The 72,089-nt window shown below is 42.7% G+C and overlaps 1 protein-coding gene across 2 annotated transcripts; it reads left to right on the forward strand.

Annotated features, from left to right (window-relative positions):
* The first annotated feature begins 2,535 nt into the window (after positions 1-2,535).
* Positions 2,536-38,089, forward strand: LOC129862677 (protein Wnt-7b-like). Of its 2 annotated transcripts, none has more exons than XM_055934561.1 (4): positions 2,536-3,117; positions 10,742-10,968; positions 28,546-28,817; positions 34,392-38,089. In XM_055934561.1, the coding sequence occupies exons 1-4, from the start codon at positions 3,041-3,043 to the stop codon at positions 34,869-34,871; spliced, it is 1,056 nt and encodes a 351-aa protein (XP_055790536.1). In that variant the 5' UTR covers positions 2,536-3,040; the 3' UTR covers positions 34,872-38,089. The 2 variants fall into 2 exon arrangements, with proteins under 2 accessions (XP_055790536.1, XP_055790535.1); XM_055934560.1 differs by lacking the exon at positions 2,536-3,117 and adding an exon at positions 5,039-5,563.
* Positions 38,090-72,089: the final 34,000 nt, after the last annotated feature.

Below are 72,089 nucleotides of genomic sequence, written 5' to 3' on the forward strand. Positions count from 1 at the left end.
CAGACAGAGTGTGGAGCTGATGGAGCCCGGGCCATCAGGGAGCAGCATAATAGCCAGTTGGTTCCCCCTCCTGCCTGTGTCTGCCTGGGGCCTTGTGTAGATGTGGCGGACCCAGCCCCAGACGCCGCTCCATGGTTTGGCATGCTGCTGCATTCATCCATTTCAGTGCATTGCTGCAGCCGCTTTCCAGCTGACAGGGCTCCCACACAAACATATGGATGCCTGGTGGGTTTTCTTATTTAGTTGTCGGTCAAGAGTACTTAATAATATTCAAGAAGACAGTACGACATATCATCTGACATCTGCCAAAATACAGACCAATATTTTTTTCACTTTCCTTCTACCCTCCTGCAGTTTAAAAGATCGTAAATTTAAAGAAGCAGATACAATTGTGCAATCTTCAAACTTGTTTTGCTTCACATTGGAAAGCAATGCTGGATAGAGGAGCAAACTGTAGAGATATCAGAACCTTTCACGGGACAGCCTTTGGAATTTAGAAACACAATATAAATGGGCCAAAACGGTCCATACAATTTAGTGTATTATATGTGCAACACAATGTTTGTGATTGGGTCAAATAGTGACTCTATCTACAGGTAAGAGGAAGTGGTCAAAAAGACTAAACAAAACCAAATAGGTCCAGGAGTTTTCCTGATTACCTAGTTGGGACCCAAGGTTTGGTGGTCAGGAAAAACTCCTGGCCCTACATATGACATGCACTGTAAATATCTAAATGTTCTTGACTGTCTGCAACTGTCTTGACTGTCTTAATTAATTATCACATGAACTACAATCACATGAATATCACCACAGTTTCCCTTTTAAACCACTCGGTGCATTGTGTTATGTGGCATATGACGTGGCTAGATTGATGAGTCCTCCTTGTCCCAAATGCTCTCTCTCTCTCTCTCTCTCTCTCTCTCTCTCTCTCTCTCTCTCTCTCTCTCTCTCTCTCTCTCTCTCTCTCCTCTCTCTCTCTCTCTCTCTCTCTCTCTCTCTCTCTCTCTCTCTCTCTCTCTCTCTCTCTCTCTCTCTCTCTCTCTCTCTCTCTCTGTGTCTCTCTCTCTCTCTGTGTCTCTCTCTCTCTCTCTCTCTCTCTCTCTCTCTCTCTCTCTCTCTCTCTCTCTCTCTCTCTCTCTCTCTCTCTCTCTCTCTCTCTCTCTCTCTGTGTGTGTTTGTGTGTGTGTGTGTTTGAACGCACAAATGCACAATCGCTCCTTTGAACATTTTAATTAAACTAAACAGGACCATCCCTACCCAGCCTTTACCAAGAGTTACATTTGAAGAGAGAGAAATAAGTCCATATTTTACAGGAATACATCCAATACGTGTCTTTTTATGTCACCCTGGGTCTTTATGTTGACATTCATTATTTCAGAAATCCATCTGGAATTTGGATGGGCATGTTTTGAAGAAAAAGGCCTGGAAACCACAAAGCGGGGATGTCTTGAAACAAAGGTTTCTGTGGTTTGTCTGTTTCTTGTGGTCAACAACAACTCTCAGAACCAATAGATGGGTCTGATGTCTGTCATTTTAGTTTATGCTGTAATTATTATTCCAGTTTAGACGTTTTCATGCATATAGTTTTGTTCTAATATGGTATATGACTTACGGTTTATGTGTTGTTTTTAACAAAGTGCGTTATAATCAAAAATCGTATAGAATCTTGAATAACAAATTACATTTCTTTGCAAGACCATTCAAATGCAGCAATAAAACCCATAAATTAACAGGACCATATTTAAATACATTTGCATATTGCATTTTTATGGTGATTTACACTTTCTAAAGATTTTACAAGTGCACATCATGTTAAAATATAAGTGCAGGAACTTAGCCAAACTGTCTGCATACAAAAGCACACTCACTCACATCATACAGGCCTCTATAGTAACACAGAAGACACCTCCCCCTACCAGTACGACATCAGTTGTCTCCTGTAGCCACCAGGGGGAGTATTATACACCAAAAGGGCACCACAGGGGACAGACACTCAAGAAGCATCAAGATTGTGCGCGTCCTGAAATGATGGTCCCCCTGTGCAAAGTCAACTGCCTATTTTTACATGTGGTTTTAAAACGCATTTGTCATAGTAAGAAATTCTGTCGCCTATTTGTTGAAAACGAGCCCTATGATTTGATGTAATAAATAATAAGAAATGTATTTCCTTAATGATCTTTAAATATTATGTATAGATTAATTCATAACTGGTGGCAAACAAGTATAATTTATGATCGGTTAAGCTATACATATGAAATGCCACAGAATACTCTAGAATTCTACTCAAGGTTCATATTGTAAGCTGGTGCATGGACTAATCGCTAGCATTATTTGTCTACTTGATGAGAGTAGTCTAGTATCTCCTGTTGTGCAACACCCGAGGTTGCAACCTCAAATAGCCTATATAAGGAAGTTTCGGTGAGTTTCGCTGTATGTTACTGTAGCTGTACAACAACTGCACGTGTTCAGCTCAACCCAGAAGCCCGTCCCAATCCTTGCATATCCATACCAGCTCAAAGGAGGAGGCGTGGATAGGGCTTTTGTTACCTGCATTAGAATACCTGCAGCTACATGGAAAGAATTTAAGATGTCGTCAAAGGAGAGGAACTGCAACCGATGTGTTACGGCCTCAATACAGACGAGGGGAGGAAAAGGAGGACATTGCACCGGGTGTAAATGTACCTGGCGCACGCAAGAACAAGTGAGAATACATAACTTGTCCTACTTTGATACAAAGGACGAAATATAAGAATGGTTCACTCGAAAACTCATCTTACTCCTCGACCCATCGCTCTCTCATAAGTGTTTTGTTGTCGAACTCTTTAACAACCACGTTTTGGATCACCATCCCTCTCTGACTCACCTGTTACCCGTTGACAATGGATTTTAAACGGATAAAGATTTCAAAGGAGTTTAGATTTGACATTTTGGAAAAGAGAAGTTATATCTGCATCTGGAAAGGTTAGATACTGTAGTGTTGCCAATGTGAACGCAAGAATGACCACTTCATTCTAGTGAATGGCCCGTCCCAGAAGCGGTTATGATCATGCACAGACCCCTCCGAAGGTGGAATTTGTACGTATTCTTGTGCTTTGGCATCATCTACTTAAGGCTTGGGTAAGTGTAAATGTAAGACTTATATCAACTGCTTATATGTGTATGTTACTTTTTTGTCTGTATTATTATTGTGGTTTTAAATATAACTTGCAACATGCTGAGCCTCGTGGGTATTCTGAATGCCCATATACATGCAGTGTTCTTCTGCGGGCGGCAGACGCAACTGCCCCTTTGACTTCACTAACTTTTACAAACAATTTCTGACTTTTACAAACAATCTCAAAAACTCAGTGTGATGCTAGCCTAATCCATCCATGTCATTGTTGAAATGAACCTCACACCCATAGCCACCAAGGACAACGGCTGGATGTGCGTAAAAGCTGTGCACATTTTTTGTTGTTGCGGTTGGCCAAATATTAGATTAATTCATATTCAGTCTCGGTTGTGGTTAATCTGATCAGAGTCTTTTTGGGTTGTCGCTCTATAGATCGTTTGACCCCTCAGCCGGGCTCTGGCTCACTGCTGTACACCTTCATTAACAGAGGCAGCCTGGCTGAGTTGTATTTCCACATTCCACAGCCCAGATGGAGTTTTTACTTGTTTTGCAATAGCTCATCTTGATGTATAAAAACAGAGGAATTATATATGCTGTGTGTGTGCAAAAAGAAAAACGGATAACATGAGTAATACACCTTTTTGGACTTTATTCTATTCCTACCCAGGGTATTGTTAATTTCTATTTGCATAAATACAAATAATATTACACAAACGGTTAGAGAATTTTGTTTACCTGTCTGTGTTGTAGGTCTGTATTGTCTGCAAGGTAGCCTGATGGTTTGGACTGAATTGATATGAGTAAAAAATATATACAACCAGTAAAAACATTTTTTGACACAACGTATATAACGTTAGGATATTTCAACAAGAGTCAAACCTTGGACACCTCAAGGTCCTGTTTTCTTTACTCTTACATTTTTCAGGCTAGTGTTCCTCATCATCCATAGCCAGTCGTGGTTATCTAAACAAAAACAGCAGGTGTCATCTCCCAGCGCGTTCCATTGGTGGGAGCTCACCTTTCCTTCTCCTACACAAGCCTTAAGTGAAATAGGCCTAACGGGTAACCTCCACAGGTATTCATATCTTAACAGTTCAAATAGGGAGAAAAAAAATCACACCAAGTGAAGCGTGACGAGATATCTCAGGGTTTTATCAAGCCAAACCAGTTAGCTCATTCCCGCGCGTACTCCCCCCTTCTTTAGCCTGGGAAAATCTTTCATGATACCCTCTTCACACACAATGACTGGAGTCTACAGGTGACGAGTGACATCACTTTGTGCTGAAGCGATGGTGCAGACAGAGCTTTTCACTCACCGGGTTCAACACCAAGATCGCCCTGTAGATCCTGTGTTAAAACCGCAGGTTGATGTTTATTGTCATGAATCTTGTCCCAGAAGCGAAACTGAGCGATTTCTCATTATATAGGCCAGCTGGAAAGTCAAAATTGTCGATATTGTAACTTAAATTAACTTTTTGGTCTTAATTTAAAGATAGGTTTAGACATTAGGTTTAGCAGTGTGGTTAAGGTTAAGGTTAGGTTGAACAACTGATTGTATGACTTTGTGGCTGTGCAGGCTAGTGACCACCCTGCAGTGCTGCCTCCAGAACAAGATGAAAAACGCTAACCTGCTTTAAAACCTGCAGTAGCCTGCTCTTTTATTGATAGGATAAAGTCATTAATAACACATCATACCAAGTGTTAATTTATATGTAGTTACGTATTAAGCTATTCACAACGTTTTTACCTTTTTAAAGCATTGGATAAAATGTGTGCAAGACCAAATGCTTTATGCACATTACGCACATACGTTTGTTTTGCCTGATGATGTGTTAGTGTGAAGCAGTAGGCCTGAAGATGAAACAGTCAGTGAGTGCGCCAGTGTTTGTTTACTTTTAGGCCTGATTTGATGAATGAAAGGCAGCCCTGTCCAGGGGAGCAGCGGATCACTGTCACCCTATTGTCCTGCTGTGGCGCAGAAGTGGGCGGATAGCAGTGTCTCTCTCTGCCCAATGGCAGCCACGACTCTCATGAGTGTGGAGAAAAGCACTTTTCTGCCATCCAAAATCCCTAAAACCATCATCATTCCGTCTCGGGAACCACACTCTGTAACAGCCTCTACCGCTGAGAGATGACAGAGCCAATCTCCGCGCCCGCTGCACACTCACGGCCCTGGGACTGGGAGCTAGGAGCTGCATAGCACCGCCACTCAAGCGAGCACCGCAGACGCATCGCACCAACCCGGGTGTCAGCTCTTTGATTTTTGAGCAAAGGGGAACTAAAACGCGCGACATCAAGGATTTAAAGAGGACTCTATCCCACTATTTTTCTCACTCCACCAGAAAGCGGCCATTTGTTCAATGTCATCATGATCATCTTCTCGTCGCGCAGTGTACTACTGTCAGTCTACTATCCACAGATCTTCCTCATACTTACGAGTGGGAGCTACCTGTAAGTTGACTCAATCACCCGAACCCTTAGTTGCTTACTGGTGTGATTTTGTGTTTGGAGACATACTAAGAATGCATTTCATTTTCGATTATATGTACTCTGCTTTAGAATTGTTATTGTTAAATCTTTCTCCGAAATATTACCGCAGGTTGTTGGTTACGGTAGCCCGTGTTTATGATGGATGATGTTTGCTTCACAGTGCACATCCTAGTCTTATCCTAACGGTTTTAATATAAAATATAGCCTACAACATGCTTGATTAGAAATAGTCATTTAAGACAACTAGGCTATGCAACATGGAGATAGAAAACGATTTCGATATCTTATTTTTGTGCACTTGGGTGTGTATTTTACGCACCGACTTTGATGTATTATTTTGTATTTACCCACATTCGATGATGTTCTAGACGTTACCGTTTAAAATGACTAAAGGATACTCGAAATACATTCATTATCATTGCGTATGCTTCAGGTAGGTAGGGCATCCCTCCGGTCCACGTGGGAAACAACGGATGAAGTCGATGTTAATTACCTGACGTCTTATTTTATGGGCATGTAGTTCGATGAGGTGACATAATACAGTATTTTTTTTAAAGTTAGGACCCAAATCCTCTTTTACAACATTGTAATGACGGTTGGACACGGTTTCATTTGGCCACAGAGTGGCAGAGATGTTCAAGACAATTGAATGAAGAGTGAACATTATTTCATTATTTCCCCTTTATGAATAGCTTTTACGCATGCGGTGGATGATTACCTGTCACAATTTGTGGATAGGGATTATGCTTTATGCATTACATCACCATAATATTATGCAGATTTACCAAGTTACAATTTAAAGCCACATCTGGAAAAGTAGCTGTAAAACATCGGTCTATGACACGCACATGATTGACACTGGTCATAATTGTATCATTGAATTAAAATAACGAGTTGCTCACGCAGGAGAACGTTTTATTTTTTCCTTAAAAATAATTACCGAACCATACGTTGTATCCATCCCCGTGCTGGAGACCCCAAACGTAATGTTAAAATAGATGTGGTTTATGGTTGCAGTTAAAAGTGGCTATGATCTATGTTTAGTAGCCTATTCGTTTGCACATTATAAACTACATATATCATTTTGTTTTCATAATTTAAACATGCTTTATTACAGTACAGTACCGCAAATGAAATAGGTTTTAGGGATGAGGATGATTTTAAAGTGGAATAAGAAACACGGAGGAATGTGATCCCCATCCTCCATAGTGTTCCTTCCTCTCTCATTACATGTGCAGCTAAATGCGTGTTAATCTAACAGTGAAATTCGGTGAACTACATGGGTGGCAAATGACTCATCCTCAGACAGAGGTATTAGTCAGAACACGCCGTCATTCCATGAAGAAATATGCAAATGTTAGGTGAATCACACCTTTAAAGTTGTGATTATTGCATCACCTCACCAAATATGATCAGTATAAGGTTTTTAAAATGGGGGACTTTAGAAATACGTTTTCGATTTCCATATTAAACCCTAGTAACGTCAAAGTGGAATAAGACATTTCGAATGAAAACAAGCTGCACTGTTCATTTGTATAAGTTGCCCACAAATTTGCTATAACCTACATATAACACAAATACATACAAGGGTGTTAGACTGGACAGTCAAGCTTTAAAAGCTTTTGACTACAGAAACATTTGTTTTGACTTAAAGTAAATATTATGAATTCGATATCATATCTTTAGTTTAGACAAATCTTGTAGATTTGTTTCATTTTCACAGTTGCTATTTCAGCAAATTTGCCCAAGAAGCAATTCTGACAAATCTCACCAAATAAATCCACTTGAATCACCTGCATTGTGAGACAATTGTGGCTGAGATATTGCTCAGTGAGACATACCTGTGAGCTTAATGCTGTGTCACATCAAAGGCATTCGACTGATGGAATAGGTGTGTGTGTTTGTGTGTGTCTGTGTGTAGAACCATGCGTCCCTCCCCCTTTACAACACCCTGTCATCGAACCCACCACCTTATAATGTAAAGTTTGGGGGAAGGTTATTTTGCTTTGGTGGCCAGCGTGCACTATAATATACTGTGGGAATCCCTGGGATTTGCTATTGTTAACATCGTTACATACTGTAGTCTATAGCATATGGAGAAGAATTGTTTGTAGCTATCGTAGATGATATAGCTGTATTATATATATATATATATATATATATATATATATATATATATATATATATATATATATATATATATATAAAAATGTGTGTATATAATGTGCATTATACTTGTATTAATATACAGCATGATTACCAATTTACATATTTTGCTTGTGATCTGTGTTTCCTCCCTTTGTATCTGTCTATTGGAGTGCTAGCTGTTCCCGGACTGACACTGTGCACACAGAGTCGCCACTAAGCAAACATAATCGCATTTGTGCACTTTGATGCTGCAGGGATTTAACAGCTTAACTGAGGAATGCTCTGTTTTTGCATTGTCTGATGCTTTTGCAAGCCCATGTTAGACAGTGATGCTGGGAATTGGCAGGTGAAAATGGCCAGGATATGATGATACAGGAGAGTAGTAGCAACATCATCATCAAGTCCTCATGACCATTTTAACAGACAGTGAGCTGCACAGTGACTTGTTGCTGCCCGAGAAGATACCGAGAGGTATTACGGTTATTGCTGTTGTTGTAGGATATTTAGGATCTATGCACATGATGTAATCCAGAGCATCTGTGTACATTCCTAGAGCATCAGTTACAGTGCACCTGACCTCATGAATAGTAGCATCATACAGTATATGAACCACACATTTAAACCACAAGCTCCATGGGGGTTGTTTTACAATAGAGAAGGTTGGTGGAGCATTTTGATTGTTTTGTTCAGTAGACATCAAGGAACCAGAGGGTTTGAGAGGTATACAGAGTTACTTTAGAGCTTTGTGCTTCACTAATTCTTTGCTTTATATCTCAATTTCAGTTTTGAACTGATATAAATGAAAAATATACTGTATTTTCAATTACACAGACTTTGATTGATTATACACCTATTTCTCAATGCCTGGTAATGGTGATTATGTTATCTTTGCAAAGGTCAAGGCATTGGTGAGCCTAATTTATCATATCATTTTGGATATGGAAAGGGGAGAGGTCTATGCTGCTCATGGTGCAGCAGTTTTGAAGCAAGAAGGGATGTCTGAATCGTCTCCCTTGAACCATTAAAATCCTTTGCAGTTTCTTTTGAATTCCCTGGAGTCAAATATTAGCATTTTTAAGCATTTTAACAACTTTTGCAAGGATGGAAAGAACTGACACTTACTCACATTACATCCATAGTACATTCTAGTGCAGATGAAATACCAAATAGTGTGAATAAGAAAAAGCTCTCTTTTGCCAAAGACACATGTCATGTTGCAGATATAGTTTAATTTGAACATGTCATGTGGTTTTGCATTCAAGGTTTATTTTTTGTCTGGAGACAGCTAATCTAGTAAAAGGCATGAGCTTTAACCAGCACGAAAAAGAAAAACACATAGAAAATGTATGCACTCACTACTGTAAGTCACTCTGAATAAGAGTGTCTGCTAAATGACTCAAATGTAAATGTAAGCTGACGCACAACCCAAATTGTTTTATAGAGGTGTTGACTAACGGAGAGTAAACTATTAAAAGAAAGAAAGATAGAAAGAAAGAAAGACAGCTAATCAACAGAAGAGGAACATGTTAGGTCAACATTCACTCTTTTTGTTCTTTGAGTCATAAGGGCAGTATGGTTTTGTTCCATAATCCTTTTGAAGGGTAATCCACAAATGCAGTCGACCTCTTTCTCTCCCTCTCTTCTCTCCCTCTTTTCTCTCTCTCCCCCTCTCTCTCCCTCTCCCTCCCTCTCCCCTCTCTCCTTCTCTTCCCTCTCTCTCTTCTCTCCCCCTCTCTCTGACCCCCCCCCCCCTTTCTCCGCCCTCTCTCTCCCTCTCTGTCATTTTTTTGCTGACACACAACTTGCCTGCATCAGCCTGCCCTGCTTGTGGTAAAGCCCTCGGAGGCCCTACGTCATACATCAAAGCTGGTGTTCGCCTTTATGCTCTTTTACTGCTCCTTGTCTACTGACATGTTTGAAAGGCATGTATCTGCAGGGTTTGGATGGCTATAAACACACTGATGGAGAAATAACCCCATTTGTTAAGCCGTCTGTTTTCTGGTACGTGACTGTTCCAAACCCATCCAACATGTGTCAGGAATCGGGATTATATTAACTCCCAAAGCGACGATCAGTAGTAGAAGCTCCTAGGTGTCTTGTCATGGGTTAAATGACTGCTTCATCTTTACGCTTGGAGGAACAACACTTCATAGGGCGTGCAGGAGGGCTGGTGTCGGAAACCTTGCATACTTGCCAGGCATACCGTGGCATTGCTCTACAAATGTGGATAAATGAAAGAAGTCTCGCACAGGAAATATATTTATAGGCGGTGTGTTATGCCGCATGTGAGCTTTAAACTCATACATATCAAATGAAATAAGGATAGCATAGTTGTGTGACTTCTTGGTTGAGAAGTGAACCCTGCCTAAATTTGAGAAGCCCAGTTACAAATGGAAGGCACGGTTGTGCCGGCGTGCGGCTTGCCCACGCCTGGAAACAATTCTAACCACGTTACCTAACAATTAACGCAAAACCCCAACTCATTTCTCTACGATCACGAGCCAAACCAACGCGGAGAGGCATGGTCAGCAAGCAAATAAACACAATGTCATTTTCTGCTCTGGATCTGTTTTCCCATGCTGTGTAGTGTTATTATTCAGCTTCCCATCGGATAATGGTTTCAGATGCTCTCTTTGATTCACCTCTGATCCATGAAATTGTAATATTTTTAGCAAGACAGCACTGAGTGCCTACGGAATGCTCATCAAGGCTTTGGTTGAATTTAATCCTGGTCTGGAGAGGCATAAAGTCTATGTAATGTGACTCAAGTCTATTTTACATTTACATTTACATTTAAGTCATTTAGCAGACGCTCTTGTCCATCTGTCCTCCAGTACTGCTAACTGACTATGTTTGTGTGTGTGTGTGTGTGTGTGTGTGTGTGTGTGTGTGTGTGTGTGTGTGTGTGTGTGTGTGTGTGTGTGTGTGTGTGTGTGTGTGTGTGTGTGTGTGTGTGTGTGTGTGTGTGTCTGTTTACCTCTCCATCCATAGGGCCCTGTCTTCCGTGGTGGCGTTGGGTGCCAACATCATCTGCAACAAGATCCCTGGGCTGGCCCCTCGCCAACGGGCCATCTGCCAGAGCCGCCCAGACGCCATCATCGTGGTGGGGGAGGGCGCTCAGCTGGGCATCAATGAGTGTCAGTACCAGTTTCGCTACGGCCGGTGGAATTGCTCCGCCCTGGGGGAGAGGACTGTCTTCGGACAGGAGCTGCGAGTAGGTTAGTCTGGGCACCTTGGGAGAGCTCGTTGTCTTCTGTACCGTGGACTGACGCTGTAATGTCCACAACTCTGAAAGGCATGTTTGCGGACATAGACCTACTGTAAATGTGTGGCGCAATACGTTTGCTACATTTGTGGGGAGGCATAAGGCTGACGTTTGAAGAGTTACTTCAAATCTTATTTGCAGGGAGGACTGGATGGCAATGGTAGTCATTGATCATTGCTTTCGGGCAAAGGATTGAAGCTGTGATGTAAAACAGGTTACATTTTGGATTGAGGATGTCACCATCTCCTCCAAATGGTAGCCTGAGAGTAGAACTCAATTCACTACCAAGCCCCGACCACCCAAGCCTCTTCACAAGCCAAACCCAAGCTGCGCACATCACAGAGTCAAACTTTAACCAACTGCACACAACGTCTTTGACTCTCTATTGTATAACAATACACGTTGGCAAACTCAAACTCAAGATGACTTCATATGTTACCGTTACAACAGATTCCAGTCCGATGTGTCCTCATTTCAATCACACCGTTACATTTCTGCAGCGTGGCTTTGATTTCCTTTGACTTATGATTTGCGTTGAACTTCTGGTTAAAAGCATGCCATACATTGCTAGCTGCAGCAAAGTTATGGAAAGGTTACCAGAAGCACCAAAGTCTAATGGGGAAAAAGTATGGTTGGAAAATGATATAGCAAATGAGGAGACAACTAATGGTATTATTGTAGAGAACGTTGTTGAACAGAAATAGATGGACACATCTGTTGTTAATCTTAGGAAATTGGTTGTGTCCATTGCTTGGTTCATGTGTGTGTGTGTGTGTGTGTGTGTGTGTGTGTGTGTGTGTGTGTGTGTGTGTGTGTGTGTGTGTGTGTGTGTGTGTGTGTGTGTGTGTGTGTGTGTGTGTGTGTGTGTGTGTGTGTGTGTGTGTGTGTGTGTGTGTGTGTGTGTGTGTGTGTGCATGTACAGACAGTCAGAACAAGCTACAAGCAGACAAACATTTACATTTACGGTGCTTTTGTTTGAAACGGAATTCCGCAGACCTCTTTTGTATGTTTTTTTTACAGGGACTTTTATACATTTGTTTCATTTAGAAATGTTTGTCGCTGTTAAAGTGCGGTTCGACTATGCATTTAATCCAATAGCTCTGTTAACAATCACTGCTATTTAGGAGCGGCTGACTTAGCGCCAACCCCTCTAAAAGCGTTTCTCTTTGTTGTAAATCTGGCGCTTTTGTAATGGATCTCGTCTCATTTTCTTCTGCGTTCAGCATCTCTTTTGCACTCCTTTTTTTCATATTTTCTTTTTTGCCAAGTTTCAGGGAGACTTGAACTGAACAGGACCACATGTCACGCCTTGCTTTATCACTGAGAAATCGATCAGGTTACTGATACTGAACTACGCTCCTTATGTTTTTAGAACATTTGTATGAATAATTCAAACTACTTGACTCATGAACCAGCCACATCTCTGGTCAAAGCCTTTAGTTAGTCGTGCGATTTAACTTTAGGTGGATGTCCTCCATCCTACACCCCCGGAGAGAGAGAGAGAACCTCTTCTCTAGAGGAGGCAGAGATGAGACAGATTTATTTTTTCTCTCGTACTGTGCTACCATATTGTCCTCCATGATACTCACTGACAGCGAAGCCAGGGATGTTTCACTACACTCTCTCAGAGCTAGAGCCAGACAGTGGGTACTGGTTCTGTAGAGATTGACTTATACTGGTTAGTGATTGGCTGCTGCGATGGCCAATTACCCGTGAGATCAACCGCTCCAGTACTGTAGGCAGAAAGGTCAGTGGATGGATGTGACCATTTATTGAGTATTTATCTCAGGGTTTTATTGTCAATACGCCATAGATTGTTTTTTATACTAATTTGATTTGTGCAATTAGTGAATGATGAGAGTAGCCGTGTTCTTTAATTATGTTGTATGTATGACAGTAGTGTTGTTCAGCGTGGCATATGAAGTCATGGAATACACCTCCTCAATAGACAAATGTTACAGTCCGTCTCCTCCCGAATCTGCAAATTCCCACATAATCATAATCAACTGCAAGGAGAAAAATGCATATTCCACTCCCACTGAAGTTTTTCATTCAAATCCCCCAAATTATGAACACTAAACCTTTCCTATTCTCAATGATCCAGTCTTCGTTTTGGATCGGGGGAGATGCCGTTGTTTTCTGAAGAGTTAAAGATCAGGGAACCACAAGCCTAATGCTTTCTCTCTGCGCTGCTTGCACTTGGATGGAGTCGGTCAGTTTGGCCGGGTTCCGTGGTATTGCATTCGCCTTCCAAGAAAGTACACATTAATAGCTGGGTTATTGAGTAGGACAGAACCCCAAATATCTTGATTCAAGGAAAGATTCTGTTTAAAAAAAGGCCATTCATTTGATACTTATTTCTGTGTTATTATACTGTAAATATAGATATATACTGTATATATATACATCCTTTATCTGCTGATGCTAACACAGCCTTCCTTGACACTGGCAGCTCTGTTAGTTCGATGGGACTTTAAAGGATGGATGGAAACATGGATGGAACAATACTCATTACGGTCACGTCCTTCAACAGTTCCTCTGTTGTGCAAAGAGTCGTTGGCTCTCCTGTTATGTTCTAACTGACACATTGGAGAACAAGGCCATAAACACTGAATGCTGGGTAGTAAAATATGTTTGTGTTTCCTCCTCTGGACACAGAAGCTATAGCAATCTCACTCACTCACGTTGTAATGTGCCTTAGCAGAATGATATTGGCACTGCTCTGTACCTTGAGCCCATAAAATATGGAGTGAATTATCCCGTGCTAACAGAAGTGGGTGTTATTGAATGGTATATTACCCTCTATTAACAGTAAATAATACAACTGAAGTCAGATCCATCATCAAGGCAGGGAGGGGCTATGGATAGTCAAAGCAGATTGTTGCAGTAGTTCTGGTCGGAGACGTGGAAAAGGCCAGGATAAATGGCAAGAGAGTGATACTCAGAAGTAAGGTTTTAATACAGTGCTGAATAAAAGTGATGTATGGTGGGTTGATTACAACCATAATTTTAACCCTAGTTTTTCATTGTGGGAAGTCAACACCTTATCAGTTTTAACACTGCTGTCTACTTTGGCCTGTTGCTCACTGGTCAGTCAGGATGAAAAATGCCGTCTTCAATTGGAAATAGTTGATGTTATCTCATGTGATATATGGGAGATTGTGGAGAGCATCTACACCAGAGATATCCTGAGCCCCCGAGCCTGAGCACCTTCAGCTTTAACAGCTTTCACAGCCTGAACAGAAGAGCAGAGCACTTGACATTAGCGATTATAGTATGAAAACAGACACCTTTCAACGGCTACACTCAGCATCAAAGGCAGACGTAGGGCCAGTCGTATAACTGCCCTGCTCTGGTTACTTTCTGTTTAACTTTCCAACCAGTTTGTCACCATAGTGATTCATGCTTTTCATCTCAAAGAGGTTCTTGTTGTGCTCAGCGGTGAAATATTGCAAAAGTTCAGTTACTCTGGCCCCTGGCTCATTGCACAAGAATGGAGAATGGATGCAGGACAGGGGCAGGTGAACCTCTCAGTGCACGACATAGGAATGCTGCTTTTATTTCATACCAACACTAAAAGCCCGGGCTGGGCTGGGGAATCCACTTGTTAGAATCTATTAGAGACTGGAGAACTCAATCTACATCCTACATTTAATGACAAAGCAATGCAGTAGTAGTCCCTTCGTTTTTTTGACCAAGTTGCTTTTCACACACAAACATCTATTCAATCATCAGAGAGGAGAAGCTGTCAGACTAGCAGGCCGTTCTGCTCTATGGGCTACATTGCATTTCCTCCTGCTCTCGCTGCACCTTTTCTTAGAAGCAGCAGCCTGAAGGCAGCCGACAGACAGACAGGCAGGCAGTGAGTTGAGTTATAGCGCTGAGCCTGACTCCATGAGTACAACTCTGGAGAGAGGCACTCCAAGGCACGACTAGCTAGGAGTCAAACGGACGGCATGAAAAATGCCTAGCAGCTCCAACCGGTTGGTTAGCAAGCGAACGAGAGGTCTGGGGGCTTTTAAAAGAGGAAAAAACTTAACTGGGGTGGAATGTGGGAGATGGTGGGGGGTATCAGGGAGGGGATGGGGGTGGTTCCGTCTCTATTTCCCCTCGCCTGGGCGCATACAATACAGTATCGTCTCCCCAATGAAGCGCTCTCTCACTCCCACACATCCCCCGGGGGGGTGGGGTGAAGGTTGTAGAGGGGGAGTGCTACTGCTGCCCAGCGGCCGGGCGGCTGGGGTAGGCCCGAGCCAAACAGACGTCTATACAGATAAAAGATGTGGAAGTCAGCAGGTTCATTGGAAGCCACTTGAGAGGAAAGGGTTAGGACAGGCACATACTTGATCAGGAGCTGAAGATGCAAACTACTACTCCCTTAAACAGACCAGCTCCCCCGGATCAGACATCAGACAGGGAGGGGGAAGGGTCACAGTCAACAGATCACCTCGCTCCATAAGTCAGACTGATTAGAGTGGGTTTTTATCTCTGTTTAGAAGTGGGCTGAACAGAGGAAAGGTGAATAATGTTCAAGTTTTGACTTAAACAGGTGACTCACAAGCAAAATGGTATATATTTTTGCCACTGGTCAGATGCAGAAGATTCTTCTCAATTTTCTACGTGTTTATTTAAAGGAATACTGTGCCTGTGCACAGAACATGCATTTTCTGCAAATGTTATGCTAATATCAGCCCGCAGCATAAATTGATCAAATCAGTGATGCGTTGGTTGGGTGTGTCTCTCGTTCCACAATGGAGGTTGTTTTCATGAACAGCAGGATTTTCTACAAGTTGCTCATGCATCTGTACATTGACAACTCTTGGAAGGAGTGCTATCAGCTATCATCAGTTTAAAGGACTCCACTGTTATACTGTGATGTACTATATGAGATTGAGCTGTCATAGGCTAGCTAAGCTCACAGAGGCTGAAATAAATAATGTCTTTATTGGCAATTCAGTCCAAATGAATTCCTTGCCATGTAATGTCTCCCAATTATGTCCAATTTTTTCCTGTGGTCCTTTTAATGAGATAAGAAGTTGAAGTAGCAATACATTTCAGGTGTAGATTTGTTATTCTTGGTCATTTGCGATTTTAGTGTCAACAAGGAAAGTATAGCTTTGTCTAATGAACTGTAATATAGCTGAAGGTCACAATTGCGGGGCAACTAAATACTCCATGCCAATTATAAATGAATTGGTAAGATTTCCTTCCTTTTCTCAGAATCACTTCGTAATTTGTGGTGAAACTGTATCGTAAAAGAATGCAAACACAGACAGTATCTCCATAGAATCTGATCCTAATTATGAGTGACTATCCTCCCAAACCTAACAATGTATTTAAATGCACTGCTATGATCAAAACATACACATATGGTTTAATTTATGCATGTGTTGCATGATTTCATCCAATTTGACTAAATTAAAGGAAAGGCCATTTGGAATATTCATTATGACCAGCTGAAGTTTTCTACAACCACAAATGTTTTCATTTAAATGGAAAAGTCAAATACAAATCTGAAAAGAAACATATTCCCTTCAAATATGAACTTTTGGGAACCCCCCTCGAGGCATTCTAAATGTAAAAGATCATAGAGAGCCGGTCAGAAAATGTCAGCCTTTGCAAAGTAAACACTATAAATGAGTCATTGAATCCCAGGAAGGAGTGACTGTACATTATCATATGATAGTGGTCATCTATTTTTTACGTTTATTGGCTTGTCTTCTCTCCCCATATTTTACATCCAACAGACTGGTGGGGAGTGAAATGTAGTAATTAAATTCTTGCTAGAATAATGATTTGATGCCCCATCTGATTGCAAAAGTCTCTGCTGACACACAGCTCGTAACCTAACACATTCCATTCCACAGCCAAGTGTTTAACCAACCCATCCTTGTTTAATGTAGAGAGGAAAAACACATTTTTTAAGACTGTAAGAGCAACGTAAGTGGATGCTTTGACACCGATGAACTCTCCCAAAATATCATTCATCACTTTAGTAGTATACAACTACAGAGGCCAATCCTTTTAACTTCACTATTTATAATAATATATGCCATTTTGCAGACACTTTTATCCAAAGCAACTTACAGTAATGTGTGCATGCATTTTACCTATTTGTGGCCCCGGGAATCGAACCCACAACCCTGGCAGCAAAAGCGCTATGCTGCACTAACTGAGCAATACTGGTCCACTCTCCTCATCCTGTTGGCTATATTACTCTCAAACAAATTATTGCAATCAAAGCTGATATGCTATCAGACTTTCTACAGCGTTATCATGGAAAGATGAGAACGCTGTAGAACTTGATTTAATGTGCAACATAAAGCCCGTACAGCGCTCAGTAAACGGAATCAACCATAGCCAAGTAACTCATATCATGTGGATAACCCTATGCAGATGATGCGTGCATTGTGCTATGCGAGACTGGTGGCGAATAAAATACCTATGTTTGGAGCCATCATCATGTGGGTCGGCCTAATCCGCTGGCCGCTCCTCCCCGCCAAGCCACTGAGGCCAGGGGAAACAGAATGGGACGAGGAACTTGACATGATGGAAACATGTAGAATGTGTATCACCATCTGTAGGCTTTATCAGGGTCATTGGAGTTGATCATTGGAGTTGATCATTAGAGTTTATCACATTGGAGTTGATCATTGGAGTTGGTCATTGGAGTTGATCATTAGAGTTTATCACATTGGAGTTGATCATTGGAGTTGGTCATTGGAGTTGATCACATTGGAGTTGATCATTAGAGTTTATCACATTGGAGTTGATCATTGAAGTTGATCATTAGAGTTGATCACATTGGAGTTGATCATTGTAGTTGATCATTGGAGTTGATCATTGGAGTTTACCACATTGGAGTTGATCATTGGAGTTTATCATTAGAGTTGATCATTAGAGTTGATCACATTAGAGTTGGTCATTGGAGTTGGTCATTGGAGTTGATCATTAGAGTTGATCACATTAGAGTTGATCATTGGAGCTGATCATTAGACTTGATCATTGGAGTTGATCATTGGAGCTGATCATTGGAGTTGATCAATGGAGTTGATCATTGGAGTTGATCATTAGAGTTTATCACATTGGAGTTGATCATTGGAGTTGATCATTAGAGTTGATCATTAGAGTTGATCATTAGAGTTGATCATTAGAGTTGATCATTAGAGTTGATCAATAGAGTTGATCATTGGAGTATATCATTGGAGTTGATCATTGGAGTTGATCACATTAGAGTTTATCACATTAGAGTTGATCATTGGAGTTGATCATTAGAGTTTTTCACATTAGGGTTTTTCACATTAGAGTTGATCATTGGAGTTGATCATTGTAGTTGATCATTAGAGTTGATCATTAGAGTTGATCATTGGAGTTGATCATTGGAGTTGATCATTGGATTTGATCATTGGATTTGATCATTAGAGTTGATCATTGGAGTTGATCATTAATAGTTGATCATTGGATTTGATCATTGGATTTGATCATTAGAGTTGATCATTAGAGTTAATCATTCGAGTTGATAAGGTACTGTGCTGTTATGTGGTGAGTCTGGCTGTTTTCCACTACAGTGTGGGCTGTATCTGTAGCCTTTATCAGGTACAGTAGTCTGGCTGTGGTTTGACCTACAGAGAGTGGGTTGTTAGTCCCCAAGGCATGGCAAAGGTTGGTATGTGTAGCATCATCTGTAGGCTTTATCAGGGTCATCAGGATCTCTTCCGCCTTAGACACTGGGCAGTGTTTTCCATAATGTGTTTGTTGCCTAGGCAGGCCTCACCTCCTACGTCGGGGAACCAGTTGTGTCTGGTCCCCACGGCTGCTCTCTCTCTCCACCTACCCCTCTCCCCCTCTCTCTCAGACAGCATGGGGGTCCCCTCTCACCTACAGAGTATACTGTCTGCTGACAGGAGCTGGGTGTCCTGGCCTGCCCTACCCCTCGGCCCCCCGGGGGCCTGATGCCATGGGCCGGGGTGGGTGGATAACCCGGGTGGTGTTATCGTCCGCTGGGATCTGTGTCCGTCTGTGTCCGCCTGGCCGCCAGACGCGGGGGAACAGGATGTGAGAGGATCAACTGTAATCTCAAAGCGCGCTTTGTTCCACACAATCCCAGCACTAACAGTATCCACTACACGCAAGTCAGCAGAGCACATTTACATGTGCCAACAATCACAGCACTATTGAACATTAAAGAGAGTTGATTGAGAGACAGATACAGAGAGGTTTTGGAGGTGGAAATGTTCAAGAGGCTTTAACCCCTTATCGAGGTGACGATATGAATGTGGGAGACTTTGCATGTTGTTAATGTCGGGACGATCAGATATCCTCTGAGACTCAAGTGAGTGGTTGAGTTACAGTTTAACCAGTACGTTGGATATCTAGGCAGCGTACTACTTGACAGTTGACACACAAACAAGATGCCAATCATTCAAATTGACTAGAACCTCTATCAATGACATCAAATGAACTACTTTCTGAGTTGCTCAATTAGATGAGGTCTTGACCTGTCCCGACTCATTACAGGATATTCCGTTCAAGTTAGTTTGATGGATTTTGGCAAGTTTTTCTTTGGCAGAGTCATCATTGTGTCAGAATCTTTATCTTCACCTCGGGGAAGATAGATGGGAGAAGTTCGGGCACATGAACAGTGATCCAACTGTGGGTCTTAGAGAGGCAGATTGGTTGGCTTCCCAGTATTTAAAACCATTACGCCCCGAATGCCCTCATATTGTTTTTCAGTTCTAACTAACACTTAACTCGTTCTCTCTTCGTCATCGTCCTATGGACCAGAACTTAAGACTTATTCCGCCTGCCTGAGTGTGTGACTCCCACAGCATTACAGTATATATACGCGCTTTGCAATGTGAGTGTATTCAGTATGTACTTCTGGTAAAACAATATTATTTTATTGTACAGGAACATGGCTGCACTAATTCCTCTAGCTGCAAACCTCAAGGACCACAACTTTGTCTATAATTTGCTCAGAGCATATGTTCATAGCAACGGTACATAAAGCGGAACGAAAAACAGTAGTGCAGAGTGCATTAGTCAGCTCGGGGAGAGAGAGATAGAGAAAGAGAGAGAGAGAGAGAAGGAAAGAAAGAAAGAGAGAAATTGGTTGGTATACAAAGTAAGGGTTTTCCTCTACTGGGGCCCTGGAGAGAGAGGGTAAGTAACAGCACTAGGGCACTGCAAACTCACTGGGTGCGGACTGTGTGTTGTTGTTTTGGGATGTGTGGAGTACATACATGTATGGCATAAACTTCTTGGGTTATCATTAGAAACACTGATTTAGTATTAGTATTTAGTCGCCTTTCCTTTTTTCGGGATAAGGCTCAACCCTTTTCCTAGTGGCACTCTGACTCTCTGAAACCGCAATGCCTTTTCATGCCTGTGTGGTTGCAGTTGAATTGCAAACACAAGCAAACACAAACCACACTGCCTAACTGCAACACCTTGTGGCTACCAGCAGGTGCCACCTTTTTTCTTTGTTCCAAGTCAATGATTACATGTGTGCTGTACATTATGGGCTCTCAGTCTGTGCTTTAACAGATTACTTCAAACTAGAACTATAGAACTATAGAAATGTCCTCCTCAACTGTAATGCTTCCATGCTGTAAGTAAGACACTCTTCCTCTCTCCTCCTCCACCTCCTCCTCCTCTCTGAGTGCATTTAGAGACAGGGGCCTTCCTCTCCAGCAGCCAAGGCCTCCCCCCTCTCTTTTACAGGCGCTTGGCTTTTGTGTAGAGGCCACTGGTCTGCACTGCTGAGCTTAGCTTAGTGTCTATGTGTGTGTGTGTGTGCGTGTGCGTGTGCGTGTGCGTGTGCGTGTGCGTGTGTGTGTGTGTGTGTGCGTGCGTGCGTGTGTGCAAGGGTATATCGATGTATCTGTATCTGTCTGTGTGTATGTGAGTGTGTGTGTGTTCTGCCTCTGCTTTGCTTGGGTTCCCACCCTGATTCTGTCCGGGGCCCACTCCCCTCTCCCCAGCTCCTCCTCCTCTCTCTTTATCCCTGTACTCCGCCCCAGAGTAGTGATTAAGTCATTTGTGTGCTCTGTGACTCACTGGGACAGCTCTCTGTCTGACCCACTGAGGTATAAAGAACTGGAGACCGCGTCCAAGGTGTCCGACCGTTGTTGTCAACGTAATCTACTCACGTTCACATATGCCGATTCATGGACCATCTATGTCCAGGTTGCATCCGGTTTACGCAGTCCAACTTTACATGTGCATACAGGGGCTGCGGTCAAAACGTGAATTAGACAGCCCTCGGACCTCAACCCTCAGCCCTTGAATGACGTTTGCCATCGTCACAACCGAGTGTACCTTAAATGTCCCTTGCCCAAGCGAGGGAGAGTGATGATCGGTGGAAATCTTGTTGAGCCTAAAAACAACCAATCTGAAGCTATTGATGTACCTAGCAAGCTAACATAGCTAGCTAGCACTCCTGTCAGGTAGCTGGCTAGCTAGTTTTATGGTCTTTTATTCCAGTAAATTTCAGAATTCCAAAAATATGTTTATGAAGTCACTTTGAGCATCATATTACCATTTGCCACTGCTAAAATCAATGTCATCTATATATTTTTGTCTCACGTGCCGAAAATGCAGCGTGTTGATTCAATTTGACACTTTGCGGCCAATGGAGTTTGACATGTGACTACAGTTTGCTTTGAATTGTTGGTCTTATCAACCCCAGAAGTGATTAAAGTTGTTCACTCTCGCCCTCGAGCTAATTTGAGGGTCGAGGGAGAAACTTTTGTGAATTGGACCGCCACATAAGATGTCAATCAGTCTGCATCCAGTTTTGACCGGGATTCTCCTGAGGGAAAGTGGCTAGCGCGAGGGCTGAGGTGGTAAAAATAACACGATTGGACCGCAACCAGGGAGGGGCGCGACGACGTCATCATGTCATCCAAAAACATGGCAGACATTGGATGAATATAAAATGTTAATGATGGGGGAAAAAATCAGCCTCAGCGACAATTATTTGAATAATTCAATGGATGTTTTGTGCACAAAGGTAATGACTAAAGTGTCTTATTAGGAATTTTCCAGTCTGACTTCTCTATGTGGCCACATATAGAAATTCTTTCTGAACCAGGGACTCAGTTAAACTACAGTACAAGACTGAAGGAGCAGTTGAAACCATGTTTCTATACCGGAACCCTGGCCCCTTGGTCTGATCCTCTGTTCCCCATCACGTACACAGCTCCAAACAAACACAGGCTCTAAAGAGGAAGCACATTGCCAGTCCATAGCACAGCGATGGTTAGTTGTAGTGTTTCCAGGCAGCACAGTGTCCAGGCCAGGAGCTCGCCAGAGGGCCAGGGGCTGGCAGTAACCTCAGTACTTGTGAACCAACTGTGGTTTCTACGGCGACTGTCCCCAATGTGTCCTTTCTGTGTCCCTTTGTGTCCTATTTTCCTCCCTTGTCAACAACATCAACAAAGGCCAAATGCTTACTTACGAGCCCTTAACCAACAATGCAGTTAAAAAAAATACTGATAAGAATTAGAAATACAAGTAAGAAGTAATTAAAGAGCAGCAGTAAAATAACAATAGCGAGACAATATACAGGGGGGTACTTGTACAGAGTCAATGTGCGGGGGCACCGGTTAGTTGAGGTAATATGTACATGTAGGTAGAGTTATTAAAGTGACTATGCATAGATGATAACAACAGAGAGTAGCAGCGTTGTAAAATGGTGAGGAGGGGTGGGGGGGGGGGGGGGGCAATGCGATTTAGGTGTTCAGGAGTCTTATGGCTTGGGGGTAGAAGCTGTTTAGAAGCCTCTTGGACCTAGATTTGGTGCTTCGGTACCGCTTGCCGTGCGCTAGCAGAGAGAACAGTCTATGAATGACCAGGGTGGCTGGAGTCTTTGACAATTTTCAGGACCTTCCTCTGACACCGCCTGGTATAGAGGTCCTGGATGGCAGGAAGTTTGGCCCCAGTGATGTACTGGGCCGTTCGCACTACCTCTGTAGTGCCTTGCGGTCGGAGGCCGAGCAGTTGCCATACCAGGCAGTGATGCAACCAGTCAGGATGCTCTCGATGGCGCAGCTGTAGAACCTTTTGAGGATCTGAGGACCCATGGCAAATCTTTTCAGTCTCCTCAGGAGGAATAGGTTTTGTCGTGCCCGCTTCACTACTGTCAAGGAACTTGAAGCTCTCAACCTGCTCCACTACAGCCCCATCGATGAGAATGGAGGCGTGCTCAGTCCTCTTTTTCCTGTAGTCCACAATCATCTCCTTTGTCACGAGGAGAGCTTTGCTAGTGTGGCCTAGCACTGTCTGTACTGTCTGTACTCTCTCATGCTTATAACTCCATTGCTGTGTCATGTGAAATTTGTTTTGTGGTGCACTCGCCTCCGTTTTAAACACAGATTGATGTAAAAGTGTCCGGCTACCACATCCAGAAATGTTTGGGTCCATTTGGTACGGCAAGACATGACAAACACGCAGAGGCCAGGCAGTGGTCAGCTTATGTGAAGGCCACACTCTCACACCCACTCCATACAAGGTTTATTCCTCCATACAGGGTGTAGCGAGCCATCCTGTATGGCCCCGGGATGTTGACTGGTACCTGCTCTCAGGGAAAAGCTTGTGCCTTCCTTCCCTTCCTTAGTTTCCATCTTGGACACTGTCACAGACACTTGCCACTAAACTCCATTAAACATCTGGTTTAATATTCCCCTATTCTTCTCCCCAGACTGTTCCAAGTTCATTGAGGTTTTTCTGGTCAGTCCAATTTTCCACTGGCAGCAGAGAAGGCTATCCCAGGGTGGTTCTTCCTGGAATCCTGTCAGGACTCTGGGGCCTGCTGCCTCTTTAGCCTTTTTCTCTTTCATACACCACATTCCTGTTCATCAAGCGGGGTCTCCGTGTACAGAACTCCCATTCATACTGTACATCTCTTTGAGCATCACGTCCAGCACACCAACACAGCCTTGAACATCTGGCTTATCAATACAAAATAAATCACCTCACGGATCAATGATGAAACTTCTTCACCAACACTACTCCATCAAACCTTACACTCACTGATACTCAGAGACTCAAACACAGAAATGGGGCATCTCAAGGTTGCAGCATCAAACATCAAACATCTCCTCCATGGAAGCAGTATCAACACATGTTATTCTGCTAGCTAGTCCAAGCATCAAGCAACTCCCTAGGGTCTTGGGTCTGCAAACATTCCTTGCACAGTTGTAAACAGTCGGATTCAAGAATACCATTTGTGTGAATTAAAATGTGAATAAAGACATGTAAGCATGATGTTGACATCATTGTGTGATGGATAATGCTGATTCCCACAAACGGAACTCCCGAATGTGCATAGGATCACTGCAGCAGAATAAAGTGGGTGCTGCTTTCCTACCATTTTCTCTCGTTACTAGACTAAGCACTCTTAGCGTTGGCTGGCAGTTCCGTGCAGGGCCATAACTACATATGAGGACACCGAGGTCCGGGACCTCAGTTAGTTTTTAAAATATACAGTAAATAGAAAAAATTATATTTTGTACACATCTAAATATTGCTCCCAGCGTCGATCAAAGCTTAGAACACTTATACTCATGATCAACTGACTTCTGATTGCGCCTGCCTCTTTGTGAATGAGTGAGACACGAAACAAACAAACAATGTGTTTGCGAGATGCTGGACAAAAGGCCATTTTAAAACCGACCCACAACTCCTGTGTACAGACATCCCCCAAACAAACAAAAACTGACTCTCGGAGAATGAGTGCACAACTGGTAAATAGTCGCTTATATGTCAGTCAGTCAGGTGGCTAGCTGCCTTAGAGACTTCTATTGTAGTAACATTTAAGGGCTCAGGCTAGTATTACTTAGCCAGCTAGAAGGAAGAACTAAGAAGCTAACATTAACCAGGAGCACAAAAAAATGGCTACTAAGTTCTCATAATAACTTTGCTTTACAGAGAGTAGATTACTGAGACAGACAGTGATGTGGCGCTCATTGGTGAGGCTGAGGCAGACTGCAATGCATGCAGGAGGAAGCAGAGGAAACAGAGAGAGAGAGGAAGCAAGCAGAGAGAGAGGTTTGTATAGTGGTTCCTAAACTGGGGGTCAGTCCCCATGTGGGGTCCCCTGAGAAAATCTGTCAAACAGGTTAGTAACTTTAAATTAAAAAAATATATGTTTCAATATGAACATCTCGACATGGCCTAGGCCTACATTAAAATGCAATCAAAATGCAAAAAATACAGTTCAAAAGTTGTCATTACCTTTTCGTTTATATCGGTGGTTGTTCATCTGTTATCTTGATCACCCACTGCAGTTTATAGTTCATCCGTTACCAACTTTTTCTTTTACCACTACATCACTGATATTAATACAGAACCGTAAGTAATATTGTAATAATTCATGTTAAAGTGATAAAACGATCATCTGTGTGCTCTGTTGATGTCTGTTTGTGCGGAGCTTGATTAGTGTGGCCTAGGAATACACACGTGAACACTATGCAATCTATGTAAAGATTTGATGATTTTATGCAATTCATCATAACAACCGACTGATTCACACTGACACGTACTGATGCTACGTGTCAGTGTGAATCATTTCTCATATTTCCCCTCTTTCAGGGTTATAACATTACAATTGTATAGGTAATAGGCTATGTGTTTGTAGATCGACTGAGGTGAATGAACCTAGAGCAGATAAGGTGATAATGGCTGGGGTAGATTTTGCTTGTTTTTCCTGTTTTCCAAATAGCATTTTAAAGTTGTTTTATTGTATAGAAATGCAGTAAATGAGCTTCAACATTCCAAAAAAATTATCTTGGGACCTCACTAAAACTCAAACCCTGGTTCCGGCCCTGGTTCCAGAGCCAACAGGGGGTGTCAACCAATACCAGCCCACCCAATCATCATCATTTTCCCCATGAGCAGTTTTAGTGCAGGCAGAATGGGCCCAGAAACAGGCCTGCATCTATGGCACAGGGAACCACCCTTCCTACCCTGGAAACTCCAGTATCCATTCTGTTTTTACCATTACACTGCCCCGCCGTGTGTGTGTTCGGTGTGTGTGTATATTTTGAGTATGTGTGTCTTTGTGTGTGTCTGTGTACATGTGACGTTGTGTGTGCAATTCTGTGTGTGTTTCCGTGTGTGTGACTGTGTGCGTGAGGTGGGGATAGCTTAACCATGTTTCTCCAAACGTCAAATTTTGAAGTTCCACCAAACGTCAAATTTCGAAGTGTTTTTTACACCCCAGATTCCTCCTCCTACTCCACATCATTCCAAATTCCAAAGGTTAAGGGTTAAAGTTTTTGGATAGGGTTAAAACATTTTTATTTATTTATTTATTTTACCATTATTTTACCAGGTAAGTTGACTGAGAACACGTTCTCATTTGCAGCAACGACCTGGGGAATAGTTACAGGGGAGAGGAGGGGGATGAATGAGCCAATTGTAAAGTGGGGATTATTAGGTGACATAAAGTTTAGGCATTCATTTCGAATGTTTAAGGGTTAAGGTTTGCGATATGGTTAATACCCCAAAATGCAAAACGAGTGTCTACCACTCTGATTGAACACACATATTCACAAATTGGGTGTGGGAACATTGTGGTGATTTTCAGGTGGACATGTACCAACACCCTGAGTGCATCGGACACAAACCAAAACATCTATACAAATGTAACAGCACATCGAAATAGACAAACACGTTTGTGGAATTTATTTCCCCACAAGTTCATCTGACTCTGGGGAAATAGATAAAAGGTCCTCATTGCCATAATTCCGAAGTATCCCTTTAAACCCAAACCCACTTGATGGTAATAGTGCTCACTGTTGCCCCTAGTTGCCAGTTTTGAAGGCGATCCCCGACGTCCACAGGACATGCACAGACATCCAATTTCGAAGTCAATCTGAGCTTTAAGTAACCACAAGCTGGCAGGTCACATCTCTGTTGGTAACCAGGAAGGCTGGTGGTTGTGAGGCATTCCTCATACAGTACATACGGCAGGCAGTGGGCAGGCAGTGGGCAGGCAGTGGGCAGGCAGTGGGCAGGCAGTGGGCAGGCAGTGGGCAGGCAGTGGGCAGGCAGGCCAGGGCATTAGCAATAGCAGCAGTCATGGCCGGGGCTAGCTCCAGCACGGACTAGCAGCCTCCACTGGCTGTGACCACAGTGTTTGGGGCTGTAAAATAAGGACAATTAAGCAGTGATTTTACGTCTAGTAAGTTTCTAAACTGTAAAATATTTATTTGCTTAGGAAAATAACGTATCACTTTTCACATTTGAGGTATGTCATGTTTTTTCTGTAATTTGGCTAAATACATTGCAATATGGAGTGGCCACACATTGCTGAACGTCAAGATATTTTCCCCTTCCCTCCTGCTGGTAGCCTGGTACAGTAGGCCATGTGGACCAGACAGCAGAAAGTATACCGGTCCGATCATAAAATCTCCTTGATATCTGAAATACTTGATTAATAGTATTCACATGAGACGGAACAAACATCAGAGTAAGAAGAAAACACAAGCATGAGTTCTACAGCGTGCTTGCTGTGACGTTACAGGCAAAGTATGTTACGTAAAAGAAACAGGAACAGCCAAGTAAAAAAAGAAAAGATCCCCCACTCCCCCTCATAAATGCTTCGAGGCCCACTAAAACCCACTGGTTAGTCACCAGTAGCGTTTGTTCTCCCTCCACCCTCTCTCTTTGAAGCGCAGAGCCTCTCTACTCTCTCTCACATTAAGGACGGCTCAGGGGACACCTGGGTCACTCACAGTGACAGCACAGCGCCCACGGACCCTTTTAGAACACAGCAGTCTTTTAAAGGCTGAGCACTGCCTACTGACCATGGGACAGCACTAGTCGATGCATACTTGAAAATGGATGGTAGAACAAAACATCTGTGTTGACGGCCCTGAACAATAAATCTCATTTGAGACTACATATGTCACACGGCATCACTTTTGCCTGTTGATTGTCCTCTGACCTTACGCGTACATGGCCTTAGCCTTTACCAGCAATACTGAAGTCCTAACCACTGCAGACTGTACTGTAGACAGAGAGAACACCAGAGAGGGAAACCTTTGTTGCCAGGCTACTACAGACAGAGAGAGAGAGAGAGATAGCCAAGAAAAGAAAAGGAAAGTAAGTGCACTAAGCAGCCAGGCAGACCTGCAGACCACAGCTGTAGTAATGTGGGCAGCAATACAAGGTGCTCGAGGAGAGGAATTCAGCACTTTGGACAGCACCTAGCTACAGTACTCTCCTCTCTCCACTCTGCCTGGAATCACAGCACCGCATACTTGGAGGCTGTGCTTAAGGACTTTGTGGTCTGCGCTGTGACCATGTTACTAAGGTGCAGGAGGGGAAGGAGGGAGGGACGCAGGGGAGGTCTTGCCTGGAGGGTTATGCCGGATTTCCGTGTCTAGATCAAGTGTGAATAGAATAAAAATGGGAGCAATGAGGTCACAGTACACACCAGCTTCTATAGTGTTCAGTTGTCATCGTTGTAGTTCTACAACTATTTAACGACTTTACTCTCTCTCCCGTCTCCTCTTCTCAGGTAGCCGGGAGGCTGCGTTCACGTACGCTATCACGGCCGCTGGCGTAGCCCACGCCATCACGGCGGCGTGTAGCCAGGGCAACCTGAGCCAGTGTGGCTGCGACCGGGAGAAGCAGGGTTACTATAATCAGGAGGAGGGCTGGAAGTGGGGAGGCTGCTCGGCAGACATCAAGTATGGCGTGGAGTTCTCCAGGAGGTTCGTAGATGCCCGCGAGATCAAGAAGACCACGCGCCGGCTGATGAACCTCCACAACAATGAGGCAGGGAGAAAGGTAAACACCCACATAGAAGAAATGCATCTTTGTCTTTTTAGTTTGGTGTCTGTGTGCATGCATCCATGTGTAAACACCCTAGGCCTGAGAAAGAGTGGAAACCTACAGACTGGTGGCGGGAACCCCTGATTGGGTGACGTGCTGATTGACAAGTCCCAGTTAGCCTCTCAGCAGCTTGTTTTGCTTTAGCTCAATTACTGTTTTTTTCCCCCTACTATAATGGGGTGTATTTTTCTCTAGGAGTGATCTGGCACACTTGGGCCATGTTTGTTTGCTATTAGTCATCCCAGAACACAGAACAACATGAACCATAACAGAGAGAGGGCGGGAGGGAGGGTAGAGAGAGAGACAGAGAGGCATAGTGAACAACAGAGAGAAATGAAGAGAGAGATGTAGAAAGAAGGAGTGAGAGAGCGCAAAAATGACAAAAAGATGACAGAGGGAGAGAGAGAGAGAGAGAGTGAAAGAAAGAGCGAGAGAGCCTGACTGTCTGCCTGTGCTTCTCTGGCATTCTGGTGACAAATGGATCTAATTAATAAGTTCAGGGTTTTATCGTGTGCTCGCTGCTCGCTGGGGAAGCGGAGCGCGGCCGGCCGCCAGCTGCCAGATGGAGTTCTGCCATGGCCCTCCATCCAGCCCTTTCATGGAATTATGAAGTGTAAAGTCAGGAACAGGATATTATTGCAGTTCTCTCAGCCGTACCAAAAACACAGCACTGCTATTTCACTGCACCCATTCTGTTTCTGAAAGCACAGCGACAATGGTGGAGTTAACGCAGGCAGACTGATATGAGGGGATCGCGGTCAGGTCACCTGTCTGCGTCTGAGTTAGGCCTGGCAGAGGTTTGGTATGGATGATGCGATTCAATCAAACACACGCTGTGGAAACTGGAGTTGTGGGGGGAAAATGCCTTTTTCTAGTGCAGTCTGTTGATTAACGAGACAAGCGGGAAACTCAACTAAACATATTTCCAGTTTGAATGGCTGCATTTTCACAGCACAGGAATAATGTCCTTTTCTTTACAGTGTTTGGGGTTTGATTGAAGCTGGCCCTAGACCATTTAAAGAAATACTCTGGTGTCTAACAAGTTTGAGAGTCTACTACTCTACCACTACAAAGATCGCTCTGCATCTAGAACATTCCGACACAAACACTGTAGGCTCCAGTTCTGTAAATCCCAAATAAATACAGACAAACCCATGGAATTATTTAGTCTCTCTGTAAGTTTGACCAGAGATTTCTTTCGCGGAAATCTGGTCATATCTGACTAATTGGTAGCAGAAAAGAGGTTTGATGGACACAGTGTAAAGTAAATGTTTCCAACCATTCAGTCAGTCTGTTTCACACAGACAATCATTGTGGGTTGTGCCGCCGTACTTTTTTGGAAATCCTCATTCTGAATCACCATGTGTGATGAGATTGTTGGTTGACCCTCAAATCTTTAACCTTCTCCCCACTCTTTCAATCGAATATCTGCTAATGAGGGATTTCAAATCACATACAGTGTCAATGTAAGAGTCTAACGGCGTGTATTAATCGATAACTCAGCGTACAAAGTGTCTGATAGAAGTGTCTGTAAGTGTCTGATAGAAACGATGACTACTGCTGGCAAGGCATCGTGCCAGGAAAAAAAACTGCTCTGGAAAAATGCCCTGCCAACAAAACGGAACATCTTATACAACAAATACATGCTTGGTTCTTACAAGTAGAAGCGCCCAATTAGGTTGAAAGAGTCATGTTAAGACTACTACAGAAGTGTTAATGTATTCCATGTCTCATACAAGAGCCACAGTCTCTTATTTCTCAATGACTTTATCCTCTCTATTCTCTACAAAATACAGTTTGTACTGTAGTGGTAGAACGCAGTACTACAGTAAGTTACTAGAAGCCTGTTGTAGAACAAGGATTGTCTCATTCCTGACACTAAACTGCTGTGGACACCACACAATATTTCCCAGATGCCCTAGGATTAGGCATTTAGTAGGAGTTCTCTCCTACACTGTGTGCCACATGTTGGAGCTGAAGATGAGCTTGGTGAGGGCGTGGGGTAGGGGAAATGAGCCAGTGCTAGTGCATTTCAAAAACGATTCAGTTTCTAAGAGATATGTCTGCTATCTGAACATGTAAGAGTGTTTTGATTCAAGATAAGAGACTTTGAAGTGTTGGTTTTGGAGGATCTGTTTAATTGCGACATCCAGTACTTCATGCATCGAGCTTGTTCATTTAAACACCGTGTTTCTTTACTTAATAAACCAAACCATGATCCCAGTGTACACCGTGATCCAGATGCAAACAGTTAATGGTCATCTGTCGAGGATGTCTGCCCAACGTATCTGCAACAAATAAAATAGCCGAATGATCCACATTTAACTCAAGTGTAATGGTGTATGGTTATATGAGATTTAGATGTATTTTCCTCTTCTTTTGATGTGGTCTTCAGGAAGGTAGGAATAATTACATGGTAGAATATTACCAGAAATGGCATTTTTCCTCGCTCTACGGCCCGTGAGGGGGTCTTATCCCCAGGGGGTGGTTTGAGTTAATGAAATATATTGAAAAAATATATATTGTTTTGAAAAGAAAAATTGGTGGTGGAAAACAAACTGAATATATTTTAAAATAACTAAAACCAACTCAAAATTGTGTAGTAATGATAATGGACCTACATTCATACAGTTTCTGGACTGTGTCCAGTTCAGCAATAATCACCTAAATGAAAGCTAGACAGTCAGGGACCATAGAACATTTAAAAAACGATAGATATAGAACAATTTCTTCAGATTTTGATGGCGAGGGAATATAACACATTTTCAGTGCGGCCCTCCAGACCTCGTTGAAGACTGAATACGGCCCCCGGGGCCAAATTGTTTTGACAATCCTGCTCTACGCTTAGCCAGGATGTGAATGTTTAACCCTAGCAACGTAAGTGGATGTGGCACAATGCACAGAACAAACAACAAGTGTGAATTCAGATAAAACAAAACTCCCCATTCTATAACACAATATTAAGTAAAATACTTCAAAACAAATGTGTTTGGAATTCCACAGATCTGTCATTGAAAACGGACATCCGTTTCCACTTCCAAACAAAGAGTGCATTTACCAACCATCTGCGGCCAACTCTTGGTTATTCATTAATAGACCCAATATTGAACTCAAATAAATATGTCCTCTTCACTCAGATTGTCTCTTGGTCTTTCTCTAAAGGATGTATGTGTAACACTGACGAGAAAACAAACTAGGAAAGCACTGGTGTGAAGCTGACGTTATATCAGAGAAATACCAGCATCCATAGAAACATGCCATCCAAACAGTGCTGCAAATACAACATAGACAACAGTTGTCTTTTTCGCCCATGCAACAGTGTGGTATGTTCCCAGACTTTTATTTGAAGAATATTAAGTAAACTCTTATAAGGAGAGATGTTTAAACTTGATGGTTTCAAGTATTCAAGTATGATTATTATCTGAGTATGTCCTTTTGAAAATGTCAAGGACGTTTTTAAAGCATTTTGATTCATAAGTATCATGACATTTCTCATACTTTTACCAAGCCCAATGGAGGATTGTTGGACAGAATCCTGTCACATTTTCACCTTGCATTAGACGACTGTGTTTGGGAGGTCAGTACAGTGGCTTGCGAAAGTATTCACCCTATTTTTTTCCTATTTTGTTGCCTTACAACCTGGAATTAAAATAGATTTTTGGGGGATTTGTATAATTTGATTTACAAAACATGCCTACCACTTTGAAGATGCAAAATATTTTTTTTTGTGAAACAAACAAGAAAAACTTCACCTATTCACCCCCCCAAAATCAATATTTTGTAGAGCCCCCTTTCTCAGTAATTACAGCTGCAAGTCTCTTGGTGTATGTCTCTATAAGCTTGGCACATCTAGCCACTGGGATTTTTTCAGATTAAAAGCAAAATTGCTCCAGCTCCTTCAAGTTGGATGGGTTCCGCTGATGTACAGCAATCTTTAAGTCATACCACAGATTCTCAATTGGATTGAGGTCTGGGCTTTGACTAGACCATTGCAAGACATTTAAATGTTTCCCCACTCGAGTGTTACTTTAGCAGTATGCTTAGGGTCATTGTCCTGCTGGAAGGTGAACCTCCATCCCAGTCTCAAATCTTTGGAAGACTGAAAAAGGTTTCCCTCAAGGATTTCCCTGTATTTAGCGCCATCCATAATTTCTTTAATTCTGACCAGTTTCCCAGTCCCTGCCGATGGAAGAACATCCCCACAGCATTATGCTGCCACCACCATGCTTCACTGTGGAGATGGTGTTCTCGGGGTGATGAGAGGTGTTGGGTTTGTGCCAGACATAGCGTTTTCCTTGATGGCCAAAAAGCTAAATTTTTGTCTCATCTGACCAGAGTACCACCTTCCATATGTTTGGGGAGTCTCCCACATGCCTTTTGGCGAACACCAAACATGCTTGCTTATTTTTTATCTTTAAGCAATGGCTTTTTTTCTGGACACTCTTCTATAAAACCCAGCTCTGTGGAATGTACAGCTTAAAGTGGTCCTATGGACAGATATTAAAATCTCCACTGTGGAGCTTTGCAGCTCCTTCAGGGTTATCTTTGGTCTCTTTGTTGCCTCTCTGATTAATGCCCTCCTTTCCTGGTCCATGAGTTTTGGTGGGTAGCCCTCTCTTGGCAGGTTTGTTTTGGTGACATGTTCTTTCAATGATTAATAATGGATTTAATGGTGCTCCGTGGGATGTTCAAAGTTCCTGATCTTTTTTTATAACCCAACCCTGATCTGTACTTCTCCACAACTTTGTCCCTGACCTGTTTGGAGAGCTGCTTGGTCTTCATGGTGCCGCTTGCTTGGTGGTGCCCTTTGCTTAATGGTGTTGCAGACTCTGGGGCCTTTCAGAATAGGTATATATATATATATACTGAGATCATGTGACACTTAGATTGCACACAGGTAGACTTTATTTAACTAATTATGTGACTTCGGAATGTAATTGGTTGCACCAGATCTTATTTAGGGGCTTCATAGCAAAGGGGTGAACCATTGTTCAGTTTTTCTATTTTTGGGGAATTTTTTTAAACAAGTTTCTTTTTTTTCTCACCAATTTGGACTATTTTGTGTATGTTCAGTACAGGAAATCCAAATAGAAATCCATTTAAATGACAGGTTGTAATGCAACAAAATAGGAAAAATCCCAAGGGGGTGAATACTTTTGCAAGGCACTGTAGTTATTGCCAAACACACTAAAATAGTATCTATTTGTTGTCTCAAGAGGTAATTAATTAGAAAGTTTTGATAAAGGTGCGGTGGTTCAACAACATTTGAGAACAGCTTGGTCTTTTATTACAGACTCCAATCTTAATATATTATACCAAGGGCCATCTTTTCTCACTGACCTTCTGTTGACTGTTTTTCCATCATTCATTTAGCAGAAGAGCTAGGAACCTCTTCACCCTGGCCTTCTGTTTCCACCCTAGTCATGTCATTCCAGTATTTTAAAGCTGGGCCTGCCACAGGAATGCAATGTAATGTCATGTAACGCCATGTAACCTCTTACGACACTCTCTTCCTTTGTGTCCATGCAGGTCCTGGAAGAGCGGATGAAGTTGGAGTGTAAGTGTCACGGCGTGTCGGGCTCCTGCACTACCAAGACCTGCTGGACGACCCTGCCCAAGTTCCGAGAGATCGGCTATATCCTGAAGGACAAGTACAATGAGGCGGTTCATGTGGAAGTGGTCCGGGCCAGCCGACTACGCCAGCCCACCTTCCTCAAGGTGAAGAAGACCCAGGGCTTCCGCAAGCCCATGGAGACCGACCTCGTCTACATCGAGAGGTCGCCCAACTACTGCGAGGAGGATGCGGCCACGGGGAGCGTGGGTACCCAAGGGAGGCTGTGTAACCGCACCTCGCCACACACGGACGGCTGCGACCTCATGTGCTGCGGCCGGGGCTACAACACGCACCAGTACACCAAAGTGTGGCAGTGCAACTGTAAGTTCCAGTGGTGCTGCTTCGTCAAGTGCAACACGTGCAGCGAGAGGACGGAGGTGTTTACCTGCAAATAAAGGGGTTTGGTATGACGGACCTACAGTACGGTACTATGACGGGGAGGGGCGTAGCAGGACTAGTTGGATGAGGAGGAACACCCCCAGAGGAAAGATAAATGGACATGTCTTGGAACACGAACAATGAAAGATTTTACAATAAAAAAGGAATGGAATTTTTCATGTCAGCTCTTCATGGCATCGTTTTGCACAGCAGAATCAAAATTTGCTTTTTAAAGTAAAGGCTAAATATCAATAGGTAATAATACTACCCCAAATCTTTGACTGACTGAGACAAAATAATGTGTGCTCATGTACTGATGTATTCAAAGTGACTCTAAAAGTTGGGACTACAGGAAACAAATTGTGCCTGGATGGGAACTGTGCATTGCACTCTGGGATTTGTAGTTCTGTTTTTCCCAGAATGGCTTCTAAATGGAACAGAAAGAGACTGGAGATGTGGTAGAAAATGACAGTAACTGTTGAGGGATGAGACTCTGGGAAAGAGTCATCTAAAAGTCTTCTAGTAAGAACTTTTTGGAGTTTTCTTTTGTTTTTCCACAGAGGGAGAGAGCAGAGGTGAATATTTTAGCCCCCAAACAGGAGGGGTTTTCTTTTTGGAGCTGTGTAGACATGAAGAACGCTGTGTTAGCGTGGTGCCTTGGGGCGCACCGAAAGCTGAGTCTCTATAGTAAGCCCTCTGCTGCCAACTGGAACAGAGTATGTCCGTTTTCCAGTCACACTGGAACTGTCTGTTTGAACACTGAAAATAAATGGTTTATTTATGTTATAGTATCTTAAAACAAAGCACTAACGGGTAGAAATGTCTTTTTTGTACTAAGTGTAAAAAATACTTTTTAGAAAACTCTGACTGAAGATTATGCGTGTCTTTTAGAAAATGGTACCCATCCCACTATCAATCCCCCTTTTTTCTAAAAATGGTTTCATTGCTATTGGTGTGTTGACTACAACAACAAAATCAACATTAAAGTGTGTTTTACAATTAGAATCAATCACATTGGTTCTATTTTGCTGTAGCATAGCTTTTGTTTGCAGTCATTTATGAACCAGATGGTAGGCCTACATCATGTCTGGGTTATTTTGCATTTTCAGGCAAAGACAGTAGAAAGAGCACCCCTTTCTTAACCGCAAAGATCCTTCCTCAATTCATTTAATGTGATATTGACATGTTTCTGCATGTGTTGTCGAGAGACGCCTCCAATGAAAATCATATTACTCCAATTTGACTGAGTTTTGAAATGTATTGCAAAGAAAAACCAGACTGAGAATCAAAGTGAGTGAAGTCTGCTGGTCCCGAGAGGAAATGCAAGGCGTCAGCCAATGGCTTCATTCATTCACTGCATACAAAGCTGTGATCTCATTCTCATCTGTATTCATTGGTTGCGGTTATGCTATACAAAAGTGTCCGGTTACGTAGAGTTTCAGTGACGTAAAACATCAGAACACAATTTTGGCACTTTATCATAATCGATCATGATGCTCATCATCTATTTTTTCGTGCTTAAGCTTCATATGTTGATATGAGACGATTTGTTTTTCTGCTGATTTGAGGTCATGACGACGCGAGGTTTACTTATCAGACAGGCCAGTTTCTTTCTTGTTTCATTTTCTTGGATTTTCATGAGATAGACAGATCTGTCATTGTGTGCACAGTGAATAATAAACGTTACAATTTAGGTAAAAGGTGCTGTTTTATTGTAGTATCGATGTAAATCTAGTGCTTTCATCGTTTTCAATGATGGTATCAATGTAGGTGCTACTCAAATACAATAGTAGTTTAATTAACCGGATAGTCTGCTGAATAAAGCAAACTATTTAATGCCGTCTAGACCTGAAAGTTTATCAAATGAGTATGTGTTCTAATATTGATTAAAACCACTCCAGCCTGTTACTATTTCAAGATACAATATAAACTCACAAACAAGGGGATAAACATGTGAAAATTATCCAATTTATTTCTCAGATAGTTTCTCATCGCTACACCCACATATTAGAAAGACTAATCCTGAAGTTACTGATTAAAATAATTGGAGTCAATTGTTTACTTTGCCATGTTTGAGTTCTCTACAATATCCAGAGAGTTATCTAAAAAAAATTATGGCAGAAGACCATATATTGTTTGGCCCAAGTGCATGTTGATTCACATAATATTGCCTGTCAGTGCTCATCTCAGTTGCCCATGACAACTGTTCCACCAAATATCCAAAGGGCTTATTATTTGGGCTCTGACTCTCTGCAATGGAACACATTCTTAATATGTCTGGCCATTGTATGTAGAGATTTTAAGCCGCCATTGTCTATATAAAAAAATGTCCCTTATTCAGAAGTTCCAACCACCGCGAATATGGCTATTGGCGTTGCGAAGGAAGCATAAATCATTAAATATCATAAATAAATAAATCAACCAGCTGCTGACTTTGACAGTATTTTGTACACAGCACATGTTCATAATAATCTGTGGTTCGTCTGTCTTGATTATGGTACGCACAAAACAAAAGTAAATGATCTCTCGCGGCCCATCGCTGAGTCAGTCAGTCACATGCGTGCAGCGAGTGGGAGAGCAAGTGGAAGAGAGAGTCTTTGGGTTTCCTAAAGCTTCATAGGGAGTTCTTGTGTTGCCTTTTCTGGGTAATTGGGGTTGTCTGGCTTGGATTGTCAGAGCAGCCTGTAAAGCCACATCTTCTCACTCTATCATTGAATAATCGGTCTAACTCAGTCACCATTTGTTGCACATGTTCTTGACTGTATGCCTGCTGTAGTCAATATATCACAATTTAATACTATTAAATCAAAATCAAATAAAATGTTATTGGTCACATACACATATTTAGCAGATGTTATTGCGGGTGTAGTGAAATGCCTATTATTGATAGTGTTGGGGAAGCTACTCTGAAAATATAGTTTACCAATCTACCAATTACTTCACACTGGAAGAAGTTAAGCTACCCTAAAATAAACATATCGTTTACTTCACTAAAGTTACTTTGAAAAAGTAGTTCACTACATCCAAACGACTTTGTGAGAAATTATCATGACTAAATCTTGAAGTGTCATAGAATACAAATTGCAAGAACGCATCTCTCTGTCGTCAGATGTTAACAATGTAATTTAAACTATTAAACACTAAATATATGTTTCACGGGAGAATTAGGTAGATGTGATGCCGAAAAAGAAAGGAAATTGTTGCCTACTTCACACATATTTTATTTAATTTTTGCGTGTGTTGGAGTTCCAGTAGGTAGCGTGGCAAAAAAGTAATTAACTGCTGAAAACACTACCTAGATTTAGATGAACTACCACAAAGCCACTGCAAAATGTAGGTTATTACTAGTTGAATATATGTTACTCACTATTACCCAACACTGATTATTGATATCAATAAGTACATTTCAAGTGTTATGGATGCCTTTACATGTTGATGGAGTACCTGTACAGTGATTACCTCAACCCTCTGAACCCTCGCCATACTCTCTGTGTTGGCAGCATTGGCCCCTAGAGTCACTAAATACTATAGGCCATTTAAGCAGACACTTTTATCGAAAGCTACTTACAGTCATGCGTGCAAACATATGGGTGCCCTGGAAATCAATCCCACAACCCTGGCGGTGCAAGCGCAACTCTCTACCAACTGAGCCACACAGGACCACAAATAGGGAAGTGGAGCTCCATGCAAATGACCTGTGCTGAATAAGGAGTGCCTCATTTGGCTTCTTGCTTTTGGACACAAACGAGTGTCATTCTTTTGTGAGTGTGTTTTTCTAGATGGATGGGAAGGCTGGATGGAACAAGGATGTACATGTGCAGTCGGAAACAGCAAGTGAGAGAGAGTGTGGGGATACTGTTAAGGAAGTACAACATTGGGTCAAGCTAGCAGTTCTGTGGAGGAGAGAAATTGGTGTGAATCACATTTATGTTGTCTTTTCATAAAGGGAAATTCTTGTGTTCTCTAATAGTTAATAGTCAAATCCACTTAAGATCAGATCAAAAAGTAAGATAAAAACTAATAGCCTACTCATCTTTGAACCAATTCATTTGTTGGTAATTGTTAGTTCCCTTGTTGGTTGTTGATAGTTCATTTGAATGTTGAATGGATTCTAATATGGACTCTGAAAGTCAGTCACCCAGACTTGGGTTTGTTTACTTAGCCCAGCTTGAAATTAGCATTTGAGGAACTGAAAAGGGTTATGTCATTTTCTAAATATCCATGACAGATTGATGGAGTAATTTGGATGAATGTTGCATTTAAAATTGAGAACTTGTTATTTTAGCATTAGTTATCAAATCAAATTGTTTTTGTCACATGCTTTGTAAACAACAGGTGTAGACTAACAGTGCAATGCTTACTTAGGGGCTCTTGCCAACAATGCAGAGAGAATAATAATAGAAAAATATCACAAGGAATGAATAATCAATGAGTAACGATAACTTGGCTCTATACACAGGATACCAGTACCGAGTCAATGTGCAGAGGTACGAGGTAAATGAGGTAGATATGTACATATAGGTAGGGATAAAGTGACTAGGCAACAGGATAGATAATAAACAGTAGCAGCAGCATATGTGATGAGTACAATGAGTTAGTGCAAAAAGGGTTCAATGCAGATAGTCCGGGAAGCTTTTTGGTTAACTATTTAACCAACTATTTAGCAGTCTTATGGCTTGCGGGTAGAAGCTGTTTAGGGTCCTGTTGGTTCCAGATGGTACCGCTTGTTGTGCGGTAGCAGAGGGAACAGTCTATGATTTGGGTAGCTGGAATCTTTGACCATTTTTTAGGGCCTTCCTCTGACACTTCCTGGTATAGAGGTCCTGGATGGCAGGGAGCTGAGTCTCTGTGGTGTACTGGACCGTAAGCCCTACCCTCTGTAGCGCCTTGTGATTAGATGCCAAGCAGATGCCATACCAAGCGTTGATGCAACCAGTCAAGATGCTCTCGATGGTGCAGGTGTAGAACTTTTTGAGGAATATTTTCAGCCTCCTGAGAGGGAAGAGGCATGTCGTGCTTTCTTCACGACTGTGTTGATGTGTGTGTACCATGTTCATTCCTTACTGATGTGGACACCGAGGAACTTGAAGCTCTCGACCCGCTCAACTACAGCCACGTCGATGTGGATGGAGGCATGTTCGACCCTTTGCTTCCTGTAGTCCACCATCAGCTCCTTCATCTTGCGTTGAGGGAGAGGTTGTTGTCGTGGCACCACACTGACAGGTCACTGACCTCCTCCCTATAGGCTCTCATCGTCTTCGGTTATCAGGCATACCACCACTGTGTAGTCAGCAAACCTACTGATGGTGTTGGAGTCGTGCACGGCCACGCAGTCGTGGGTGAACAGAGAGTACAGGAGGGGACTAAGCACGCACCCCTGAGGTGCCATGTGTTGACGGTCAGTGTGGTGGATGTGTTGCTGCCTACCCTCACCATCTGGGAGCAGCCCGTCAGTTATCCCAGACATAACAGAAATAAACATGACATTTACTTGGGCCAAATTGAGATAAAAAACGAAATTACCAGAAAATTCCAATACAAAATACTGTTTAAATCCAATACATAAAAATGGTGTCAACATGACTATTTTTATTCATGATTGTGAGTCATAATCAATATGTCCATGGTTGTTGTTGAGTTTTATGGTATATTTTACATGTGCTATATTTATATCTACTGCTTTGGAACAGACAAGGGTCCACCTTTATTTGTACATATTATGGATAAATTGATATAAAGACAATATTTATGAATAGGTCTATTTACAGAACAGTGGAATATTTTGACCTTTGTACAAAATATACTCCAGAACGACCAGTTGTTTTTCAAAACTACATTTTATTGAAAACAAATCTCATAATATTTTTTTTTTCATGATGTGAAAAGTATAAATGGTTGCTGTGTGTTAAACGTAATTTTGATTCAGATCTTTTTATAAAGGGGCGCACCATACTGTGAAAAGAGCCATGCTACTTTATTCATTTGGTGGGCGCTCCCACTCGTTCTCCTGTATGTGAAAAGCATAACAGCCGGGCAGCAGAGCAGAAGTAAGATGTGTTTTGTTAGTTGTCTGAAACCCTGGGGACCGGAACCACATACGCTCCCCATACTATACCCTTGATGGAGAAAAATACATCCATTTGTTTCTGAAAAACATTAAAAAAATATGAGATAGAAAACCAGCCTGCTGTGTGCGTGCCTTCTTGTAAAGCAGCTATTGTTTAGTTGACAGAATCATTAGTTCATTGGGTTATATTCTGCAAGCTAATGCATCTGGTCTAATTCACACTGGGAGAGCGCGACGTGTCTGCTTTTCCAAATCAGGGACCGGCTGGGGGAGAAAGAGTTGCAAAGTAACACAGCCATTGAAACAAGTGAGAATGGACACTGGTTGTATCTGCTCCCATGACCAGCCCACATCTATGGTCATGATTAAGCGTTTAGAGAGGGGACAAACAAGAGGGGGAGGTCCGATCCGATGTACACCATTTTGGCAAGAGAAGCGGATCCTTTAACTTAAAGATGGCTGAGGATGTGTCCCAAATGGCACCCTATTCCCAATGGGGCCTGGTCGAAAGTAGTGCACTTTGTAGGGAATAGGGTGTCATTTGGGATGAACACGGAGTCTAAAGAGCATAAGAGGGGCCCAAAAGGCTGCCAAGTCTCATTTGAACCCAGTCAGATGCCCACAGAGCATAGAGAGGATGAAGAGAGGACAGGAAGCTGGACGCCCACCCTCGTGAGGTCCTGATCAAAACGAGGGAATGTTTTCGCTCCTTTTCTCTGAAAGTCTTTGCTGCTCAATGCCAATGAGGTGCCTCCGCAGATTGACACTGCAGTGTTATCCTCCTTCAGCTGACAAACATCCTGATTCACTGCTGCTGGAAATGGGGCACCGTTACCACCTATGGTCTAATGGGCCTGAGCCAGAGGCACATGAACCAACTGTCAGCTTCAAGTATCAGAACAGCTCAGGCCTCAGGGAGGCCCTATGTAGAATAGATATGGGGTGGCCACTAAAGAGGTAACAAAGACACACTAGGCGGTCCTGCCTCACACAGAACTCCCGGAAAAACACCAGTCTAGATGCCAGGGTGTCCTGTCTTTTCCTTTAACATTTCTGAATTCATTAAAGCACTATAGATTTCTAGCTTGGCTCAGGGGATATGACTCCACCCAGTCATTTGAAACAGAAGAGAACCTTTGGATCAGAGACCCAACCCTTATAGATAAGACACAGCTGCAGCGAGGGAGAGAGGAGAGGGTGGCGAAAAATAAATTACCTCAAAACCAGAAGGGGGGGGGGGGGTTAAAATCAAGGAGTCGTTGGAGTTGACATTTGAGATTATCCAGGGATCCAGGGAAAAGAAAGGAAGGACTGTTGTCTTCCAGACACTGAACATCAATTACAGTGTGCCTGGGAGACACATAGAGGACGTATGTAAAATTCCCTAGAGTGATGTATCATTCTAAGGCATTCTTCCCTGTCTTGTTTGTTATTCGAGGAACATGTTGGTTTTGGATGAGCTCATAAGAGAGTCTGAAGGCACTACCGTGCTGCTGAACCGCTCCGTCCTGGTATGATAGCACACTGTAACAATGATTTGGGACGTTTTACAGCATACCATGCAATTTGATTGTGATCTTAGTTTGACTTACACTTACAGTGTTTCTGTAAGAAAGGTAAATCAGCTGAAGTCCAAGGATCACCATTAGCTCAAAAATGTTTTTCAGTTTTAAAATGCATGTTGTTCTATTATGTGATCTAAGAACACACCAAAACTCATGAAGTCTACTTGCGATAAATGAAATCAACAGAAAAAAGGTACCTATTTGAGTGCAACAAAGATTGCAACAGTTCTAAAATCAATGTGGTCTTTTATCTGCTGTTAGGTTAGAATGGTGTTTCTCATCAGTTCTTTTACATTGTTTTGACTGCTCGTCTTACTGAAAGACCGTCATTTTGAGGTTTCGCATCATCTGTTTGATATTAGTGGCGAGGAACACATGGCTATTCAAAGGCAGAGGCCTGAGTGACATCATAGACCGCATGGCGAAGCCGGGATCATATCGTCAGACCCCAGTCAGAGACTTCTCAAACATACCTGACAACATATGCTACCCTGCGTCTTACTACATTGATCTATTGGTGTAGTCTTCATCTATGGGATTTACCTTGGATTCTCCCTCAAAGAGATTTCAATGACCTGCATTTATTCAACAGTACCACTTACTACAGTATATGTAGTCTTCTTGAGTACAAACTTTACCACACAATACTTGTGTTCAGAAGGCTACATCCCTACATGCATAATTGCATCAAACGGTCAACCAACATCAATGAATTGCATATTCATCCTAAATAATCATTGCCTTGTTGAGACTAGCAAAAACACAAGGTGGGGATTTGTGATTGAATAACAGTCTGAACAAAACTCTAGAATGTTACTGTAACATGAATATGTAATTCATTGATATATTACATACAAATACAACATGATTTACTCATATGTTTCAGGGGGAATATGTTAAATAATGGATATTTAATAACTATATGTAACTGAAACTGTAAATAATTTCAGATTCGTAGATATTGTGAAAGTGAAAGTTATATGTACTGTATGTGTGGAGACGAGACATTAGCCTAGGGAGTAATGACGCCCAATTTGGCCAGCACACCTGTTTATGTTGGACAGGGGCGGTAAGCGGTGCTTGTAAAATACGAGCGAGGTTAATACTTATGCTGTGACGCCCTCAGTCAGGCCCCACAGCTACAGTAAGGACAACATCAGCGCTCTTACATGACAGGATGGGTCTAACCCCAGGCTCAGCAGAGGGTGTGTGTGTGTGTGTGTGTGTGTGTGTGTGTGTGTGTGTGTGTGTGTGTGTGTGTGTGTGTGTGTGTGTGTGTGTGTGTGTGTGTGTGTGTGTGTGTGTGTGTGTGTGTGTGTGTGTGTGTGTGTGATAGAGAGAGAGAGAGAAAGCAAGAGAAAGAAAAAAGAAAGAATGAGAAGAGGAGAAATAAAATAGGAGAGCAGTACATTCTAAACTTCAGAAGAGGGAATAAGAGAGCGAGAGGAGGAATGAAAGAGAGAGGGAAATGTGTGACTGTATCTACAGTTAGTCTGTATCTCTTAGTGTCTATATGCATGAGTGTCGGTATATGTGTGTTAGTGTGTGTGTCTGTGCGGAACAGACAGACAGATCCCTTAGGGAAGTGGGTTTCTACATGGAGACATTGGTGGGGAGAGTTCGAGGACAGCCCACACGCGCTTTGTGCAGCGCGGCTCGGTGTCCAGTGGTTGGCTAGGCCACGGCTTCTCCTTGAGGATATTTCCTTCCTCGCGTTTTGTTTTCATGAAGTGAGGTTGGGGTTCTAAAAGCAGACAACCCTTTTCATAGCACATCCATTTAAACTGCCCCCCTCCTCTAAACCCCAAGCCCACCCTCCTCAAAAGAAACAGAGGACAAAATGCTTTGGAACTCACCAGTGACTGTTGGACCAGTAACAGACATGTAAAACACCAGAAAACAAAACACCATTTTGTCAAAGGTAATAATGCTGGAATAAAACGGGAACAAGAAAGAGAGACAGCAAGGAAGGAAGGAAGGAAGGAAGGAAGGAAGGAAGGAAGGAAGGAAGGAAGGAAGGAAGGAAGGAAGGAAGGAAGGAAGGAAGGAAAGAAAGAAAGAAGCAATGCTGTGTTTTCTAGCATTTACAAACCAAGTCCAAACCATAAAATGGCCCAGAACGCCATGCTCTGAGTGATCTGTTCTGAATTGATAAAACAACATCAATGTGCTACACAGCTGAGACCACAGAACTCGATACCCCACAGCCCAAATCCCTGGACATTTGGAAAATATTTAAATTTTCAACATTTTGGTTAGCTCTCACAGCACGCGAGATGTTGTCAACAAGCAAAAAAATGATCTGCCGACATTGAAAAGACATCTGACTTTACATTCATTTCAATGAGGCACTTTTGGCAATGGTTAAACTAGAACTCAGATACAGTTGAAATGTTTGGTATAAAACACTGATTAAGGAATTGATTTGCAAAACATTGTATATGACAGCGGCTACCTCGTGCTGGTGCTGGGTTGGAGTAAATGGTAGCTTGTGTACCGAGATGGGTAAACTCCAGTACTGAGCATCTCCTTTATGGTTCTGACTGGCCTGTCTGTGGAAAGAATACCGGCGGAGGTGGTGATTACAGGTCACTAACTTGGAAATAACTGTTTAACCCCCCTGCTTTTCCATGGGGATGGAAGGTCTAAAGACACAAGCACGACAACACCACAGTTCAGCATGAGGTTACCACGACATATAGGCCTACAGTATGCAATGGAGGTTGCGTCATCTCACCATTCAACTCTCATCCTGGGTGACGGGACAACTGACTCACTATACTACATGATTCCCTTGCCGTCATTACTTTCTTGGATAACAGAAACATCGTTCTGATTCAAACCGTTGTCTGCTTTCAGCCAGTTGGCGGTGTTCCGTATGAAAGTAAAATACGAGTGGACTTGTCTATCTCTATCTTCAGAAGATTGATGGCTAACTCTTTCTGTCAGCAGAGCACACCACACCGATGGAAACATCAGAGAGACCGGTCGCCGCCCGGCGCTTGTATATTTCGGTCTCCATCTGTGTCACAGGGTTGGAGCGGGCTGGAGTACATGCCTTTGAATATGTAGGGCATTGGACATGAGCGTCATGTGGTTTTGGAGAAGTAAAAGGATGGTTGGGTTGTAATCCAGTCCCCCCCCCCCACTCCTCCTCCACCCAGTTTTCCCCTCTTGTCTATGCTGGTCCTATTCACCCCCCCAATCCCTCCGTCCCCCCCAGCCCAACCTCACCAACCCGTCCGCTTCTAGCCGCAATCCAGAACCCTAATGTCTGACGGATGCACAGAGGTCGCACTGATGATCTAACAGAGCCCTTTGGTCCATCGCTGGGCCTTTGATCACAGCGTTGAACCCCATCTCCCTCCCCCAGCCACCTCCCCCTCTCTGCCCTCCGTGGATGAGTGTGTGTGGGGGATCCAGTTACACACTGCTGAGGAACAGGCTGCTGACATCTTCTGGCAACACGTGTCTTTGTTTAAGGCTCTCCTCTCCGCAGGCGGACAGCTCTCGCTCGCTCTGGCACAGTAGACACTGCTTTGCCAAGCTCTGCTGTGCCCTGCCCTGCCTGGTTGCTACAGAGGGGGGATTCTGTACTTGCCTGTACAGCCTGGGGAAGATAAACCTTAACGCTCAAGAAAGGCCCAATACCTCTGTGTCAACTTGTTTATATTGTGTGTTAAGATGTAACTTCACTGATCAGTGAAACCTAACCAAACAGACTACTTGAATGAAACTCTGGTGCACAGATAACATGAACTGGACACAAATCAGACCCTGCGATACAGTATGTGATTTGATTCCCCCCTGCACACATCCCTCTCCCACTCAAGATTCACACAAGACGGGAATAAGCCGCTACTTGTTTCTGGATTGCTCTGGCAGGTCACCCGGTGATGGGTGAACTCACAATGAATGAATATTTCACATCCTCCATAATACTTTTTTCCTTAAATCTTGTGCCACAAAACATCCAGTAAACATGGCTTTCTGCCACTGTTTGAAGTCACATGAAGACGCACACTCTCCAGCGGTCTCTACTTGTGGTGTCCGACAGCTTAACAATAGATGCTGTTTGGTCAAAGAGATACACAAGGTTGAGTCAGGGGCAAATTCATTTGACAGTGTAATTTGACTGTTTGTTTGGACTTGAAAAAAAATATTTGTATTTATTGGTTGTAGAATCACAACAAATAATAAAATAAAATAAAGTTAGCATAAACAGGGAAACTATCAGCTTTTCATAAGACACTCTTAATTGATACTATGTTACAAGTCATTGTTGACCCTAAAAAATAATAATAAAATATTACAACCATTTATGTCCTTTGTTTGGCGTTGGCTTGGACATTGCCCATGCATCTGAAGTGTTCTTTTCTTCATTTATGTACTTATTTTTTGGTTAAATCTCCTGGTGTTGTGTTGGCGTCCTTGCATCCCCTATCTACATTACGTTTTCACCATCCTGTGGCACATCATCACATACAGTACATGCACACACACACACACATACAGTACATGCACACACACACACACACATACAGTACATGCACACACACACACATACAGTACATGCACACACACACACGCAGATGTTTAGACTTCATAGTTCTGTGGGTGAGAGATTGTAACACATCACGAATATGCCACCGTGTGTGTTGGAAATGTAAACCAAGGTAATGCATTATTATGGGGTGTTAATCCACTCCTTTGTTATGAGTCCTCACGACACAACACGGCAAATACAATGTGGAGCTTTAAGCCGTTTGTGGAAATAAATATCATAAACTCTTTGAGTTGACAGACTAAATGACTTTCAAAGTCGTGCCAATGCTTTTGACTGCAGATGTGTCATCTTTCAATGCATGGTTATGTGTTCATTTTAAAATCACCTTACCAGTTGTCGGATATGTTCGTTCAATTAGCGGCTTGAGGCTGAAAAGGAAAAATTAATGTGTTTCTAATTTTAATATCTTCTGGTTTTTACATGTATGTATCATCTTTCCAAAGAAAACTTCTGCCCTTACATTTCTCTGTTTTATTGAGCAGAATTGCAATAAAACAGAATCCACGAATACATAAACGCATTAGACCTCATTGGGAAGTGCCATTAGGTCTCTGCAGCAGCAGTAAAATCCATTTTTAACTCCCAGCCAGTTAGTTCACTGCCCTGCGACCCACAGCTACACCTCTCATCACCCCAGCCATAAAAGCCTGCTCCCTGGGCCATGTGGACGACTATGTGGACAGGATGATGGGGCTCAGAGGCAGGCCCAGTCAGACACAACCAACCAGGCAGCCCAGGCCCTGTCTGTCCTGTCCCCTGCCCAGCATCTGTCTGGTTGGCTCTAGCCAGGCTTTTCCGATGAGTCCAGGTTGGTTTGAGAGGGGAGCTGTCAGACAGTGGTTGTAGGCAGGGCGTGGTGCCTGACCAGAGGGCCGACTGGTCGACCATACAACGCGTGCTAGCTGAGACGTGACCTGGGAAGCCTGTCTACCGGGCGGTGGGTGAGGCGGCAGTGTGGTTCTCATCTCCAGATGGATGACAGCATGGATAGAACTCCTCAGCCTGGACGGACAGAGGTCTATCTGTCTGTGGCCAGGTTTCCTAGTGTGCTGTCTTCATCAGAGAAGGCTAGGAAAGAGCTGAGGAGTCTTCTGAACATAGTTCAAACTATTTCAGAAAATACTGGTAGTTTCAAAGACATTTACAGTGTTGATCAAATGGTTCTGTAGAATATTCTGTCTTGACTCTTCAAACACATATTTGTGCTGTGATTGACTCAAACATCAATAGACTGAATAAAACCTAAGCCTCCTACTTTTTAATCATATTCCTACTACTCACTTTTATGAATGATAAACATTAGACTTCCCTTTTGACTTCCTCCAAGAAACGTGCCCTGATTTGGCCAGAATACAAAAACACTGCCGCGAAATGGAGGTGGTTAGAGTAGTGTGTGAGTGATGACTGTCACTATGGCAACCTCCTTGTGTTTTCAGTTTGAAGCTGACATCTCAATAGCTCCTGTTGTGCTGACATGTGGGACAGTTAAACGTTCTGTATGTCGGTCATTCCACGAAAAGAGTGCCTTTTTCACCCCTTTGATATTTTAAATATAAATTGTGCACCAATATTGAATTTTAAAACCCTCTTATATTAAATGAAGTGCCCTTTAATATAGACCACAAGGAGAATTTAATAAATCTTTTTTTTTTGTATGAATAAAGACGGGCAAACAATTAGCATTTTGACATTACTCTCCGTGCACCCTCTGTGATTTTAACCCACTTAACACCAACATTTCACCAAGTTCTCACCATCATTGTAAAGCCCTAGTTATTTTGTTGCTTTCCAAAGTCCTTCCTGAAGATAATTCCGTGACTAGTGGTTAATTTACGTCAGTCCCTCATTTTAAGGTCAACACTGTTACGTGAACTGAACTCTCGTTTAAGGTGAAACTTATTTATTTAAGTGCGCTGGTTTGACTTTTTTTGCACATTTTCTGTTGTTTTGTGGTGGAAAACTGAGCGAGTCGAGCATAACACGTCATCCCTATTACCCATAGATAGACAGGCTAGAAATTATTGAACAGTTTAAATATTTTGGTGAAGCTTACATTCAATAGTCGCTCCCTGTTGCACACAACAAGCTTCCATTCCTCCTGTCACAACGGAATTTATGGCCGATTTAAGATGACGTTGTCAACCCTGTTACTATATTTGCACTTAATATGCACATACACATTTTCTTATGTAACCTCTTGAGATGGGAAAACATGATTTTTATTAAGTTGAACATGTGCTATTTATGACAGAATGTTAAAATTAGGTGAAATCAAAAGTTTTGTATGACCAAGTTACACTTCTCAAAAGACACCACATTTGTGGAATGACCCACGTACAGTATAGTATGAGGTGAAGTATTAGGAAGCCTGTTAATTACAGGGGTAGAAAAGGGTATAAATTACTCCGATTACAGGCTGGATGCAGAAGCAAAACAAACCGTGAGCCCAGACACTTCTTACATTCAGACCAAGCTTTGGCAGATGGATCTAGCCTCAATATCAAGGTTTGAATGGAGAACTTAACCCCTAATTTCACAACTGAATACAGAATTAGCTAGACTGCAAACCCCAATCTACAGGGTAGTGATGGCCATACACTCTTAGAAAAAAAGGAAGCTAAGTAGAACCATATAGGGTTCTTTAGTTTGTTGTCCTAGGGGACCCCTTTTTGGTGCTAGGTAGAACTCTTTGTAGAACCCTTTGAATATAAAATAGTTTGTGCTACAGCTTGGAAAATAAATAAATGTGACTCCGGATGACAACATAATGATGTTTTGATTCCTTAACATGATACTAACGTGTGTCGCAACACTGGTATTGTCCCGAACCCTACTAAGAACCTTAATATCTTTGAAGGGTTCTTTCTAGAACCCTCTATGAATGGTTCCACCAGCATTGTTAGCCTTTAAAATGTAACTAATTACAGAAGACATTACATATATCATATCATAAGGCCTTTCTTTGAGGGCCTAGTTATACCCTAACACAGTGGTTTTAGTAAACTCCTGGTTTACAGGCCACATCAGGCCATCAAGTCACATGATACTGGCTTGCAAAGTGCTTTGTAATTCTATTGGAATCCAGTCAGAGTGAGGATATCCAACCATTTTAATATTTTATTTGGTTATTCCAAAATTCATTACAGTTTATATGTTCAACAAGTTAAAATTCAATCCATCATTAAGTTTAAATTCCGAATAATAAACAATATGCCAGCAGCATACCACCCTGCATACCACTACTGGCTTGCTTCTGAAGCTAAGCAGGGTTGGTCCTGGTCAGGCCCTGGATGGGAGACCAGATGCTGCTGGAAGTGGTGTTGGAGGGCCAGTAGGAGGCACTCTTTCCTCTGGTCTAAAAAGAAAATATCCCAATGCCCCAGGGCAGTGATTGGGGACACTGCCCTGTGTAGGGTGCCGTCTTTCGGATGGGACGTTAAACGGGTGTCCTGACTCTCTGAGGTCATTAAAGATCCCATGGCACTTATCGTAAGAGTAGGGGTGTTAACCCCGGTGTCCTGGCTAAATTCCCAATCTGGCCCTCAAACCATCATGGTCACCTAATAATCCCCAGTTTACAATTGGCTCATTCATCCCCCTCCTCTCCCCTGTAACTATTCCCCAGGTCGTTGCTGCAAATGAGAACGTGTTCTCAGTCAACTTACCTGGTAAAATAATGGTAAAATAAAAATAAAAAATAAAAAATTCAATCAATAAGTAATCAATTCAAATTAGGCAAAAACAAATGGTTACCCTATCAAACAAAAGCAAAGGCAATCAAATAATCTGAACAATCTGTCAGTCCATTCAGTCTAATCCATCAGTCAATCAGTCAGTTCGTTAGTCCACAATGTGCCTTTGTGTTGGGGGTGGGGTCTGGGCTGGGCTGGCAGTGGCTGAAAGGAAAAGGAATTCGGGGCTGTGTTCAGGGTTGGTGCTGGTGTTGTGGCTTGGACCGAAAAAACCTGGGTTGGTACTTCTGTTGGGACCTGGACTGTAAATCGTGCTGGGACTGGGACTGGAGGCCAAGGGTTGGTGCTGAGGATCCAGCACCAGTCCACCAACCTGAAAAACATTATAAAAATGTTATTCAAAACAAATAACAGGAACCGGGAACTGGGGCTGCTGCAGGTGCTAAGTTGGGATATGAGTCTGTAGAGGGTAGGAAAGACAACCTGAGGAGCAAGCAGACATACAAGGGAGTCTTACACACACAGGTCAATTGTGGTACTTCCCTGTGACCTGCTCACTCCGGGTGAAGGTGTGATTTTTGGTCCCTCTTTCACACCTTGTCTGGTGGTCTGGTGGTGGACTGGTGCTGGATTTACAGAGGGGAGGAAGACGCGGAGGTCAAATGTTGCACTCCCCTGTGGTCCGCTTGCTCCGGGTAAAGGTCTGGTGTTGGACCCTCCTCCGCGCCTCTTCCGGTGTTCTGGTGCTGTGACTGGGTCTGATACTGGAACTGGGTCTGATGCTGGATCCGGGACTAGAGTTGGATCTGCAGATGGAAGGAAGGACAACCTGAGGATCGAGCAGACACCTGGAAGCACAAGACCCGGAGGTCAGTGATGGTACTCCCCAGTGGCCTGCTCGCTCCGAGCGTAGGTCTAGAGCTTTGTTCCTTCCTCATTGCCTCTTCTGATGTGGTGATGAATGGTTCCTGGTTCTGTGAGAAGGATAAGTGTAGAGGGAGGAAGGGGGAAAGGGATGGAGAGGGAGCAGGGGTGGTGGTAGGTTTGCCCATAGGCCTGTGTTGGAACAGGAGCAATTTGACATTAAGGCTGGAAGACAGAGGAAGCAAACAGGGCACAGACCAACCTGGACACAGAGCACTCACAAACAGTTGGTAGGTGTGTTCAGTGCAAGTGCGTCCATGGGGGGCTTTTCATCACCCACAACCTGGTTTCAGAAAGAATGCCAAGGCAGAGAAGATTGATAACTGAGACTATGTAAACCATCTGGAACAACCGTCTCAGTAACGGGTTAAATAAGTCCAACTACTAACAGATTTGATTAGTTGAGAAAAATGTACATTATTTATCTTTGTGTAGCATAAGATCAATCAATCAATCAATCAATCAATGTATATGCAAAAACACATTCATTAATCAACCTGCAGTAGAGCATGTTGGGCAGTATGATAATGATGGGTGTGGTTTTGAGTGTTTTACTCTACACCGAGTCAAAATGACACAATCACACTCTGGGTCATTATACACCCCAAAACATCTGAGAGGCGCAAAGTATGTGAGGATGGCTGGGGGGTGGTCCGAAGGGGGCTAGGTCCCCCAACAATAAGTTGGAGAATTTCTTTGAATTTTTTAAGTGCCTGAAACAATAGTTCTGCATACCTAAGCATACCTCTTGAGCTGTCTGTGTCCTTACTGGATATTTTTTTAACTAAATATGCTTCTCTGCATTCTGCTCAAATCTGGGTAAAAGATTGAAAGGAATGTGAGTCTTATCCAGTACATTTAGTTATTGCTTACTTTTTTAAAAGTCTACCATCCTTGCCAGCAGGCATGCCAGCTAAGACAGACAAGCTAGTTACTCGATCTTGATTGATACATGACAAATCTGATGGGGCACATGCCCCTGTGCCACCTATGGACATGACACTTCTGATCACACTCACCTTTGTTTAACACCAACACTTGGGTTCTTTTATACCACTGAGTGTAAATGTACCTCTTTACAGAGTTCATTTAACTCCTGAATCAACTCTACAAATATTTCACTGAAAAGTCAACTAGGTAAAACTGGCCAATTTGCTATGTACAAATATTCCCATATAGGTACAGTTTAAATCAATCCCACAACTATCCTTTTAAACTCTACAGGGTTAAAGTTTAAACCCTGGGGTAAACAGTAATACTCAGGCACTATTTCAAATCAAGTTAAAAAAATACAATACAATGCTTATTCAGGTTCTGAAGTGTTCTATGTAGAACCCTTCTCACCTTCCAAATAATCTTTCTTGCCTTCCAAAGAATCATCAAAGAACCTTTTCTGCCAAAAACATTTCTTAGGATGAGAAAGGTTCTAGGTTGAATCCTTTGCCTTAGAAAGTACCCATGTCTTCCAAAAAGGGTTCTTCAGATGAAAATGGATCTTGGTGGAAGCCTTTCCTTCTGCAAAGAACCCTTTTGGAACCCTTTTTTCTAGGAGTGTAGTTATGAAGGATGAGGGGGGAAAAATCTACACGTCTTGAATTTAAGCTCAGAAAGTAAACTTAAAGTTTAGAGATGTGTGTAGACAAATAAGGTCAATGGACAGCAAAAGGGGTTCAATCTGACACAATGACAAACGAGTCCAGATTACATTATTCATTGGTTGAAGCACAACTGCATACCGTTCATAGCCCTTATGAACAATATCACATGAAAGACAGCAGTGGCATATTGAGCAACACAGGCCATTGTGGCATGCATACTTATTCCTTCAAACTGAAGAGTTTGTGCAGGGGGGAGAGGAGACAGAGAGACAGACAGGTCTGAGAGATGCAGCATTCACACACGATGTGCACTGAGAGGCTCCTTTCTCCCAGTGGCAGGCCCTTTCACAGGTCCCTCCTCACCCCTGACTGGCCCCTGAAAGGGAGTCGAAGGCCACACCGCCCAGGCGGGAAGGGAAAGAAGAAGCAGTGACAAGTTAATCTACGTATTTTCCTTTCCCATCATTCTCTCCCTAGTGCACCAGCTGTTAGATGGCTGTGGCGTCTTGTCTTTATTTGGCTGCTTTTACAGTATAGGCCCAGTCTGCTTCAGTCAAAGGGCTAGTTGAGAGACAAACATTATACAGTTGTTTAAATGTAAGGAATACATTCACATCTGTAACAAAATTATTGTTAAAAAAAACACCCCAAGTGCAAGGCATGAGCTCAGCAACCAATTATGTTAAATCTAGGACAGCAATGTGATACATGAACCCACTGCACCCTCAATCTCTCTGAAGAAGACATGCCATCATCAGCCACAGTGTTTTGGCCATTTCTGGGTTTGGTCTAAACAGGTGCACCACCACCACCACCGCCGCCACCACCCTGATGGATTGGAACGAGTATTATGTCTCTTACTAACCCCATATCACTCAGAATCCACATAAAGACCTTGTGGATTTTTCAGAAGGGTAGTGATGACATTCCATGAAAAAGTGAAAAATTCTCATAGCATACTGTTAGTGTTAGTGGGCCTGTGCCAGAAGATAAATGCCAAAGAATCCCCATGTGTGGAGGTGGTGAGCTAGGAAACCTTCAGAATGTTGGCAGAGAGGTTCCGCATCCTGACTGCACATGTGCAGTAATCCAGCGGATTATGTTTCCACTCGCTTGATTTTACACCACACACACACTTTACTGTCTATCTCGTATACAACTCCAAAGAATTGACATTTGTGCACATTTCATTTTCACCCGGTTTACACAAAGTTCTACATCGTCATAAAACAGTAACTAGATTTCACTTTGTCAAAGTTATTATTCACACATAGAAACTGTACAGATGTAGAATCTTAATTTGAGACAGTTTGCTACAGCAGGAAAATAATCCTGCAGCAACAGGACATTTGAATTATTATGTGGATTATAAATAATGGACATTTTTGTTAGGGGTTGATACATTTTTTGTTAGGGCAAATCAAGTCAGAATTTTAAAAGCGGAAATTACAAACCTCAGATAAACTACATAATTACATAAACTACAGCTGTGCAGGAAAATTCTCAGCGACAAAAGAGTGATCAAATGAAGGTGCCATTGGGAGAAAAGAGTCTCTCAGGGCCTGTTGTGTGTGAATGGTATCTCTCTCTCTCTCTCTCTCTCTCTCTCTCTCTCTCTCTCTCTCTCTCTCTCTCTCTCTCTCTCTCTCTCTCTCTCTCTCTCTCTCTCTCTCTCTCTCTCTCTCTCTCTCTCTCTCTCTCTCTCTGCATAGTGCGCAACTACCCTCAAATACACTATACATTTGATCAAATGAAGATCATACATCTGTACGTCTCGTTCTTGCTTCCCAGGCTCCTTTCGATTATCATCTGAGTATCAAAATACTCTAAGTATTTTAGAGTTGGTCTAAGGCACTGTGAGTAAATCGGATTAAGTGACATAGTCATTGTTCCCTGCCAAGGTATTCAGCTGAAGGCTATCCAGTCCTACCTGTGACATTTGGACACTCAGCTTGTTGCCTGCAGAATGCATTCCGTCTGTCAGTGCTCAAGGCAATTAGACAGTTGATTAGCACTTGTACTTGTGTACAGGGGGTGACTTGCATGATCAAAGCAGCATACCATGAATGTCGTCACATTTGGCCTAAATTGGTTGTTCTGTTGTTGTTGATTTTGTTGCTAGCTCTGTTTTGCATTGTGAGACTTGAGAGACTCTACATCATGTGATTACAAACTCCTGTACGTCTGATGTAATGTTCTGTGTGCATGTTTCTGTCTGACACTGAGATGAAGCTGGGATGTGCTTCCTTGCCACAGGAAATGAGACGTGACATTGCGTACAAAAAATAATTTATTTGATTGTGACATAAAAGGTGGCGAAATGTAGACATCTCACATCACACTTGCTAGGTTGGCAATGAACTCATGTTTATATGACTGAAGGGTGATAATGCAGTCACTGGTGGTGAGTGGTTGTGAGTCAAAAGAGGACAGAAATTACAGAAGAGGGTAGACAGGGTAAGTGTAAGGATTTTGGGCACCGGTTTATGCAACCATATAATCTGCTCAAATATATAAGGGTTCTAACCTGAATTGACTTCCCAAGCTAGCAGTATGGGTGAGGTTATTCCATGCCTGATGCTTACTCAACAGTTGACACCCGTTTTGTGACGGTTGACAACAGAAAGAACGCATCCCCACTCCAAACTAGAGCATTTTCTTTTCTCCAAAACTACAACTCCCATTCCACAGATATTTTATATCCCTTTATATTCTCGTCATTTTAGTAACTTTTCAATACTCAAGCGGACAAAAGTTGTCTAGGTAAACCCTCACATTGCTATTCTTTCTCACAACTTGGTCCCACCCTGGCTAATGCATGGGATTTCCTGACCACTTGCCCGTTCCCATAAGTAGCTGTGCCGGTCCTAAGGCCCAGGCAGGTCAAGACATCCATTCTGCAGCGCTGCGGTTACCATGGTCCAATTGATAATCATTGAGTATGTGCCTTGTGCCGACACTAAGTGGTGAGTCAGGTCAGCGGCCTTCTCTGGAATTCCATCCTGAGCATTCCGATGGGCATTCCAATGGTAAAATTCCCCCAGGTTCAGGCCAGGAGGGAGGGGAGGGGAAGGGGACAGGATATAGGTGGTTCACGGCTCTCTCCTAGCTGCCTGAGATATGAGTTAAACATGTGGAATGTTAAGCTGTCAATGTGTGGTCATGGTCCTATTTTAACTGGTTGTGATTTGAATCACGAGGCCCTGCCTGTTGTGTTTCTCTCCCTCCCTCAGCCATCCGTCCTTCGGTCCCCACCCATCAGCTGTGATTATAGGTAACACAGTCTGACACACTGATGGCCGTGAGAGGCATCCTTGGCTGGGCCAACAAAGGCACATGTCACACACTGACAGGAGGCCATCTTGTTTTCTATCCACCAGGCCTGTGGAATGTAGTTCATCCCCTCGCCCTCCTCAATAAGCCATTCTAGAACATTCAGGTTGAGAGGCCATTGTTTATCCAACTCTTAAGGGGATGCAAAATACCCCTCGCCATGAGAAACTATGTAGAATGAATGCATTTCAGTGCCTGCATTATCCACCGTTGAATAGACTGTCTTCTCACTTAAACCAGAGTGATCCGAGACCACATCTTAGCAAACGTCTTGTCCGAAACAAAACAGTGAACCAGTGTTGAAGTCAAATGCATGGACCGATAAACTTCCCAAATGAGAAGTGTTCACCCCCCCCCCCCCTTTCCTTGAAAATCAATATCAGAGTTTTGACAATTTACAAACATTGCCAACATTACTCAAGAGTAACGAGTCTTTGACCCCAAATACAAACACAAGAGTCACAACCTCTTTCGTTTCTTGTTTTAAGGAAGTGAAGAATAAATGGTTTTTACTCCCAATATGCTCGGATAAATCTATACCATGTTGGAAAAACATTTGTACCACAGCTCTGGTTTGTGGCGGGCTATTGTACCCAGAGTGGTATTTCACTTATGAAGTGATTCCGTTACAGCTGTCCCCCCCAAAAACCCCTGCACGCACTCACTTACTCACAAACAACCACACACACACACACACACACACACACACACACACACACACACACACACACACACACACACACACACACACACACACACACACACACACACACACACACACACACACACACACACACACACACACACTACTTAAAAACAGGTTATTTTAGAAATTACTCAATATGCCAAGTTGCACATCTGCAGAGCGGAACTGCCAGGCCTGGCCATGTGAAACAGGATCTAATGTCGGCTTGCTTGGTTTCCAATGAATGACATCCTCACGCTTTTATCTGATGAATATTGCGTTTCAATTGCCCTTATATAGCTGGGCTCTCTATCAGGAGAAACAAATCTTGAAAGTATTATTGCATTAACTTTCTTTGGCTGGGCCTAGAATGATATGGGGGGTAGTTGTGGCTTTTGTGGTCTTGTGTTTATTGTTTATGCTTTGTTTTTGTTCTTCATTAATGCTGTGTTGACGACCACTATCACAGACACTACCGAACAATGATTGAGTCTCATGCAATGTGCGGGCGATTTCCCTTTCCATCTCAAGGCTACGCCGCGGTGTGGCGCAGAACGATTCCTCCTGCCCAGCATGTCTCTCTCTCTCTGAGCTCGACTCGCAGAAGAAGACAGATGCGATAGAAAAACACACACCAAACCAAAGAATGTCAATCTGCGTTCCTCTCCTCTTGAAATGTACTTTGCTCTTGGACTCGTTCCCCATGTTGTCAGCATGCTGTACTTCAGAGACGAGAATGTTCAACAACTGTTGTATATTTAAGCAATAAGGCCCGGGGGTGTGTGGTATATGGTCAATTTTCCACGGCTAAGGGCTCTTCTTAGCACGACGCAACACGGAGTGCCTGGATACAGCCCTTAGCCGTTGTATATTGTCCATATACCACAAACCCCAGAAGTGCCTTATTACTATTATAAACTGGTTACCAGCGTAATTAGACCAGTAAAAATAAATGTTTGTTAATCAGCATTCAGGGCTCGAACCACCCAGTTTATAATATAATACTTTAACACACTTATCCAACTGCCTTGGGGCAAAGCACATGCTAGGTCCACCCAGGAGGTTAAATTCAGGTCTCAATGACCCCCTATTATGAAAGTCTCTGTCTCCACAAGTATTGTCTTCAGATGATGTGTTCACTGACAGATGATATGAACAATGGGAAGGTTGCCGAAGTAGTTATTGAATTCTGAAAGGACAGATTTCAGGAAAGTAGGCATATATTGCAGGCATTTGAACGTAAACATTATTTTTGTGTTGTTGTCAAAATGCATTTTTGGTCAGAAATGCCATCTGGAACATGTGCACTTTCATGTTCCTTAAATAACAAATGGGTATGACATCTGTAAATATGAATAGAAAAAGACAAGAACTTTCCCGCTAACCATGATTGGCTGAGATAATGGGTGGGCTGGACATAACGAGATATGAGTTCGGATTGGTCTGCCATGAAGGATGCTTCTGTCTATAAAATGAGCTGCTCAGTATGTGTAGGTAATCCTTTCTAACACTGATTTTTTTTAAAGATATCATAAAAAACTGCAAAAGTGTTGCTAATGCTCTCCACTTTCTGGAGGACGATCGTCCCATGCTGACTATGAGGAACTCCCTGATTTAGGCAAAAACATTTTAATTGAACCAGACATTGTAGAGTCTTCTGAAACAGCAATCAACAGTGGTGTTGCCACGGAAGAAGTTGACTGAGTTTTGAAATCTGTAGAATGCCCAGTGGAAGCAGAGTATGATAGGAGATGGAGAAAATTTCGGCGTTTGATTGCAAATATGCGGAGGGAGTCGAAAACATAATACACAGAAGGCTATTGTATAAAACACCTGTCTCCGGATTACATCTTCAAACTAAGGGCAACCGTGACACGTTATTATACGTTTCCAACTTTGGCAGAAAGTCTTTTTCATTGCAAGTTAAAGCGTACTGTTATTTAGCTAGCTAGCATTAGCTGGTTGGCTCGCTAGCTAACGTTATGTGTATGATCTGTGTAGTAATATTATTTGTATCTCAGAAAGCCATTTGCATTGCCAGTTATAGCCTAATGTTAGTTAGCTAGCTAACATTGAACCTAGTTGGTTAGCTTTAGCTACCTGCAGATTCATGCATGGCAGTAATGTTATCAGTTGGGATAATGGTTTATTGTTTAGCTAGCTAGCTACATGTCTAAACAAAAGACTCTATTATGCAAGTAACCATTTCACTGTACAGTTTACACCTTCTGTAACCTGTGCATGTGACAAATAAACTTTGATGTTATTTGATATAGTGTGTGTTACTGTAAGACGGTAATATGAAAACAACGTGACTTGCACCAAAATCAAATTAGGATATAACGTTAGGCCAACGATGTCACGCTCGTTGTACGAACTGGAAGCAGACTCGGACCAACGTGCAGCGTGATCTGGGTTCCACATCTTTATTTAATGAAACACACAAAACAATAAAGAATAATGAAACGTGACGACAATGGAGTGCTGACATACAACTACCCATAAACAATATCTCACAAACACAGGAAGGAAAAACAGCTACTTAAAATGATCCCCAATTAGAGACAATGATTACCAGCTGCCTCTAATTGGGAACCATGCAAATCACCAACACAGAAAACAAAACTAGAACCCCACATAGAAAATATAAACTAGACTAACCCCCCAGTCACGCCCTGACCTACTCTACCATAGAAAATAAGGGCTCTCTATGGTCAGGACGTGACAAACGAGACAGTGTCCAAGTTCTAAAATTCTCTTGTAGAATGCCATGCTTTTATTTCACCACACTCACAACCGTAAGCTATTTTCTGTAATTAGCTCGCCATTAACTTGTGAATAATGATCTTGTTGTGAGTTTATTTTACTGTAATAGGTAATAAAAATGAGTTAAGACGTTGTCACGTTCCTGACCTGTTTTCTGTTATTTTTGTATGTGTTTAGTTGGTCAGGATGTGAGTTGGGGTGGGCATTCTTTGTTATGTGTTTCTATGTTTAGGTCGTTTGTAATTAGCCTTGTATGGTTCTCAATCAGGGACAGGTGTTTGACGTTTTCCTCTGATTGAGAACCATATAAAGGTAGGCTGTTCACACTGTTTGTTCGTGGGTGGTTGTCTCCTGTGTCCGTATATGTTACCACACGGGACTGTATCGTTTGTTTGTAGTCTGTACCTGTTCGTGCGTTCTTCGTTATATGTAAGTTCACATGTTTTAGGTCAGTCTACGTTCGTTTGTTATTTTGTAGTTTGTTGAAGTGTTTTCGGTTTTTCGTCTTTTCTTTAATAAACTTCATTATGTCAAATTATCACGCTGCGCTTTGGTCCAATCCCTACTCCTCCTCTTCATCCGAAGAGGAGGAGGACGATCGTTACAGACGTTGTCAGCTATGATATGGTCATTATTTGAACTGGCTAACCAGCTAAGTTAACGTTTGCTAACAAGCTAGAAATGAACCACAACATTGTTCAGAAAGTTGCTTTTAGTTGCCTGGTTTGCTAGATTGACATACAGTGTACACTAAATTCATTTTGAAATGGATGGGTTTGTTGGTGTTAAAATACACCAGTTATGCTATTTTGGACCACCAGCCTGTCGTTTTTGTGTTTATACTTTTTCATAAAGACAAACACAATTTTGATGTTGGACGACAATATAATTTTCATGATGTCACTGCAACAACTGTCTGCAGACATGCAATAGACGTAGTATAAACAAGACTTTAGTCATGAAATCTTTGGTTGTTTAGTACACTACTCTACTCACTCTGTTTAGCACATGGCCTCGCATGTGGATCCTAACCCATCTGGACAAGAGGAATACCTATGTGAGAATGCTGTTCATCGATTACAGCTCAGCATTTAACATCATAGTACCCTCCAAACTCGTCATCGAGCTCGAGACCCTGGGTCTCGAACCCGCCCTGTGCAACTGGGTACTGGACATCCTGACGGGCCGCCCCCCAGGTGGTGAGGGTAGGTAACAACATCTTCACCCTGCTGATCCTCAACACTGGGGCCCCACAAGGGTGCGTTCTGAGCCCTCTCCTGTACTCCCTGTTCACCCACGACTGCGTGGCCATGCACGCCTCCAACTCAATCATCAAGTTTGCGGACGACACTACAGTAGTAGGCTTGATTACCAACAACGACGAGACGGCCTACAGGGAGGAGGTGAGTGCCCTCGGAGTGTGCTGTCAGGAAAATAACCTCACACTCAACGTCAACAAAACAAAGGAGATGATTGTGGACTTCAGGAAACAGCAGAGGGAGCACCCCCCTATCCACATCGACGGAACAGTAGTGGAGAGGGTAGGTAGTTCCTCGGCGTACACATCACAGACAAACTGAATTGGTCCACCCACACAGACAGGGTTGTGAAGAAGGCGCAGCAGCACCTCTTCAACCTCAGGAGGCTGAAGAAATTCGGCTTGTCACCAAAAGCACTTACAAACTTCTACAGATGCACAATTGAGAGCATCCTGTCGGGCTGTATCACCGCCTGGTACGGCAACTGCTCCGCCCACAACCGTAAGGCTCTCCAGAGGGTGGTGAGGTCTGCACAACGCATCACTGGGGGCAAACTGCCTGCCCTCCAGGACACCTACACCACCCGATGTCACAGGAAGGCCATAAAGATCATCAAGTACAACAACCACCCGAGCCACTGCCTGTTCACCCCGCTGTCATCCAGAAGGCGAGGTCATGACAGGTGCATCAAAGCAGGGACCGAGAGACTGAAAAACAGCTTCTATCTCAAGGCCATCAGACTGTTAAACAGCCACATTGAGTGGCTGCTGCCAACATACTGACTCAACTCCAGCTCACTTTAATAATGGAAACTGATGGAAACTGATCAAAAATATATCACTAGCCACTTTAAACAATGCCACTTAATATAATGTATATGTATATACTGTACTCGATACCATCTACTGCATCTTGACTATGCCATTCTGTACCATCACTCATTCATATATCTTTATGTACATATTCTTTATCCCTTTACACTTGTGTGTATAAGGTAGTAGTTGTGAAATTGTTAGGTTAGATTACTCGTTGGTTATTACTGCATTGTCGGAACTAGAAGCACAAGCATTTCGCTACACTCGCATTAACATCTGCTAACCATATGTATGTGACAAATAAAATTTGATTTGATTTGATTTTTAAAGAGATGGGAGGGGATAAGGCTTAAGAGGGTGTGACCAATGCTGAATGGGTGAAGATAAAGAGGAGCGCTCCAAAAGGTGTACCAAAACATTCAAGGGACATTTTTTCAATAGTGGGGTTACAAGTTTAGCAACGTTCAAAGCAGAATTACTTCCCCATTGTTCCTCAACTGTAGCATATGATATACCATGTTCTAGCTCTGAGTCTCTACTTCTATTCAATGTGAAAAACACAATTTCAAATTCTGCTACATGACCGTATTAAGCCGGTCGGTCACATATGGCTGTCAAATGGGGAGTCCGATGCTACACTGCTAAAGCATCAAAGGTGATCGACAGTGAAGTTTCTACAAACTGACAATGGCATGATGGTAGTTGCTTGCGTCAGGGCAATTTCTAGCACATCTCCTGACTTTCCTTAGAAATATGACCCTTGGTTACTTTCAATATGGCGTAGTAGTGGCAATGTTTTCTATGTTGAATGTTCTGGAATAAAATATTCTTCTTACTCAATAAAGGAGTTAAAGACCCTTGTGACTTTTCCAGTCAAGCATGGTGGACTGACTTTGTTGGAGATATATTCCTTCTATTTTAGTAGTTGAAGGGCTTTGTATGTCAAGCCTTCATACTACCCTAGAGAGGAAAACAGAACACTGCTATGGTTGGTTTCTATCCAGGGTCAGAGTCTCCCTGAGGAAGAGCAAGGGTTTTTGCTCCACCCGCTGACAATAGCACAGGGGCCACTCCAGAAAGTATAATCTGTGATGCACAGCTGCCCTTTACTACATACTACTGTCGCAGCAGTCTCCCAGCCTCCCGGCAGCCCTGTGGTTTGGGTGGTGCAGGCCCTGGAAGTTTGTTTTTGTCTCGCAGGCCCTAAAATCATATCTCATCACCCAAGTACAGGAGCATTTACTATTTTGATTCACTAGCGTGTGGAGTTGATCCATCTCAAAAACCACAAAAAATAGGGATTTCAACACCCACCATCTCAGATTGTTCTGAAAGAATTTTTCTGAGCAGGGGAAAAAGTACATCACCAAATTGACTGAGAATACATTACATAGAATGAATAAACAATACTCCAAGCCGCAGCTTCATACTACTTGTCAAACTTAAAGAACTGATACTGTATACTGCCTTTGGGGTGGGCTTGGTGTGTGGTCTGGGGTGGGGGGGGGGGGGGTCCGTGGGTGTCTTTTGACCATTTATTTGGACTCCTCAAGTCTTAGTCATTGTGAAGAAGTAGTTTGGTCCAAATCGGATGTTGGGTATTATATTTAATGAATATTATATGAATCCTATGAATTGAAATGAGTGCAATCAATTAGCTTCATTTCTCAGAGTTCATATTGTCTTTCAACAAAATAATGTTGCAGGAATGCTTATCTTATCTGTTTCTAACTACAGATATAATTTCAGAACAATTTGAGATGGTGGGTGTCATTGCTTGCTGAAATGAAATGACCCTGTGGTGAGAAACATGACATGATAAAAATCGGAACTGTAATCAGGTACAGTACATTACCAGCAAAAATATTGTAATCAGATACTTTTGAAAAACGAGAATTTCTTCTTGGATTACTTTTAAATTCAGAAAAAAAATATATTACGACAGTTTTCTGTTTTCTCAATGACATTCAATTCAGCATTGAAAAAAGGGGAAAGTTTGTTCCACCTGAGCGGGTCTGACGACAAGTCAGAGACCACTATGATGACACACCAAATACATTTCATGGATCTTTTTGTCTTCTTCGAATGCCTTTTGGACAAGTATCTAGTAACCCTAACGGATTACAATAACCTCCTAAGGTCGATGTCCTCGCTCCTGTAGAAATCTAATTAGCATAACAAAATAAATCACCATCAAAATCTGTCAGGTTAAAAGCTAGAGATATCTGTTTTTTGCATTGGATGCGTCTCAATCCATCATATTCGCCTATGTCGCACTTTGCGGTGAAAGGTGACAGAGCTAGAGCAGTGTGTGTCAGACCATGAGACATCCGGAAATCGGTCTTCTCACAAAATCGTCTGTAGGGTCCGAATGGTTCGGCCTACAAACTTAAAAAAATATGAAACTCTCAGGAACACAATGGTGTTCTTCGTTTTGCTCTACGACCCCCACAAGTGTCTTGGGACTCGTAGGAAACAGCCGATCTGCCAACTTCTATCTGTAGCATCCGAACAGTTTGGGCTACACACTAATATGTGCAAAGGTATGCAAACGTGAGACTCTCAAGAACACGAACACTACTGGTCAAAAGTTTTAGAACACCTAGTCATTCAAGGGTTTTTCTTTATTATTACTATTTCATACATTGTAGAATAATAGTGAAGACGTAAAAAATATGAAATAACACATCATGTAGTAACCAAAAAAGTATTAAACAAATCAAAATATATTTTAGATTTTAGATTATTCAAGTAGCCAAATAGCCAAATAATTTAAAAAAAAGCACACCTTGCGATTATGTTAGGTCAGCGCCTAGTCACAGAAAACCATACAGCCATTTTTCAAAGAAGGAAAGGTGTCATAAAAGACAGAAATAGCGTTAAAATGAATCACTAACCTCTGATAATCTTCACCGGATGGCACTCCCAGGACTCCATGTTAGACAATAAATGTGTGTTTTGTTCGATAAAGTTCATCTTTATGTCCAAAAACCTCATTTGAAATTGGTGCGTTATGTTCAGAAATGCATTGTCTCAAACAAACATCCGGTGAAAGTGCAGAGAGCCACATCAAATTACAGAAATACTCATCATAAACATTGATCTAAGATACAAGTGTTATACATACGATTATAGATAAACGCCTCCTTAATGCAACCGCTGTGTCAGATTTCAAAACAACTTTACGGTAAAAGCACACCATGCAATTATGTTAGGTCAGCGCCTAGCCACAGAAAAACATACAGACATTTTTCAACCAAGCAGTGGTGTCATAAAACTCAGAAATAGCATTATAAATATTCACTTACCTTTGATGATCTTCATCGGAATGCACTCCCAGTCCCAGTTCCACAATAAATGTTTGTTTTGTTTGATAAAGTGTATCATTTATGTCCAAATACCTCCTTTTTGTTTGCGTGTTTAGTCCAGTAATCCAAATGCACAATGCGCAGGCACTAGGTCCAGACGAAAAGTCAAAAAAGTTCCATTAATGTTCGTAGAAACATGTCAAACGATGTAGAGAATCAATCTTTAGGATGTTTTTATCATAAATATTATCAATAATATTCCAACCGGACAGTTCCTTTGTCTTTAGAAATGAAAAGGAACAGAGCTCGCTCTCACGGCCGCACGCCTGACTTAGCTCATGGCATTCTGCCAGACACCTGGTTCAAACAGCTCTAGTTCGCTCCCCCTTCACAGTAGAAGCCTGAAACAAGGTTCTACAGACTGTTGACATCTAGTGGAAGCCTTAGGAAGTGCAATCTGACCCCATTTACACTGTATATTGGATAGGCAAATACATGAAAACCTAAAAACCTCAGATTTCCCACTTCCTGGCTGGATTTTTTCTCAGGTTTTTTCCTGCCATATGAGTGCTGTTATACTCACAGACATCATTCAAACAGTTTTAGAAACTTCAGAGTGTTTTCTATCCAAATCTACTAATTATATGCATATTCCAGCTTCTGGGCCTGAGTAGCAGGCAGTTTACTCTGGGCACCTTATTCATCCAAGCTACTCAATACTGCCCCCCAGTCCCAAATAAGTTTTAAGAAAGTAACCTAACACAGGATACTGTATTTACATTTTAGGTACGTTTGACATACACTACATGACCAAAAGTATGTGGACACCTGCTCGTTGAACATCTCATTCCAAAATCATGGGCATTAATATAGAGTGGATCCCACATCTACTGCTATAACAGCCTCCACTTTTCTGTGAAGGCTTTCCACTAGATGTTGGAACATTGCTGCAGGGACTTGCTTCCATTCAGTCACAAGAGCATTATTGATGTGGAGAACTGATGTTGGCCAATTAGGTCTGGCTTACAGTCAGCGTTCCAATTCATCCCAAAGGTGTTCGATGGGGTTCAGGTCAGGGCTTTGTGCAGGCCAGTCAAATTTTTCCACACCGATTACGAAAAAACATTTCTGTACGGACCTCGCTTTGTGGACAGGGGCATTGTCATGCTGAAATGGGAAAGGCCCTTCCCCAAACTGTTGCCACAAAGTTGGAAGCTCAGAAATGTCTAGAATGTCATTGTATGCTATAGCATTAAGCTTTCCCTTCACTGGAACTAAGAGGCATACCCCAAACCATAAAAAACAGCCCCAGACCAGTATTCCTCCTCCACCCAACTTTACAGTTGGCACTATGCATTGGGGCAGGTAGCGTTTTCCTGGCATCCGCCAAGCCCAGATTCGTCCGTCAAACTGCCAGATGGTGAAGCATGATTCATCACTCCAGAGAAAGCGCTTCCACTGCTCCAGAGTCCAATGGCGGCGAGCTTTACACCACTTCAGCCAACGCTTGGCTTTGCGCATGGTGATCTTAGGCTTGTGTGTGGCTGCTCGGCCAAGGAAACCCATTTCGTGAAGCTCCCGATGAACAGTTCTTGTGCTGACGTTGTTTCCAGAGGCAGTTTGGAACTCGGTAGTCAGTGTTGCAACCGAGGACAGATGGTAAAATTGTGTGAGCTTGCTTCGCGGCTGAGCCGTTGTTGCCCCTGTATGTTTCCACTTCATAATAACAGCACTTACAGTTTACCGGGGCAACTCTAGTAGGGCAGAAATTTGACGATCCTGTGACACTGCCACGTTGAAAGTCACTGAGCTCTTCAGTAAGGCCATTCTACTGCCAATGTTTGTCTATGGAGATTGTATGGCTGTGTGCTCGATTTTATACACCTGTCAGCAACGGGTGTGACTGAAATAGCTGAATCCACCAATTTGAAGGGGTGTCCACATACCTTTGTACATAAGGTGTATCAAAGGAGGGAATTAAAAGTTGGAAATTTAATCAAATGGCATTTATCCTACATGAGTCTATACATGACACATTACGACACGGTCATAACCATGTCATACTATGTCATAGCAGCTGACTTAACTTGTCATAACCTGTTATAATATGGTCATAACACTGTCATGCGACATCTATTTAGACCTGTTGTGGCGTATATTTCGCTATGGCTGTTATGATACCGACAAAACCGACCACACAAGGCAAAACATTACATTACACCATACCCTGCTTGTATGTTTATGTAATAGTATATATTTTTTTATTCATCATATTAAATGATCATTGTAATTGCACACATATTATTGATGCCAGACATGCATCTACCCCCAATACTCTGTTGCTGGGATGAATGCAGGAGCAGATTTCAGGAGCAGGACCAGACACCCTCTTTTTGACTGATGACTGATATAAGGGCATGTAGGTGATAGGCCTATCTGGTTTATATGATTATGACGGTCATAAAGCTTCTTGCGAGTGTCATAAAATGCATTTTCTTAGTCCAGGTAAAGTGACACATGATGACCACAACGCTTCATGACAGTGTCATAAAGTGTATTTTCTACAAGTAATTTAAAATATGCTGAAGGAAAAAAATGACAGCAAAGAATTCATTACAATAACAACAAAGGATTAAAGAAAGAAACTTAAAAACAAAGGAAACTCTTGGCATGGAAAAAACTAAATTGAACAAATGTGGGTGTTGACACTCTTATCTAGGCGTGAACTAGCCATAAAATAACACAGTATTTGTCACAACAGGTGTAAATATATTGGTCATGACAGTGTTAGGACCATATAATCACAGGTTATGACAAGTTATGTCAGCAATGACACATTTTGACATGGTTATGACTGTGTCATAACGTTTTATGACACTTGGTGTGAAGTAAAGCGTTACCAAATAATCATATATTATTAGATTGGATTACATCACACAGACTTAATGCCCTCTTTACCTATAGGAAATCTATGGACCCATGGCGGTAATCCCGAGAGGCTAAAAGGCTCTTGGCCTGCACCCTGTACCCTCTGTCTTGTGGCCAGCCCTGTTGATATGTGGGGAAGGGAGCAGCCTGGCTGGTCAGGGAGAGGCTGGAGGGAAAACAGCAGGGCCCAGGCTGGTGGCTGGGCATAGAGAGAGAGACAGCCTAGCCCCATTCCCAGTCCCCATCTCTGTCCAAGCAGCGGCTCGCTGACTGAGCTTCCTTCACAGTGCCCACTGCAGCCCAGCACCCGCTGCTCCCTCTCCCGCCGCGGTGTGGCCAATACCCAGCCACAGGAAGTGTCTCCCACCACTCCCTCTCTTTTCCTCCTCTACTCCTCTCCCTCCCGGCGTGGAAACTATTAGCAGGGCAGGGTTCCATGGAGCTGTGTGGGAAGGTTATCGTTCAGGCAACACACACACACACACACACACACACACACACACACACACACACACACACACACACACACACACACACACACACACACACACACACACACACACACACACACACACACACACACGTAAAGTAAACTCCACCACACAGCCCAATATAGAGGGGAGACTCACTTCACTTCACTTGGCTTTGCCCTCTTCTTTTTCAACCTCCACACCACAGGGTAAGGATTTTTCCTGATACGCGCGTGGTGAAAATGCGTAAGACCTGACCTTTTTTCTGCTCCCTTGTGTGTCATAGGCAGGAGTGACATGGGAGGAAGGAAAATGTGATCGCAAGCAAACTGCAAAACAGTTAAAGTGTCAACACGAAGACAGAAAAGAGTAATAAGGGTTAGGGTTACAACAGGACAACTTGAGAGCTGAATGTAATGTACCTGCTCTGTGGGCACTGAGTCCAGTCTGTACTGCTCTCCTCTTATACCCTAATCTTCCTCCGCTTCTCCTTCTTCAGAGGCTCATGTTGCATTGGGCAGCCTCACTGAAAGACCTCCATTTAAACACACACCTGCTAACAAACGGCAACAATGGCGTGCATGGCTGCCAGTTCAGTGAGCTACTCACACTGACCCCTCTCTCTCGGCCCCCTGCCGGATATTAAACTGCCTCTATTTACCCCGATTGGCACACAGCTCAGCTCCCAGCACAGCAGTAATGTTAAAGCACAGTGCAGACCGCATCCCCACAGAGATGTGTCAGGGGTGTCCTCAATCGACCATTGTCAAGAGACTGAGAAGCGTCTGCTAAGAATGCTAAGGTAAAACTGAGGTTTAGATCGTTCTTAGATTTTGGAGAAGACCTTGGTAAAGGCATATGAGTAAATCCTTGGCAAAAAGGTACTACTTCACAACTTCTGCAGGTGCCCAAAGATAGATCAAATGGTGTGTCTAGCTTGCTATTAGCAATGAACTTCAGGGGTCAATCCCCATGCTAATACCATCGCTGTAACTCTCCTCCCTCTCTTTCCTATTGATCATCGGGCCACATGTATTTATCACGGTGCTTAAAACAGAATAACGGAGTTTCAACATGTTCTTTAGTAGGTTGTAAAATGAGAACCATGAAATGAAAAGATTGCCTGTATTGAGATAAACTGTGTCTCCTCCTCCTTGGTGGACGTACAGGGATAAAGCCATGCTGGGAGCCGGTAACACCGATGGCTACCATTCTTCAGATGGGCCCATTCTCCAGCACAGCTCAGCCTTGGCCACTCCTTTTGTGTGCTCTGAGGGGGGCAACCCATTCAGGCCTATCTGAGGGATAATAGCACACTGGCCCACTCCCCTCAGCAGCCCCATCCTCCCATAAAATTCCCCTCTTTAATTGCGTTCCCTGGAAGCCAGGAGGAGAAGAAGAAGAGGAAAAATGCAAAGGAGAAGAAGAAAAAAAAGAAGAATCTATAGCGGGGAGGCTTTATTCATCCAAGACTACACATTGTTTTGAAACAACAAACTGTGAACCCAGTTTCTATGAGGAAAGAGGCACAACGGTCAAAAGGACCATGTGGAGGACTGGCCCACCGGTTTCCAATTGAGCCGGGCCTGGCTTCTTTAATGACCGATCGGGTTGAGAATTAATCCCCCCTGGCTGGTAATAGAAGTCTCTTTAGAGGCTCAATTGCCATTGGTGGGACACAGGGGGACTGTTGTGTCCTGGGGATTAGAGCCGGCGGGGGAATCAAAAGGCACTTTACAATACAGTAATCAGCATGTTTTCACTCTGAAAAGCCCTCCCAGTCCCCCATTTAGAAAACACAGAGAATTACCCCTTTTCTGCTCTCTACAAACCCATTCAGTTACCTGTTTTATTATATGGATTACTCCTATGTGTTTTGTGGACCCCACTGCCAGGCAGGCCGGGGCGAAGGTGAAGAAGTGTACCACTCCAGAGGGGTGAGTGAGTGAAGGGGAGTGAAAGGTTGTCCCACTGCCTCGTTCCCCAGGCTGAGCCAGGCCTCTCCTCACCTCTATGGACACAGGAATTTCCAACCCCCACTGCCCCCCCCCCCCCCCCCCCCCTCGAAGTTAACCCTTTACTGTCTAGACTCAGTTCAACCAGACCTTCTCACTGTACGGATCCACAACAAGCAAGTGGTGGACATTGGTCACGATGTGGACAATGTAATAATCATCAGATGTTAGGTATCAAATCCAAGCCCTTGAAAATGTTCACTGAGCGTTATAACGTGAGGGTCTTTCAATTTGGTCAGCTTTCATATAATCACAGAAAGGAATAGGGAAACTTCCCAAAGCCATACAAGTTCCTATTCAGCTTTAGTTTGATTGTTAATAATGTGTACCATAAGGTAATGACAATAGTGGAAATGAATAGCAGAACACAGAGCTGCATATTTTAGACTTGAGAACTAAAAGTAATTATATGGGTAGAAATGTTGAGTGATGAAAAAAACGGCATGCGACTGAAAACAAGGACCATCTGGGAAGAGAGGAGGAATGGAGGAATGCACCACAGCAACGCATAATGATATCAAAGCTGCTATTATGCTGCCCATCGTTACAGAAGCCTGATCTGGTATCATGAAAGCGGAACCCCTTGTGCCGGGGATGAGGACAGGAAGTATTCCATTTCTCTGTTCTTCAACTTCCTGATGAAAACAATCACGGTCCATCTGCCTTCATTTACAGTACATCACCACCCACGGGTCTCATTGATCTCTGTAACAAAACAAGCACTGTGTATGTCAGACTGAGACTTAGTTTTAGGCAAATCACAAACTTCTCCCTACCCTTGACCTTTTGACACTCCTCGACCAATCAGAGGCATCGAAAACAAAACATTTCAGAATGTCAAGGAAAGAGTATTTCATAACCAAATGGACACCTCTTAAACGTCAACAAACCTGACATTTGCAACAGTATATGCAGTGAAGCGTTGACCTGTTGTTAGCTCAACCCCTTGCTCTATGAGCCGTCGCTTGTGGACTAACAAACCATTAACATACCAGAGCCAACCAACGCAGAGAGAAAGTGGAAAAATTCCCTGTCATGTTTGCTTACCCTACAGCCAGCCTATTAGGAGGTGTTGTGAACAATACAGCTCAGATGAGTCATGGGGTTTAAAGACGTAGCTAGAGAGGAGGAGGAGGAGGGGGAGGAGGAGGGCAGTGATGCACCAGGCACAGACCAGGTTCACAGAAGGGCAGAGATGCTATGTAAACTGACCGCTGAAAGGAGAAGTTGGTCAATGATCAGA

This window comes from Salvelinus fontinalis, chromosome 9 (genome assembly GCF_029448725.1).
Source record: "Salvelinus fontinalis isolate EN_2023a chromosome 9, ASM2944872v1, whole genome shotgun sequence".
Taxonomy (NCBI): Eukaryota; Metazoa; Chordata; class Actinopteri; order Salmoniformes; family Salmonidae; genus Salvelinus; species Salvelinus fontinalis.

What these genes read in the sequence shown, in the direction of transcription:
- LOC129862677 (XM_055934560.1), top strand. Translation starts at nt 5,481, where the DNA reads ATGATCATCTTCTCGTCGCGCAGTGTACTACTGTCAGTCTACTATCCA. An exon ending in CTTACGAGTGGGAGCTACCT is followed by an intron (nt 5,564 to 10,741) that starts GTAAGTTGACTC and finishes CTCCATCCATAG; the next exon opens with GGCCCTGTCTTCCGTGGTGG. An exon ending in ACAATGAGGCAGGGAGAAAG is followed by an intron (nt 28,818 to 34,391) that starts GTAAACACCCAC and finishes GTGTCCATGCAG; the next exon opens with GTCCTGGAAGAGCGGATGAA.